This window comes from Pantherophis guttatus, chromosome 4 (assembly GCF_059756535.1).
Source record: "Pantherophis guttatus breed Tessera chromosome 4, ASM5975653v1, whole genome shotgun sequence".
Taxonomy (NCBI): domain Eukaryota; kingdom Metazoa; phylum Chordata; class Lepidosauria; order Squamata; family Colubridae; genus Pantherophis; species Pantherophis guttatus.
Window position 1 is genome coordinate 28,381,891 of NC_142066.1, and position 71,538 is coordinate 28,453,428.

Here is a 71,538-nt window from a genome sequence, read left to right on the forward strand (position 1 = left end):
ATCTTCTTGTCTGGATTATCTCAAAGGGTTGGCAGCTGATGAGATCAAAGACTTATGTGAACTCTCTGGATTTAAAATCAATGAAAAGAAAACAAAAATAATAATAAGAATGTAATCTCAGAAGAAGACTATGGAAAAAGAATTGAGGTAATTTTGTGAAAAATTGTGAAATGACAAAAAAATCCAGTGAAATATTTGGATCTTTATTTAACAAGATGTAAAAAAAAAAAAAGACATATTTCAGAATAATTATAATAAATCCAGAATAATTATAATAAATCCTTAAAACTAACAATGTCGGTTTCCTATAAGGAAAATATATTCAAAATGCTGTATAGATGGCACCTGCCTCCGGCTAGATTATCAAAGATGTTCCCGGGAACCTCTCCGGTTTGTTGGAAATGCAACGTCGCTATGGGAACTTATTTTCATAGCTGGTGGACCTGTCCACGAGCAAAAGAATATTGGGCTAGAATTCAAAAATGGATTTTAGAAATCATAGGATGTAGGATAGAATTGAACCTGGAAACATTTTTACTAGGTATGAAACCAGAGAACTTAAACATATCTAATTGGTATCTCGCTTTCCACATCATCATTGCAGCCAGGATCTCGTTTGCGTAAGAATGGAAATCCAAAAAGATTCTATCAGAGGCTACGTTAACCGCAAAGATCATGGACTGTGCAGAAGCAGACAAGCTTACTGGACTTTGCGAGATAGACAAGAATCAGGGTTATATAGGAGTTGGGACAGGTGGTATGCTTGGCTGCAAAAAAAGAAATCTTAAGAAGAATGTAAAATATTAATCTTAGTGTGAATGTGGGTAAATATTTATAGGAGCATTGCATAGCAGTTGAGAATTCTTTCTGCTGGATAATCTTTTCTTTTTTTGATGATTTAGTTTAATGAAGGTTTGTACTATCTCTAGGTGAAAATTGATGCTTTAAAACTCTATAGGTATTATATTACTGTCTGCAATGCTATCCATATTGCTATATTTTTTTCTGTAATTTTTAATAATTTTCAATAAAAATTTATATATTAAAAAAAAGACATATTTCAGAATAATTATAATAAATCGTGGAAAGAGATTCTAAAGAAAGAGCTAGAAAGATGGGGGGGAAACTAAAACATGGTAATCTAGTACTTAAAATTTTGCAAGCTTCAAAAGATAGGGGTGGTTAAATTATATTATTATGCCAGCGTAACAAATATAATGTATCTATCATGGATAAGATAATGGATTAAAATGTAGATTGTCAAATATAGAAGGAGCTAGCTTAGCCCATGGACTTCATATATACTTTGGTATAAAGAAATAGAAGAAAATAATTTGAAAACACATAGTATAAAACAAGATTTGATAAAAAAAATATGGAATCTATTAAAATGAGAATAAGTCTGGCAACCTCGTTTTTAGCTTCACCATCAAATGTCTTTTTCTCCAGGGACGAATATTTAATTTAATACTTGATTTAATTTAAGATTTAATCACATACACCAATATGGTCCATCCAGGTTCTAGAAATAGGCTAAAACACATCAAGAACTGCTTAATGAAGGTAGGAATTTATTATGACTAATATACTTACAAAATGTTAGAAGATAATAAATGATCTCAAGAAAGGAGGAACTTTGAGAATGACAGAGTTTGAAAAACTTACACGAAATCAAGATCATCTATTAGGATACCCATATAAATTGTAATTGAAATATGACATGAAGATGTAACAAATAAAAATTGTATGATAAAGTGAATGCATATCATCAGTCACAGTACAACAATTAGAAGAGTCGGGGGGCGGGGAAATTAATACAATTTACTCCAAGTTATAATTTAAGAGAAAATCAGTGTAAAATATTTTACAGATGGTACATAACCCTCTCAATAATTACCAAGATAGGCAAATCATATAACAATAAATGTTGGAAATGTTATAACAAAGAAGAATCACATGTAATGGCTATGTACAAAAAAACCCACAAAACTATTAACAGTGAACTACATCAACATATTCAGAAAATCCTAAAACAAAATTTGTGCTGAAGCCACATTTATTCTTATTAAGCATAATTCCTGAAAATATAAATAAAAATATCACAATTTACTAAGATACATGTTGACAGTTAGGAGAACAAATCTGTTACAACATTGGAACAGGTGAGCTTTGCTGATGATATCAGATTGAGAAACCAAAATTGGAAAAAATGCGGGAATTGCAAAACTGATAATACCCAGTATATCTATAAAGCAGGGCAAATTTGGACGTTTAGAATATGTGTTTTAGGAAAAAAGATGAGATCAATCAAAGACTAATAGATGAAAGGATTTCAACGGATACCAGCAGGCGATCTTTAATATTTAATGTACAGTTTAAATATCTAGTTTGTGGTCAGCAGTTGAGGAAATAAATGGCTGAGAAGAGAAGAACATGTAACTAGAAAGTTTTTTTCATAATATTTATGATATAGATCTTCTTTCCCTTTGTATTTCATTAGATAATATAGTAAAAGTACTGTACCTTTTTTTTAAAAAAAAAGACTTTTTTTTTTTTTACCCAATCCCTAACCCTTTTGCTGCTCTGGGCCCTTTCCAGAGGGAATAGACCAGTGGGTCTCAACCTTCCTAATGCTGCGACCCTTTAATACAGTTCCTCATGTTGTGGTGGCCCCCAACCATAAAATTATTCCTAAGACCATTGAAGATATGTGTTTTCCAAAGGTCTTAGGCGACCCCTGTGAAAGGGTTGTTCGACCCCCAAAGGGGCCCCGACCCACAGGTTGAGAACCACTGGAATAGACCCTTTCCAGATGGGATAGGCTATTTATGAGACCACACAGAAAACTGCCACCAATTTTGTTTTGACCTCTCCCATTGATCCTCTACTGGTGCATCGGTCCTTATAAATTGTATATGCCTACCCGGAAGCAAGGGATGTTTTTTAATCCATCTACAGGTACTTGTTGAATGGCTGTTCTTGAATCCCAGAATTTGATGTCCAACTGTTGTTCAGATGTTCAGCAGTTGAACACTGCTGAAATTAGAAAGGGGCTGTACAACTATTGGGAGCAAGTAAATCTTAAAGAAAAGGGAAGATTTGGGGCACACGGTAGCCCAAGAATCCATAGAAATGAATATCTAAAGATAATGGATTCTTGGGCTAGAGTGTGCCCAAAATCTTCCTTTTTTATTTAAGATTTACTTGCTCCCAATGGTTATACTAAGAGCCAGTTAAGGACCCAGGCTAGAAACTGGGAGAATATGAGGTCTAGTCCCATTTTAGATACAAATCCAACTGAATAATAATAATAATTAATAATTAATAATTAATAATTAATAATTAATAATTAATTTATTATTATTATTATTATTATTATTATTATTATTATTATTATTATTATTATTATTATTTTATTTCTATACCGCCCTTCTCCGGAAGGACTCAGGGCGGTGTACAGCCAATTTAAAAACACAAGACACAACAATGATTAAAAATTAAAATGACTTTGAGCCAGTCACTCTTGCTCAGCTCTAGGTTTGGTCCAGCAGTTAAATCATCAGACTAGAAACCAGGAGACTGTGAGTTCTCTTCATATCTATGTATGAAAGCCAGCTGGGTGACTTTGGGCCAGTCATTCTCTCAGACCATGATGTCAGGCCAGTTGGTCAATTCCTGGAGCAATCATGGATTAACACTTGGTTGATCATCCTCTCCCCCAAAAGTGGACCCATCCTCTGAAGAGGGGAACCCCCTCTTGCTCAGTCCTAGGAACAAGCCGAGGGGAAACACTTCCAAAAATCTTGCCAAGAAAGTTGCACGGGTTAGTCTAGAAGTCAGCACTGACTTGAAGGTTAAATAAAGAACCAACCAATCGGGTGAGTGGTGCATTGATTTGGATGGAACAGACCATCTCAGATAAGCTGTTCCTGTCAGGATGCAATATACCATTATTAATATCATTACTCTTATATATTGCTATTATACATTTATAATATACAATCATAGTATACAATTTTATATAATATGCTATTATTCATATATATTCTTCAATATAGCAGCCTTTCAGGAACTAACCATACAATGTTTCCCTAGTAATAACTCCCACAAGAGTGTAGGTGACATTCTTTCCTCCAAACCTTTAAAGGTAATGCTTGAATTAAGCATGAACCAGGCCCATTCTGGAATCAGGACCGCTCTTTTCTAAACCAAATTGTTAGGGTTTAAGTAAGGAATCTCCATCCCACCCACCCACCTCCAGTTAAATTCTCCGGGAAGGACAGACTTCTAGATTGACTCTGTTTTGATGGATTATTTAGGTGTACCAGTTACAGCTCAAAATTACAACTGGACAAGAGATAAAGGATTTAGTTCCTTGAGATCAGGTTTAAAATTAGAGCTAAATTCTCTGTTCCTAGAAACAGAAGTTCCATTGCTCAAGTGTTCTTTCTCAGCAGTGTAATTTACAAAGAGGAAGACAGAGATTTTTAAATGGTTCCTATTAAGACAATTGGAAATCACTCCTACTTGCCCATCTATGAGATCACACAAGATTCTCTCTGGAGATCCTAAGCTGCTGTGGTGGGCTTCATACTTCTGATGCCCCTGCTTGATTTTCTTTTCTCTTAAGCAGAGAAATGAGGAGCAGCTGGAAACTTCCTCCTCCCTCCCCCACTTATGAAATGAAGCAGACTGACACTGATTAATTCCTTAATTTCTTTAATCAACCAGAAATTAATGACTCTTGCTCTTCCTTCATTCCCTACAGATGAGAAAATTGCATGATGCTAAAGCAGATGAGATTAACCAGACAGCTACAAATGGGTTTCGGGGGAGGGCAGGGATATTTGTGGGGGGGCAGGAAAAGGGAGGGAGGCCAGAGAGCAGAAGCAATGCTGCATGACAAAATAGGGGGTGGGTGGGTGAAATTGCAGGGCAGAATATCTGATCCAAATGGCTAAGTCATTACTTGGAATAACTGGGGGAAGCTATACCTACTCTATTACTCAAACAACCATACTATGCACACACTATATCACAAAAGATACTTGAGCATCTTTTGATAGCAGAGTTTCATGTCCCAGGGGAGTAATTCTACAACACTGAAAGCTGAATTTTGGCACACAGGTTCTCCAAAGTGCTTCTACCAAATACTCCACAAACCAGTTGGGATGACAGAACAAGGTATGGAAGTGCCCCGTTATGCTACTGAACCAACCTCCAAATAGGAGAAAGCAGAAGGCAGGTATGTGTGTGGTGGTGTAGATGAGCGTAAGAACTAAACAATGACTTTTCACATTCGTCTGAACTACTCCTGCATTATTAGAGAGGATCTCGAAAATATATACATATACTAGCCATCATACAGGCCAACTCATCCTGGACAGATGAGGGTTTTTCCACCAGAAGTTGAAATACACCAAATGGAAAAAAGCCTATCCAGGATCTACTTCCCCTGAGGCCTACTGTATCCATCAATGTAAGTGAATGCCCCAATAGCTAAGAAAGATTATCAAAAGAAAGCCGCTGGAATGAGTTGCAGGGGGCTTTGACCAAATTGCCTCTCAGAAACCACAAGAAAAATGGAGACTCTAAGAGTCTACAGCAGGCCTGGTGGTGATCTAACAGAATATTGCATTGTACAATTGGGAGGCAGGGTATGGGGAGAGATACTGGTAGCTCATGATCCTTTTTGATTTGGTAGGATATTTTTTCTATGATCTCCCTACATCTTTAGAAAGATCTCCCCCCAAAAATATGTATGACCTGATGAAGTTTCTAAGAGGACATTTAAAAATGAGAGTGGAAATGATAATAATATGGGCATTTTGATTCCAATCAATGCTTGGACGATAACTTAAACTTTCCTTTACAGGTAGTTGTTGGTGAGATTAATGACCTAATTAATGGTTACAGTGTAATGAGCTGTTTCATTAGTAATTTTCCATCATTCCTTGATGACTTGAAAAGCTTTTGGCCAACAGGCAAAGAGATAATATTACAGAGGATATGAACAGACCTTCCAATTTCTGGAGCATAAAAGTTAAGTGGCACTTTTCCAAGTGAGCCACCAGCTTTCACGAATCAGGCAACAGTTCTGCCAAAACTTAACTGGTCCGTAAGACAGCTCTCTTTTATTTTGGCAAGCTTTCTGTAATTCAGTGCCTAAGATCAGTCACGAAGGTCGATCTCCAAAATCATTTGGTCTTTGCAGCTGAATTGCCTTGACCTGAGACACTCAACAATACCCATCACATCCCAAATCAATAGTTTCCTTTATGGTCTGCTATTGTTCTGACAGGGAGGTTAGATCCCTGGATCTGGCAATCTGCAGAACTCAAGAAAATTGTGAGTTCTAAACCCATGCATGTTTACCCATGAAAGCCAGCTGAGCAATTTTAGCCCAATCACCAGGAGATGGTGAATTCTAGTCCCACTTTGGCATGAATGTCGTCTGGGTGACTTTGGGTCAATCATTAGGCGACAGTGAGTTCTAGTCCCGCTTTAGGCATGAACACAGTGTGGATGATTTTGGGCCAATCACCAGATGAGTTCTAATCCCGTCTTAAACATGTAAAACCAGCTGGATGATTTTGGGCCAGTCTCTTTCTCGGCCAACTTACCCCACACGGTTGTCCTTCTGGGGAAAATAGTAAAGAATATTGTTATGTTTGCCACCTTGAGCTGTACTATATATGATAGAAACATAGGTTAAAAACCTTCTTTAAAATAGGTCCTCAATGATCAGCTATGAAAGTTACTGAGAGGTTCAACAGGGGAGAGAAGAAACATCATTAAACCTAGATGCGTGAGGGAGTGAATGTGAGAGGGAGAAGAGAAATGGTGGACAAGGGTCTCTTTTTCTACACAATCTCCTCTCCTCAGCAAGGTTCCCCATCATCCTCATCCTTGGTATCTCCAGTGTGACTCCTTGGAAGGCCAGAATATCCTCCTGAACACTCCTTTCGGCCCCCACTGAGAGCTAAGCGGCCGGGTGGGCTTGCAGAGAAGTCTAGGGATTCACTGACACTGAAGATGTATTTCTCCCATAGGAAACGCTCCAGGTCAGGATCCAGCGTTGGTGAGTTGGAACCCCGAATGCTCCCCGTTGACGCGGTGTATTTCTCAAAAATCTGCCGACGGTACTTGAACTCCAGAATAGTCTTGGTGTAAGTGTTGAGGGTCAGCACCGAGGCTGACATGCAGAGAGTGAAAGAGAGCCAGGCCAAGCTGTGGGGAGAACATCAGGAGAGGTAAGCAAAGGAGGAGAGAACATGACTTGAATCCTTTGGCCATTGGTACCCTGAGGTCTTCCTCAAATGTCCATCACCATTCCCAAACATTTATCCATTCGCTCAGACGCACTGCTTCATTCATCCACAAAGTTCCCTCATCTCCAGAATCTCAATATTAAGGCCAAGGTCAATGTCTCCTCTATTATAAATAAAAACAGAAGCTTCGGTCCATGAATTTTAAATATGCTTCGTTGCAGAGGTGTCTGAGACAGTCACGACAACAGTTGTCATTGGGCAATTAAAGTCCCATCCCTTTCTTGGCCTACATAAAAGGAACAAGGATTCAGTCATTCTATCATAGCTATCCTCTTGACTTTTTTGAAGCCTCTGCCCGTGGATACCCACCTCTTGATGTTTTAGAATCATTCCTCTTTTCCACTGTCATCTTTTGCCAGTTTTTCAAGTAAGAAAACCAGGCTTCTTGAGTTATTAGACAGCTTTTTCTAAAATATCTCTGGAGATTCAGGATTTTTATATTTTGTTGTTCTTGTTCATTCAGATTTACCCTCTTTGTTTTACCCTCCACTATGCTATTGTCATCAAAAATGAGCAGACCATACATTTTGGTAGATCAGAATCTCGTGCTGTTTATCACAGGAATTTACGATCAGCCACCTCTTGGATCGTATAACCATTCTTGGACACTTCCAAATCTCTTCCTCCCCCCCCTTTTTTTTTTTCTACTTTGATCAAATCCTCTCTTTTCTTCCATCCTGACCTGGTCCAAAGAATTACAAGACAAGGGGTACTTACGGGACCGCCTTCTGTCACCAATTGCCTCCCACCGCCCAGTTCGCTCTCACAGAGAGGGCCTCCTCAGGGTGCTATCAGCCAGACAATGTCGGCTGGCGACCCCCAGGGGGAGAGCCTTCTCTGTGGTGGCACCTACCCTCTGGACCGATCTACCCCCAGAGATACGAGTGATTCCAGACCTCCGGACTTTTCGTCGGGCCCTAAAAACTTACTTTTTTCAGCTAGCCGGGCTGGCCTGATTCCATGTTGGTTTTAACGTTTGATACTGATTTTTAATTGATATGTTTTAAATTATGGGCCAAATTTCATTAATTAGTTTTAATAATTATTTTAACTTTTGTGTACAAATGTTTTTATTTTGGCTGTTCACCGCCCTGAATCCGAAAGGAGAAGGGCGGTATACAAATTTAATAAATAAATAAAATAAATAAATAAAATAAGGTGGCAAACTCTAAAGGGGAAAAGATCCTCCTCAAAGCTGGCTACTCACCCAAAGGACCATCCATAATACCATGTCTGGGGCCTCCAATCTTTTGGCCCCAGGTTTACAGCTACCTGAAAGACAGTCATGTACATCATATGGGCCACCATGCCCAGGAGACCTGTGGAGAAGAAGAGGCCCATAAGCCCATTCAGCCACAATTCCTCTGCACCCTGGAAATGTTGCAGGTAGCAATCAATAGCCTAAGTGGGCAAGCAGATATGCCCATATACATACACATGCAAAATCTAAGAGTAAGGCTCTCCCCAGTGCATTCAGGTTCTGGGTTGATTCAACAAAATCTAAAAGTAAGGTTCTCCCCAGTGCATTCTCTATAAAAGAATGGATGTGTAGAGTGGGGAAAGGAATGATGGGAATATGCAGGCAGTCTTAAACTTACAACCACAATTGGGACCTGAATTTCCATCACTAAGTAAGGCAATAGCAATAGTAATAGCATTTAGACTGATATACCGCTTCGTGGCATCTCTTACAGCCCTCTCTAAGCGGTTTACAGAGTCAGCATATTGCCTTCAACAATCTGGGTCCTCATTTTAGCAACCTTGGAAGGATGGAAAGCTGAGTCAACCTTGAGCCGGTGAGAATCGAACTCCTGGCAGTCGGCAGAGATAGCCTGCTAATACAGCATTCTAACCACTGCGCCACGGCGGCTCACGTTACAACAAGGCAATTGTTAAGTCAATTGCACCCAGTTTTATACACCCCCCCTTTTTCCCCACATTGGGCATTAATTAAGATTTCCTAATCAGCTTGGCCACATTGCTAAGAATTCTGGGAGTTGAAATCCACCCCTCTGAAAATGGCCAAGATTGGGAAATCTATATCAGCACTATTTCTCAGACATTTCTGTCTACACAGAATAAAGGGATGGACAGGGATGGGCAAGTAGCAATACCTGACAAAACAGTGATCACAGCTGCGAAAGCGTTGATCTTGAGGCCATCAATGAAGTTGGCATAGTAGATAGCATCTAAACACATGAGCAAGAATCCAATACTCAATAGGATGATATAAAGAAATTCGGAAGCGACAGACAGCCACAACACTCCTGCAGGAAAAAGAAAAGGGTTATGGGGAAGAAAGAGGCCTTGTAGTTGCTTCACTACCAGGAAAGAAGAGGATGGCAGCGGCTAAATTATTCTGTTACCCCGGAGACTGACTGAAGCTTTTCCACTGGCTCTGCTTATAAGATTCAAGAGCCCAGCTGGGATGGGCTGAAAAAAACGACAACAAAAAAGGCATTTGGAATGACTGAGTGCAGGGTGAGAAACCACAAGGCCTTTCTATCTCTTTGAGAAGGCAACACTTGATTATCTGAAAACTTTATCCCAGAAAAATAAGCTTTGCAGTACTTACGGAGTTGCTTCCCACTCATTTTGCACCTGTATGTGTTGGCCTATTTTGCCATCCAAATTCTCACCTTGTTCTGACTCTGGAGGCAGCTCAATGAAACTCCGACACTTCTCCTCTGGCGTGAGGGGAACAGTGAGAGAAGACAGTGACAGGTTAGCCACAGCTGCTGCTGTACGTGACAATGAATGCCAACATTTTGTGAAGCTCTCCCTCCCCTGCGCCCAGGAAAAGAGGATCTTTCGGTTTCTGCTGCTGACTAGTGGCAGGTAGATCTGAGTTGATCTCAGCAAGAAAGTGCACAAGGTTGAGAAGACAAAGAGATTATAGCAAGGCACCAAAGAAAGAGTGCCGTAGTCCGAATACCATTTTTCCTCATCTACAGTAACTTTCTCTAATCAAAAACCCTCTAAATACATTGGATTTTGACTCTCAGAATCCCTAGCCAGCAAAATCCAGCTGGAGGCTTAGGACGTTGGAGAGTATTTGGGTTAGGTAAGGGTTAAACCATGACTTTCAAAGTTGTTTTGAATTTTAAATAGAATAGAGTAGAATTCTTTATTGGCCAAGTGTGATTGGACACACAAGGAATTTGTCTTGGTGCATGCGCTCTCAGTGTACATAAAAGAAAAGACACATTCGTCAAGAATCATACGGTACAACACTTAATGATAGTCATAGGGAACAAATAAAGTTCTCAGTTTCTCTAGCTGCACTCTAAATTCTGATTCACAAGGTCTGGCAACCTTGTCCAGCCGCTGGCCCCTCTTATAATAATTGGGAGACTTTGGTACTAGGTACCTTTTCCATAATGCTGTGAAGGGAATGTTTTGGAATCTGTGCTGAGAAGTCAAGTTAGTGAACATGTCCATCTTCGGACATTTCTCAAAAAACAAAAAAACAAAAAAAACAACCGATGTTCTTTTCCGAAGAATTCTCCAATGAAAGTAAAATTTGGGTCTACTTCCTCCCTTAAAATTGAATTTGACTGGCTACAGGTAGTCCTCAACTTATGACCGGACATTTAGTGCTAGCCGAAGCAACTATGAACCTACCTTGGAGCTACTTGCAACCCAGATTTGAAGTTTTGATGATCCTCCCCAAATCAAATGACTGAACTTCAGACACTTGGCAACTGGGCTCCATTTACAGCCATTTGAGCATCCAGTGGTCACATGACTTCATTTTATGACAGTTATGCTTTTATTTCCAGTTTTAGGGAAAACCATGCCCCTTACGAGCTATTGGTTTGCTTTGTGATCAGTGCATTTGCTTAATGACCACTGCAAAAAAGGGCATAACATTAGGTAGGTCACGTGGTAATTTACGACCATGATGGTCCAGCTCCATTATAGTCGTAAGTTAAAGACTATCTCTACTGTGAGTGGTACTGAACAGTATTGCTTATACACAGCTAATTTTACCTCCTTTTAATCTACTAAGCATGTTTTCTGAGTTGTTACAATACACTGAACTATGAAACTGCCAGGTTTATTCAACATAAAAGGATTAAATATTACTGGCTAGTTGTGGTTCAGTGTGCTAGGCAAACAAAGGCCCTCTTTTCCAAACTGTACAGTTATTTTGTGTAAATTAAACAAAATTAGAGACAGCCTGTAATACTCTAGAGAAGTTGTTTCTGTACTGTCTGGGCCTGGGAGTTCCAAATAGGACTTTAGCAATAGCTAAATGGGAGCACCATTTTCCCATTTCTACTTCAAAATGATTTCGATCAAGGTGAGGAATGCCCTAGATTTTGAGGAAGTGAAATAGGACGATTCTTTGGACAGAGCCTTTCATGTCGTGCATCAACTGCAACTGCAACCTAAACTTCTAGGGCAACCTCTTCTTTTGGTTGTGTCCTCATATGAGATGGTGCAGTGCAGCGGTCCCCAACCTTTCTGGCTTGGCCGCCCAGTACAACGGGGGAGGAGAAGATGGTTCTGTGTGAGTGGCAGGTGCACACACGCACACAGCTCCATTTGCACACTTGCGCAAGGGCCAGCCGTTCACATGAGGGGAGCTTTTGCGCACGAGGGCAAGTGCCCACCGCTCAGTCGAGGGGAGCTTCATGCACACACATGTTCACCCGCTGCTTCTGCAGCCCGATTCTGAACGGGCCCCAGCCAGGTAGTGGGCCGCAGTCCAAGAGTTGATGTAATGGGCTGTGGGGATAACCTTGAGGAACAGGAGGAAGAGCTGCAGCCAAAGCAACAGTCAAATAAAAGAAATTTTGAGTCCAGAGCAAGAATGTAATTTGAGAAAGTATTTCACACTTGACCCTCGCTAGAATAGTATCAGGGAGAGGCTCATTCAGAGTTGCAAGATTCTATTATTGTACCTATAACAAAAGTAGTTTTTATATTCATGTCTTTAGCGTTCAAGTCTGATCCATCTCAAAGGCCTTGGACTCTTTTTTCCCTTAACACAACATAGGTTTTACTGTGGTTCCAATCTTATACAAATCACTAACCATACTGTTCGAAGTACAGGTAGCCCTCCATAAATTGTTAAGCAACTATTCAAAGTTATGACAGGCTTCCCCAGAGCTACTTATGACTCAGTTTCAAAGTTCTGATGGCTGCACCCACATAACTTGTATTCACATGACCACATTTTGATGCTTGGCAACGAGCTCACTTTTGCAGTCTCCCGTAGTAACATGACTGTGATGGGTTTTTAACCAGTTTCTGGCATGTACTTTTAGTTTCTGGGAAAAGAAGCCCATTGGGGGGAAACAGATCTACTTAACAACTTCCACACTCACTTAATGTCTATGGTGTTCACTTAACAACCACTATAAAAAAGATGGTAGAATTGGGCATGGTCACTTGATGACCTGTTTAATGACCGTCATGGCCGTAATTCCAAGCTTGATTCGTAAGTCATAAGTCAAGGACTGCCTGCACAAGCAGGTGATCGTTAAGGGTTGTAATCAGCTCAGCGCCTCAGTACAGGCAGGTCACCTTGTCTCCAGTCCGTGTTCCAAAACCTTTGTTCCAAAATCTTTCTAATTTAGACAATAGCAGCATCTGGTTCTTTCCACTTGGAAAGTTGGATCAGCCTGAATCGCGACCATCCAGAATTGGCGGCCAGGGTGTATCCATTAATCATTGACTTTAACTCGCCCCACATTAAAATAATGAGGGCAGACCCCCTTAAGGTCTCATTAGTGAGGCAGAATGGGGGGTTGGCAATTAAGAGAACCCCATTTACGCAGCATACGCTTCTCCAGGGCTCACAGACTTGCGGAAAGCACTTTAACACAGCTGTTTCGCCATGCTCTGAGATACAGGAGGGAGAGAGCAGGTGCCAAGATTTGCAAAAGTACAAAAAAAAAACAAAACCTCAGGTGGGGATGAAAATAACCCACCTCCAATTTTCACACAGAGGGCTGAGCAAGCCAAGGGTTTTGATGGCATCTTTCCCTGCTTTGTTCAAGAGAAGAAACCGTAGTGCTAGTGCCCACATTCTAACAATTCATTGAAAAAAATCCTGTGTTTAATCAAATAGTTTTTTTTAAAAAAATTATCTGTTGTATTTATCTCGTCCTCCCTCCCAAAAAGCTCACAAGTCTTTCCCTTCCCACTTCCCATTTTATATTCCAACAATCCTCCAAAGTTATCAGATCAAGAAAGAATAATTGTGTAAGATAAAGTTGGCCCAAGGGCCTCGCCAGGGTTTCTGAGGATATGAATACTAAGATTTCACTTGCTACTGTGCCATTCCTTATTATCGTTGTTGGTTATACTACATCACACAGAATAGGTCAAATCTCAGTCACTAGTAATTTAGAAAGAGGATCCCAGACAAAAGTAAAGGAGAAAGAGATAGGAAGGTCTGGCTGGAGAAAAAACTCTTGTGCTCTTACTTATAAATTGGCCATATTAATCCCTTCTTATAAAACTCTACTTGTTAAGGTCCCTTGTGGCCCCTTGAGGTTCTCCTACAATATTGTCTACATTGTTTATCTAGCCAATTCCCCCCACCCCTCCGTTTCCTTCTTAGAAGCTGAAACCATGAAAACATTAAAGTCTAATCACAAATACAGTCATGGAATCAATTGCCCATGTGACCCTCTTTAATACCTCCATGATGTTCTTCACACGACAGCCAGAAACCCGTGTGGAAATACTGAAAAGCATACTTGTCTTCACCCGTCTCCCAAATGTACTGGACTTTGTGGGGATCCACCGTCTCATTTGTATCCATGGTCCCATTGCTGTTGTTGGGTGCGCAGTCCCCTTTCTTGACCACTGAAAGGCAGGGTGATTTCACCACTTTGTGGGTCCCTTCACACCAATAGCTGGTGCTGAAAGCCGACACAGAAAAGCAGAGGGCAAGACAGTTGAGGCCCAAAGAAAGCATTGAGCGAACTCTTCGGCTTAATTGAATCATCATTATAGTTTCCCCAGAGCTACAGGAAGAGACAAGGGTTGGTCCTTGAGATCAAACCCAATTGTTCAATGTCGCTCTAAGTGGTGGATCGATCAGACGTCTTCTGGATTTAGTGAATAATTCTGCACAAGAATCCGGTGGCAAATTGCTTCTCCAATTTTCATCATTCCCTCATCTTTATAAGCAAAGAATGGGCTGTGTCCAACCAAGCAATCGCCCTAAAGAAAAAGAAGCATGTCAGGAGTTAAATCTGGTTACTTGAGGATATATAAGGAACAGAAACCAAAGTTTTCTGAGGAACAAATGGGATCCAGGATCAGGAGGAAAAACACGGTTTGCGCTTACATTCCAAAGGATGTGTGCCAATGAGATTGAATGAACAAATAGATGGGTGCCATCAATCCTAGATGCTCCCTGATGACAGCTCCTCATGTGACTGAGCAAAAGATACCATGCAGCTAATCCTTCACGCCTTAATAGATTTCAGGGTGTGTATGTGTTTGTGGTAAAAAAGATGGGAAAGGTAATGGGGAAAAATGGGTTATAAATGGAAGGTGACAAAATTCTGCGCTCGGCCCTCAAAAAAGTCTGATAAAGCTTCTCTGTGTTATGACTCAAGGTTTGTGGATATTATCAGCAAGATAAATGGCTTGTGCTGAATATTTTAAAAAGATCTTTTTTTAAAAAAAAATCTTCCTTTTGACTAGCCTTTTCTTCCTTTTTACTCCCCTGTTAATAAGAACAAAACCTTTCAATCTGAATAAAAAGCAGAGACAATCCTAAACCCTTCCTAACGTTGAAAGACCATCAATGAATTTAAAGCAAATGCTAAAAGTCCTTTGGCATGCCACAGAATCCACACATCATTTAGGATGCTTTTCATCTCTTTTCTGTAACTAGCAAAGCCTCTTTTGAAGAGCTAAGGAAGCTTTCTCAATTATGGACATCTTTTTCCAACCTTCCATCATTACCATCTGCCACCCATATAGTTATGAAGGGGTTGATATAGGTTCAGGGAGTGAAAAAAATCTCCCTCTTAGGCTGCAGAGATCAGCTTACTGGATGGTGGCACTGTCTTACATTCCATACTACTAAATTTACATACTAAAATTTATCTTCGGCTATTACAAAAAGACCTAGAAACTTCCAGAGGCCTTACCTAACTCTAAAATGCTATCTTGGAGACCCCTGATCAGAAGCTAATACTCTTTAAGGTGAACAACTAGCCATGTCAATGAATCTCCCATCGCATTTTCCTTTTCTCTCTCTAGAGCAACAGCATGGGAACTAGGCAAAACATTAAGGTGGCCCCAGTTTTGGGAGGAACCCAAGACTCCAAAAAAAACCCAACTCATAAGATTTAGCTTCCTAGGCACTCCACAGTTTATTGTGCCTTAGAGTGGAAAAGCCAAACCTAGAATTCTAGGAATTCCTAATTATTTCAAACGCCTCCCCCCACTTTCTTAAATCTCCCCTAGTTTGCTTCCCAGCAGCTCTGTTGGGTCCATCAGGCTCGTTAAATCTGTTTAGAACTGGATCTTTGAGTGCAGCCTATCCAAAGCAAGTGACTTGCTTAGCCGCTGCACCCACAACGCTGCCTCTCCTTGGGACGAAACGCCTCACAAGATGCCTTGTTGATCCTGCTTTAAGAATTATTTCTCAGTCCTCTTCCTCTCCTGAAAGAAGAAATTGTCTTTCTGAAATCCATGGCAGCTCCTTTACAGTTCTCTCCCACAAACTCTTCTTCTTCTTTTAATTATTCATCACAATTACAAGCCACAAGCATGCAGCGGGCTGTGTCAAATCTTTGGAGTTCTGCCAGTTCAAACTGTTGCCCAGAAGGAATGTCAAAAATCCAGTGTTCGTGCTGAAGAATAATGGAAACAAATACAGGAAGAGAGGAAATCTGTATCTGAAGGAGTGGCACCCTTGTCAGAATGGTCCAGCAGTTCACAACCCAAAAAAGAAGCAATTTGAACCAAGTGGATCAGGCTCTTTATGGCTTGGGGGAGCCGAAAGACTGGATTGCAAAGAGTCCAAAATATCGCCCATTAACAACAGCTCACAATGCCACTTAAACTATATCAGCCACAAAAATCCCCATTTGAAGAAAATATTGGATGTTCAAAATCCAGGAAATGTCGATTCCCCTTCTTTAACAGATCCAAAAGAAGGTTGCTCAAGAAGTGATCTCAAACACAAGTATCATGGGTGTGATTCAAGATCCCTCGGTTGATAGATGGAGACTAATCCTGGAACATTTGACCAAATTGCTCCTGGACCATCACACCAACAGAGGAATGAAGGTCTATCCTCTTAAAAAAAGAAAGGAAGAAAGAAAGGAAAAGAAATTTAGCTGGTGCTAATAGACAAGATGCAAGGATCTTCAGCAGAGAGATAGATTCAAAGAGCAACTCCCAGGAGTTCACCCTGCACCTTGTAAAAAACGCTGCTCAGTTGCTGCTCAGTAGGAAGAATCTCTGTACACCGGCTGGGCTGACTGGAGAGGTGGCATAAGCAGGGTGATAAATGAGCAGGCAGTGAAGAGCTTCGGCACCCTCCAGTGCGACACAGTCCCTGGGGGATAGGAATCAGCAGAGAAGTGGAGCAGCAGCTGATTAAAAAAAAAACAAAAAAACCCACATACACACAACTTCATTAGTGCCAAGGGGTACCAGTGCCAAGTTTGAGGGATTAGCATCTAATAAAGGAGAGAGGAGAGGAAGACAGCACATTACGGAGCCCGCTTTTTAATTCTGCGATCAATCAGCTGGCTCCTTGAAAAGGATGAAAAATTGGATGCTGAGATGAGGGAGCAGCTGGGTCAAAGGTGACAGAGTGGACTGAAAGAGAGAGAGAAGAGGGCAGGGAAAGAGAGAGGGATGGAGAAGGATAGAGACCCGCAGATCAGGTCATGGTCATGGAAGACCGATCAGTAGAAAGGGTGGTCTGATGAACTGGGCTGATCAGTGACACAGAGGGATTATTATAATACTAGTGAAAGATTTCCACCAAACAGCATTTGGGGGGTTGAAAACATTATTGCAGTCTGATGTTTAGAGAACAAAGGATTACAGCAAATGTACACAAGCATTATTGCCTTTTGTATTTTTCCTTTTGGCTGCCCTTGTTCCCCATTTAAAACGTCAGCTCTTGTTTAGCAAGCATGAATACATAGGAAGGCTGGTCAATATAGAAAACGAATACTGAGATAGATAAGGGAATATTTGTCCCATAGCTCAGAGCTGGGCAGGATCAATCCTTACATAAACAAAAGTGAACAGATCGGCCAATATGTCAGTCTAAAAACTGATATGTATCATATTCTATGTGTATTTCACTGCCCAGACAGTTCTGCGCCTCCCTTATGAGATATTTAATCTTTATCTTTGGATCTTGGGTCTCTTGGGATTATCATCTGGCTGGCTATAAAGAGATTGCTTTTGTGTGTCCCATTTTCAATACGATCATCATGTTAGGAAATCAAAGCTGGCATAGACTTAAACACAGCAAAGTAATTAGAGCAGAGAAGATCTAATCGGGTGGGCTGGCAGCCAGAATGCTAGACTTCTAAAGAAGAAGAAGAAATAACAGTGATGCAAGCTAAATGGAGGACAATTGGGAAATGGGAAATGTATAGGCATTGTAGGGTATAATGGGAATAGTCCATTTTAGGAAACACACACACCTGAAGGCTGCATTCAGTTCCTAAATATTTCTATAATCCCGTAAACTGCCTCTGACATCACTGCCAACCTTTGGTGGCATAGATTCTTGCTGTTTTGCACTCAGAAATATGCATACAAAAATAAGACAAGCTGTAAAATAGTCTCAACACAATGTAGAAAACAAAGACAACCTACCCACTCCCCAAATTCCCTTACAAAATCCAAGTAAAGACAAAAGAGGACTGAGTTTGCTTTTGGTACTCCACAAAACGTTATTCCACATCTTTCATCAAAAACCTTCCCATTCCTGAATTCAGACTATAAGGGGATTAAAGGCATCTCAGCAATCTGTTTTCTAGTAGGCGTTTAGGGACTGGACACATCCCCCATGGCAGCCATGTTGTTCCTGGACAAATTTATTTACAGTAATACCTCAGTACTTAACTGCTTTGAAACTCATCAAATTTGGTACTCAGTGCATTTGATGCAGAAATTTTGTCCCGGTACTCATTGTTTGTTTGGTACGATGCACAAGCTAGAACTTGTCGGTGTTGGCTGCCTCATGATTCACTACCCTTTTCAGCTGAAAAAAAAGGGTGACATGTTAGTCATGTGGTTTGTTTGCTGCTTGTTGTTTTTAGTACTGGTCATACCTCCTGGGACCAATTAATGACGAGTACCAAGGTACCACTACATTTATTTATGTTAAATTTATTTTCCGCCTATCTCACCACGGGGCTACTCTAATGGTTTTTGCGTCTTCAGCCATTTGACGAAAATGCCCACAACACAACACACTTTCAAAATTCAGAGTATTCCATGAAATTTACTTTGTCAACCTCCTACAAGGAAAATATTTATAATCGTTGGCATGTCCCCCCGGCAAGAATCGCAAGAATATTCCTGGGAGTTTCTCCAGCATGCTGGAAGTGTGGGAATGGTTGTGGGATGTACTATCACCAATGGTGGATGTGCCCCAAAGCAGGCAAATATTGGTCCAAGTTCCAGAACTGGATAGTGGAAATTACAGGATATAACATAGAACTGAAACCAGAGATTTTTTTATTAGGAATGAAACCAGACAAAATAACTAAGGAAAAATGGTACTTGATCCTCAACATCACTACGGCAGCTAGGACATTACACGCACAAGAATGGAAAAACGAATTAATACCCACAGAAAATAAATTGATTTGGAAAATTACAGAATGTGCAGAGGCAGACCGGTTAACGAAATTACTTAGGAACCAAAAAGATTCTGATTATTCCAAATGTTGGAATTTATGGTATAATTGGGTGAAAGAAAAGAGAGGGAAATGAAATGGATTGTATTAGTGGTATAGGCGCAGATTTGTGTACGTTAATTGCAATAACCTTGTATGTATATATGTAAAATATTGTATTTTTAAAAATGAAAATAAACTTTGTTAAAAAAAAATAATTCAGAGTATACCACACTGACCCAAAACTGAGAGGGTGCAGGCTGATGTATCTCAGTATTTTAATAATAATAATAAAAATATCTAAGCACTTCATGTAATATGAAGCTTGTCCATCCCTTAAGTGTCCCTGAAACCAACTGAATTCAAGCTGCTGTACCGGAAGAGATTTATCTATGCCTTATCTCCTATAATTACAAACAGCCCCTGAGTTAAGAATGTCCGACTTAAGGACAACCTCTACATATAAACACGCTGCCTATTACTAAAAATGGCAGATGGAATTCTCCTTCCTTGAGTTGACAAACCATAAAAGCTTATGCAATGTGTTCAGGAATTGCTGAAGCTGCACATTTTTAGCACACAGCCTGTTTGAAGCCATTCCTGAAAGCATTGCTCAGCGTCAGCGGTTCATCGGTTCGAGGAAGGACAATGCCATCCGCCATTTTTAGTAATAGGCAGTCCATTTCATAAGCATGAGTTCGACTTACGTACAAATTCAGGTTAAAGCTGACTTAAGAGCAGAACTCATTCTTAACCTGGAATTCTCTATAACTAAAAATCTTTCATGATAGAAAACACACAATTTATAGTCTCACTGTAAGGAAATGTGATGGATTGTAGTCCAGGAGCAGAGATAATTCAGTTTAGATAGTTTGTGTGAGAGAAAGAAGATGAAGACAGCTCCTCTCTCATAATTTGTGGGTTTGCTTTAGTTTAACAAGATTCTGTCTATAGATGGGGATCAATTTTTTAAAAAATCTGCTTGGCAGAATCACAGTGTGTCTTTCTTGGTTTTTGGAGCCTGATAAAGAGCTCTTCCTAATATTTAATGTAAGGGCCTTTCCTCGCCGTTGAGTTAAAGTATCTCTAACTATCCCTGGGCAGGCAGAAAACTATCAAAGTGAAAATAGTTATCTAATGGCTGATCCATATTTTGCTCCTGCAGCCTCAATAATGACTCATGATTGAATGATACTGACCTCATTTTGCCTGTGCAACCCATAGTAAGCAAAATGATTGGCTAATTCCGCCAGCTTTGCTACTTTACTATTCTGCATGTCTGAAACTACACTGAACGGAAAAATTTCCTAAGAGTGATGGCGCAGTGGTTAGAATGCAGTATTGCAGGCTAAGTTTGCCGACTGCCAGCAGTTCGATCATGACTCAGGCTTCCATCCTTTCAAGGTCAGTAAAATGAGGAGCCAGATTGTTGGAGGCAATATTCTGACTCTAAATATTCTGACTTTCTAAGCAGAGAGGGCTGTAAAGCACTATAAAGCAGTAGAGATGTCTAAGTTGCCTCCCTGAGTTGCAAGTGCTCTATCACTGGAGTTTTCAATAAAAGATTGGACAACCATTTTTCCAGAGTGGTTTAGGGTCTCCTACGCAAGCCGAGGGTTGGACTAGAAGACCTCCAAGGTCACTTCCAGCTCTATTGTTCTATATTCTGTATTCTTCACAGAGGTGATCAGCTGTGACTTTGGGAGTTGAGAGAAAAGATGCTTTTGAAAATGAACCATCCGGTGGGTAGAAATATCAGTGGAATCTTCCCCCTGGCATTTTCTCATACCACTTATGATTATTTTGTGAATTATGTGCAGAAGAATAATTTGGAACAAAACTTCTGGAACAAAATGGAGACTTTGGAGTAGAGTGAGGTTCTAGTTACAATTAGCATAATCCTCATGGCACTGTATATCCTGCATATCCAAATTCTGTGAATGACATTAACCATTCTTGTTACTTGATGATAAATCACATAGGACACAAAATGTACCCAGTGTAAATCATTTTCAACTCACATTTATTCTCTGTACGTTTTGGTTTTTTTCTTACGTGGCGGAACCACATTTTCTTTTATTGATATTGTTTTTAATATTTTTGCAAGCATAACAACAACCTAAAATATAAATATATTAATTAATTAGAGAATTGTATAGAAACATAGAATGGGTAACCAACTTTGCCAATATTTCAAGAAAATGCTCTGACCTTGAAAAAATAGATTTTTATATGCTGTATATATTTTTCAATAATGAAACTGACTTAGGTGCACTTTTGAATATTTTAATTGGCTCAGGTTGAATCATGAATGGATGTTATCCAAATACAATTACAGTACAAAAGATTTATTGGGTACAGGTTAGTGTAATAGCAAAATGTCAATTTTCTTTTGTTCTGTTATATGTATCATGAACCCTAACTATATACAGAAACTAGGTTACTAATAATTTTAAAAGAAAAATGTCTAATTCTAAAGATGATAAATATTTTAATATCACCTTTCAAGGTGAATTACAAAAAGAATGTACAGTTAAAATGTAGAAACATGTATTCAATACACAATTATCTCAGATACGTAGCAGTGCATTACCTACATTTATTGAGAAAAATCAGTGCTTTATAGATAGATTCTTGTCAATTGTTAAAATTCTGTGTTGAAATCATTCAAATTCTACAACCTATCTAAACATATGCAAATCAAACAGATTTACCCCACAATTTTCTTCTCTTAGGATTTATTTTTTACTTATCACAGAATCTGAAGACAGTATATATACCTGTATAGCAAGCACTGTTCTATTTGAAGAAGCGTTTTCTTCCCGATGCTAGAACACAATATATTTTTGCTTGTCACAAACAGTGGATTTTATACTAGAAGTCTAGCTCTCAATCCACTTGATATCCACCGTCCTCTGGTGCTCATGTTCCCGTTTCAGTTCATTTTGCCAATTTACAGCACAGTACAATAAACTACACTCCATGAAAGCTTATAATATAAATGTGCAGAGGAATGGAAGGTTCCTACACATCTTGTCTTAAGAGAGACAAAAGATGAAAAATGAAACTTAAAGGAGAAAGGGGCTGCTGCAAAAGGAAAACTGCAAACTAGATTATTTATTTATTTTATTGGTTCAATTTTTATAGCTGCCCATATCAAGCAAGATTTTTTTTCTTTCAGCATGAATGCTTCTCCCTCCCTCCCTCCCTCCCTCTATCATCTCTTATGACCCTGCATTGACTTGTGGCTTCTGTGGGATCCTCGCTGTTATACTGATGGTGTCAATTTTTGGACCTCACTTCATCCTTGGTACTTCAGTTGCTTTTTGCAGCAAAAATGGGTGCTCTCTCTCACCCAGAACAGGACCAACAGTAGCCTGAATATCAACATCATCTGCAGTAATCACTTACTCCACTTCATGAGGAGTGGCAGGAGATATTCTGTTAGACATCAATTTCCTTCCCAATCAATCAACCCCCAAAGCAACCAATTATGTATTAATTATCATCTCTGTCCTACCTGACACAAATTCTCAAACATTACACACACACACACAAACTCTGAAGGTTAATGGAAACCTGAGGGAAAGAAATGTTGGCTCAAAATCTCCTTTGCTATCCCTTTCCTCTGAGAAAAGGGCTTCTGTTTCATTCTTTTAATTTTCAGGAGGCTTGAGAATTTCCTTTGATTTCTTCAAATGAGGTTTTTGAACTCACTTTATTATTAGAGCTGGCAGAAGATGGCACTGCTGGTGGTGCTTTCAGTTAGGATCTTTTCATCCTTTTGAAGCCTTTCCAGCTGGCCACGTTTCCCATATTCAAAAAATGCAAAGGGAGAAATGCCCTCATCGTGGTTTCCCTCGGGAATTTTTGTTTGAAATGGGGGAAGCTGCAGAATTCAGCCATCTCTCAAAGAAGTAAAGGGAAGAAAGCTGCCTTTGCTATAAGAAATTAATCAAAATGTTATGTTTAGTTTTCATGGAAAGCAAATTCTTTTGGCAGGCTGAATGATGGCTGAGGAAACCAAGCTTATTACCTTATACTTTACTACCTTGAGGAATAAATAGCCTGCTCCTCAGTGCATCCCATAACAAACTCCCTCATTTCGTAGGGTTGCCAGGTGTCCACTATTTGAGCAGACAGTCCACTTTTTTCACATTATGTTCACTAGTTCTTTTCATAAAATAGTGGACATTTTTTTTATTCAAAAACTTTATGATGAAATGGTACGTAATCTAAAGCTGTACAGTCTAAGAGAATAAGGATAGGAGAATCGCATTTTGTCTTTTTTTTCATAAGTTAGAATGAGACAAAGATCAAATGCTCATTGCAATAATCACATTTTACACAACAGCGCAAAAAATGCATTAAAGCAGTTATCTTTTGATATCGAAAATGTAGTGCTGAAGGTTTTTGCCGAATTTTCGAATTCTGCGAAGAAACAAAAAGAGTTGAAATCATTTTTTGAGTTTTGCGAGTCAGAATTCCATGAAGTTTTGCGCCATGTTCCAACACGTTGGTTAAGTTTGTTTAAAGTGGTCAAAAGACTTCTTTTAAACTGGATACCTCTAAAATCGTATTTTATTTCTCTTGGATCTGATGAGTGTCATAAGGTTATCTGGAACCTTATGTCGGATCAGGAAAATGAACTCACAAAGGACGATGAACCAACAATTTCAGAATTGTATTTATATTTCACGCACTTCATGTCAATAATGCAAAACACCCTACTGAAGCTGGAAAGCAAGAAAATTCTTGCATGTGATCTTCACATTATCATGTGTAAGCTGCGTGATTCTTTGCAAAAAAAATACGATGAGCAGTTTTTTGGAATGAAAGTTTTATTTGCCTTACGTAAAAAACATTTGCCTGAGAATGCCGTGCAAAAGTTCAAGAAAGAAGCCATCAACATGTATCAAAGAGCCATTGCGTACCTAGAAAAGTGGTATAATTTCACCGATTCAGTATATGAGACGCTAAGTTGTTTCAATCTAATTGATCGCAATAATCCTCCAACTTTAGAAGAAATGACGAACATCTGGTTATTATCACCATGGCGAGAAGCACTTCCACCCAACCCTCTCTTCGATGAAATTTCTGCCTTAGAAGAAGTTTATGTTCATCTGCAGGGCGATTCATCCCTTGATAAGTGGACGTACTTTTTCAAGAAACAGCCAGCTCCGAGTTTACTGAAACTGTTCCAGTATTGTGCATCAATTCCGGTATCAAATACAAACGTTGAACGAATTTTCAGCGTCATGGGAAATTTGTGGACTGACGAACGTAACCAACTGCTTGTATCAGTTCGAAGTGAACTTTGTATATTTTTAAATATTTCTCAACGTTGTACTGAAATTAAAGAATTATTCCTTAAACACAAAGAATTGATCAAAGCTGCGCAGTCAAATAAAAAATACACGACAGCAAAGTAAAATGTAATTTAATATTTTACATATTATTATAATATATTTGATGTTTTGAATTTTAAGTAAAGTTTTGAAGTGATTATTTTAATACGTGTTAAAATGTTTGTAAGAAAATATATAATTTAATTGTAATTTTTTTAATTTTTTTACTACTTAACCCTCCCCCCCCGCTTGTCCGCTATTTTTTAGAAGCAGACCTGGCAACCCTAATCAGTTGCCATCAAAGGCATTATGACTGGCAGATCCAGGGATACCTCGAAGGCAGATAATCCAGAGATACCTCAAACCGGGGTGAAATCCAGCAGTTCTGACAAGTTCTGGAGAACCGGTAGCAGAAGTTTTAAGCAGTTCGGGCAAATACCACCTCTGGCTGGCCCCAGAGTGGGGTGGGAATTTTGCAGTATCCTTCCCCTGCCGCACCCACCAAGTCACACCACGCCCACCAAGCCACGCCTGCAGAACCAGTCGTAAAAAAATTTGGATTTCACCACTGCCTCAAATGCAGGCAGATAATCTCTCTCTCTCTAAAATACCTGGCCTATTGAGAGCTTCTAGATCTGCTGAACTACTGTACAACTTCCAACATTCTCTTAGCCATGATGGCATTAGGTTGGCTGAGATCTTTCCACCCTTCCACCCTGCAAACCCACCCAACCATTGTCATAACATCTAAAAAGGCCACTTGTCTAGAGAAATACAACTATTGGGCTCATTTTATAAAAGGAAATTGGAGGAGTAAATTGAGTGGAGTGGGGGAACTTGAGTGGATAAGATCACATCCATTGGTCTTATCCAAAACAGCAACAAGCCCCTCGGTCACCAGACAAGGTTATAATTCATAATACAGTGTAATTACCTATTACTAATTATTATCAGGCTAGAAAGCGGGAGTTTGTGAGTTCTAATCCCACCTCAGCCATGAAAGCCCTGACTTGGCCCAGTCACTCTCCCTCAGCCCTACTTCATGGGGCTGTTGTTGTGAGGAAACTAAGAAGAGGAAAGGATGCTGGATATGTTCGCCGCCTTGAGTTATTTATAAAAACAATGAAGGAGGAATACAAATGAATAAATATTACTATCTCAACTAGGGGTGTCCACAAGAGGAGTCAAAAAAGTCAGTAGGTCGGGCTCAACCACACAGTCGCTGCACACCTTTTTTTTATCATGCATTGCATGCATGAAAGACATAGGGACCCTCTCTTGGAGATGTTCTGGGTCCTACATTTAAAGAACTCAAGGTTTATTGCAAAACTGGGCACCCCAAATAATTAGGGGGGCTGAAGAAGGTGTTTAATGCAGAAAGAGCACTGCAGTTGGAGGAAGAGCATTAAACACCATCTTCAGCTCTCTAATTATTTGAGTTGTCCTGTCTTACAAAAGTTAAAGAGCTTCGAACAAAAGAGAGGCAGAGAAAACATGACAGAGGAATGCAGAGCCTTTCCTGGCATCAATAATGCAGAGATATCTCCCCCCCCCCATTTTAGAACTCAAGGTCATTTGTGGAACCTAAACCGAAGGGAGATTTAAGACCAAGGCAAAGAAAAGCTGTTTTGCCCAGCATATAATTAAATGGAGAATTCATTGCCAGGGGTTGGAGTGATGGCAGCCCATTCAGGTGGTTTGAAAAAGGAACTGGAGCATTTCATTGGAGGATCAGGCTATCAATAGCTGCTAATGTGCCAATAATTCCTACATACCAGGCAGGTGGTTTTAAATCCTGGGAAGCCACGAAGTAAGTTGCGTTTCATTCTCTGGTCCAGGTTTGGGAGCTTCTCCAATGGACCAACAGTGGTTCACCACTGTAGAAACAGGAGACTGGTCAGAGCCTGATCCAGCATATTTCATCACATTTCATTATTTTGTCTTTGGGACTCCAATTTTGGGAAGAAAGCGATGATCTGAAGGTAAATCCAGTGGTTCTTCCTAATCCCAGCCAATATTCTAACCATTATAAACACTCAACTTGTTGTGCGCTTGTGTTTGTTCAGTGTTACTGGCAAGGAAACTAAATATGGGATAAATAGATTCAAATGGTTTTTATTGAATTCAGAGTTCACTTACTACTTTACAGATTGTTCACTGTAGTAAGGAACTTTGTCCCCCCACTTCATCCCGGACACATCAACTACTCATAAAATATAGGACATAGAAAAATAGAATTGGATGGGACCTTAGAGGTCTTCCAGCCCAACCCCCTGCTCGAGCAGGAGACTCTATACCAGTGTTTCTCAACCTTGGTAGTTTGAAGATGGGTGGACTTCAACTCCCAGAATCCCCCAGCCAGCACTGCTGGCTGGGGGATTCTGGGAGTTGAAGTCCACCCATCTTCAAGCTTCCAAGGTTGAGAAACACTGCTTTATACCCTTTCATACAAATGGTCTGATCTCTTTCTGAAAGCCTCCAGTGCTGGACCACCCACGATTTCTGAAGACGAGCTATTACATTGGTTGATTGCTCTCACCATTAGGAAATTTCTCCTTAATTCTAGGTTGCTTCTCTACTTGGATGGATAGTTTCTATCCATTGTTTCTTCTCTTGCCTTTTGGTGCTTTGGAAAATAGTTTGACCCTTCGCTTTTGTAGGAGCCCCTCAAATATTGGAACATAGCTATCGTGTCTCCCAGTCCTTCTTTTTGTTAGATTAGACATACCCAATTCCTGTAATCATTCTTCGTATGTTTTAACCTCCAGTACCTTAATCTTGTTGTAGTCTCAACATCTTTTTTTATATTGTGGTGACCAGAACTGGATGCAGGATTCCAAGTGTAATCTTACTAAGGCTTTGTAAAGTGGTATTAGAACTTCATGTGATCTTAATACTATATTTCCTGGACGTCATCTAAGTAAATCTTAAGAGCTCTAGGAACGTCTTGTCTGCCAGCGTAAAAGATATTTGAAAAACTGACTCTGATACAATACCCAGTAAAAGCTCCTATATTCAGTTCTCTTAGTCCAATGATGGCAAACTGTCTGGGCTTGGCATTCAGAAATTTGGAAAATGCCTAAGTTGCCTCTGCTAGTGTGTCACATATCCTTGCTGAACAAAAGAAAATCAGTTATTTACAAATTTATTTATTTAAAAAAAATATTATCCAACCATGGTGCTTCCAAGTATTCTAGAAGAAAACATCAAATTACAAAAATGGAATACAAATAAGACAAACTCATTTTCAGAGGTTCTGGAGGCTGCACGAGAGCACACCACATTCTCCCTCAGCCTCCAAAAATTGTGCAAGAACGAGGCACACTTTTGAGAACCACTATCAGGTGTTGGTGAACACTGGCACGTCAGCAAAACATCATGGTGTGTCATGCTTTGCCATCATTGTCTTATCCCAAATGGAGAGGTTGGTAGGAATGTGAAAATCCAGAAATATCCTTGTAAAACATTTATTTAGAATAGCGTTCCCCAACCTTTCCGGGTTGATGGCCTGGTGCAGAAGGGAGGGGAGGGGAGGGCTCTGTGCGAGAGGCAGGCGAGCGCACACACAGCTTCATTTGTGTGAGCGGTGGTACGCGCACACCCACTGTTTGTGTGAGTCAGCCTGTACGTGTGTGTGCACTGGCCCACCTCTCACACAGCCCGGTTACGAATAATCCACGGCCCAGTAGTGCAGCCCACAGATTGGGGACCCCTGTTTTTAAAAATGTATATGACCACCCAAGTGTCTCATGATGATTCTGGGTAAATTAAAGAAATAAAACTCGAAATATAAAACGGAATAAACTCCCCTGCCCCAATAACAACAATCAAAGAAACCACTTGATGGGCTATGTATCACCCTGAACTCCCCAGGCCCACTGGCAAAATGATCCATAATATGCCATATCTCCTCAGTCTAGTATGTCAAGTAGATGTAACTGGGAAAATATGGTCTTAGAAATAGCCTGGCCCTATGCATGTTGGACATGGTAGCTCAGTGGCTAAGATGGTGAGCTTGTCGATCAAAAGATTGGCAGTTCAGTGGTTCAAATCCCTAGTGCTGCATAATGGGGTGAGCTCCCGTTACTTCTCCCAGCTTCTGCCAACCTAGCAGTTCGAAAGCATGTAAAAAATGCAAGTAGAAAAATAGAGACCACCTTTGGTGGGAAGGTAACAGCGTTCCGTGTGCCTTTGGCATTTAGTCATGCTGGCCACATGATCACGGAGACGTCTCCGGACAGCGCTGACTCCTCGGCTTTGAAATGGAGATGAGCACTGCCCCCTAGAGTTGGGAACGACTAACATGCATGTGCAAGGGGAACCTTTACCTTTATGCATGTAGGGCTTTACAGGTGACAATCTTGCACTGAATTAGTTTGATCTGATCAAATTTGGACAGATTGCTAGGTATGCAGTCTCTTCTTCCTTTCTGAAATGGGGATGCCCCATAGGAAAGGAATTATACAGGTAGGAGTGACTACTAGTTACTCACCCACCACTTGGGGCAGTATCAATGGTTTACCCCCCGCACCCCATCACCCCACTTTTCTTGCAGAAGGGCCATTCAAGCAGCCTTTTTAATGTTTCTTTCAGATCCAGACCACATCAGGATTTGTTGCAGATAGCTGCTAAAAGCAATTTACAAAGCCAGGGTTGCAGAAGAACAGTGTAAAATTAGATCTGAAGAGTTAAGAGTGGGAAGCGGATAGAATATATTTTAAAGTGGGGAGGGGGGGAGGGAGGGCAAAGAAAGATTACATGGTAGGAGAAAATAAATGGAAAAAGGGAAGGTGTGAGACAGCAAGGAAATACAACACAAATCATGGGGTAGTGTGAAAGATTACACACTGAGAGAGATAAAGCAAGTCACAAGGCAGCATTAAAAACATCATCTAAATCCTAGGCAGAACAAAAGGTGCAAACACAGAAAAAATAATGTTCTGAAGAAGAGATAAAGGGGAAGTGTTTGGAAAATTAATTGCTGTGCGTGGGGAGGCGTTGCAGAGTCTGGTAAGGGTGGGACCCAGTTACTTCTTCAGTGGGTGGATATGCAACAGGGTGGGTGAGTGGGGGGAAAAGGTGGGGAAAATATCCCATTATAGACTATTGTTGCTTTGTTCTCAAGGAATAAAAATACTCCTGGAAATTAACTGAAAGGAGCAAAGAACATCACAGATGCAAGATGGTTGGGTGTGAGATGGTGGAGCTATGTTTATGTATGCTTTGTATGCAAGAAGCATGGAGTTGGGATCATGAAGGTCATGTAGTTTAGCCCTCCATTCAGGGATAGATCTAATATCCCCATGATGGCGAACCTGTGCCATAGGTGGCACATGAAGCCATATCGGTGGGCATGCGAGCTCAGCTCCGGCGCGCATGCGCACTCCGTCCAGCTGATTTTCAGGCCTTCTGGGCCCACTGGAAGTAGGGAAATAGGCTATTTCTGGCCTCCGGAGGGCCTGGGGAGGGTGGGGAAGGCCCATTTTTCGCTCTTCCCAGGCTCCTAGAAAGGCTCTGGAGCCTGGGGAGAGCAAAAAATGGGCCTTTCAGTCCCACCGGAAGTCAGCAAAAGGGCTGTTTCCGGACTCCGGAGGGCCTCCGGGGGGATGGGAAAGGCCGTTTTCGCCCTCCCCAGCCTCTGGAACCTGGGGAGGGCGAAAAACGGGCCTACCGCCTATCAGAGATGGGATATTGCAGTGATGGCTAACCTTTTTGCCATCGCGTGCCAAAAGTGGGGGGGGGGAACACAGGGGAGTCGCAAGCACATGTGTGTGGGGGGGGAGAAGGGCGCATAAAACTATGGATGTGGGCACATGCACGCACGACCCCCCCATACTCCCCCGCTTTTGGCATCACTGCACTATCCCTTCTCTGACGGATGCCCATCCAAGTTCTGAAGACTTTATTTATAAATGTCATAAGCCAGAGGGGCCCAGGCCAGTGGTGAAATGTAAAATTTGTTACTACCAGTTCTGTGGGCGTGGCTTGATGGGGGGGGTAATGTGATTGGGTGGGCATGGCCAACTTTTTCTTTTTTTACTTTTAAAACCATTTTTTCTGTTAAAAAATGCTTTTAAAAGCTTCTGACGATCCCAGCTGAGTTGCCTGATCGTCACAGCCTTTTTTTTTTCTTTTAAAAACATTTTTTCTACAACCTCTTTGGCTGAAGAGGTGGTAGAAAAAATGCTTTTAAAAGTCTCTGACAATCCCAGCTGAGCCGCATGATCATCAGAGGCTTTTTTTTTTTACTTTTAAAAGCATTTTTTTCGGCCAAAGAGGTTGTAGAAAAAATGCTTTTAAAAATAATTTTTAAAAAGCCTCTGATGATTGCGTGGCTCAGCTGGGCATGGGGGGGGGCAGGGATTTTTGCTACCGGTTTTCTGAACCACCCACCACCATCGCTACCGGATCGGGTGATCTGGTCCGAAACAGGAGTATTTCACCCATGGCCCAGGCCAACAATTCCCTGAGTTGACTTCCTTTTCTCCAGGCAAATCCACATACATGGAGAGCTGTGATTTAGGTCACAAGTCACTAATAAACTCCTATCCTCGTAGTTCTTTATGCCTAAATTTTCTTCTGTTAATTTCCCAACCAGCCCATAGCATCTCACACAAATCTTAGGGACCAATTGGTTTTTTTTTTTTTTTTGCTTTAATTTATATGCCGCCTTTCTCCGGAGACTCAGGGTGGCTTACAATGCGTTAAGCAATAGCCTTCATACTTTTGTATATTTATACAAAATTATACAATTCATGGAATACCTTCAAATTTATTTACCAAATCTAGTCTGCAAAATTTCAGAATCCACTAGGTGACAGCAAAGAGCTTTCAGTAACTCTCTGTTGCCATTAAATGGTCAATCACATTTTTCCAGTCTGGATGAAGTAGCCCTCTTTGGTTGTTGGGGCAATAGGACATGTGGGATTAGCATATGTAATAACTTGGGGGATATGCAGTGGTGGGTTCCTCCTGATTCGGTCCGGTTCGGCCAAGCCGATAGTGGTGACGATATGATGTCACCGAACCGGTTCTTCCCCCCCCTGCCCTCCCCCCCACCCACGTTATTCTTACCTTTTATTTGGTCCCACTCCCAATCTATTGCTGCCTCCTGAGTCCCAGTTGATGACTAGAGGGAAAAAAACTGTTTAAACTCTTGCCGCGGGGCTTCAAAGGGCCGTCCTACAGCTGATCAGTGTTAAAAGCACACAAATGAGTCGGGTCGTAAGTGCGATGACCTTCCAGAAATGACTGACAAGCTAGCCACGCCCACCTAGTCACATGACCTCCAAGCCACACCCACAAAATAAGCCACGCCCACAGAACCGGTAGTAAAAAAAATTAGAACCCACCCCTGGGGATATGTATATGGATTTGCCAGGAGGAAAGTAAGGCTGAGCTGAACACTAATTCCCTCTTCCTAGCCCCTTCTTTTGCATTGGAAAATATTTGACAGGAGCAGAAAATTGCAAATTTAAGAATAATCAGAAGGATCTACTAGGAATAAAACCCTTGCAAACCTATAATCAAATCTATTTTCTGGGCTCAACCTACCATTGAAAAATTGTTTTGCCTTACACATTCTGCCAAAACCCAAGGCTTTGCTGTTGTTTCTTTCTGTAGATTTAGTTTGGACAAATTACTCCAAAATAAATCACCAGCCTACCTCACAGGCTTGTTGTTAGGGTGAGAAAAACAGGCTAAATGTTTTGAATGAAAGGTATAAATTTAATATGTAAATTAGTCAACTCGGGTAATTGTTGGCCTGGGACCCTCTGGCGTATGATATTTTGGAGGTAGCTAATGGGTAATAGTGGGACGCGGGGGTTCAGTGGCTAAGACGCTGAGTTTATCGATCGAAAGGTCGGCAGTTCAGCGGTTCAAATCCCTAGTGCCTTTTACTTGTTACTTGTCCCAGCTTCTGCCAATTTAACAGTTCGAAAGCACATAAAAAATGCAAGTAGAAAAATACGGACCACCTTGGTGGGAAGGTAACAATGTTCTGTGCGCCTTTAGCATTTAGTCATGCAGGCCACATGACCATGGAAAAGTCTTCGGACAGCGCTGGCTCTTCAGCTTTGAAAGGGAGATGAGCAGCGCCCCCTAAAGTCGGGAACAACTAGCACATATGTGCTAGGGGAACCTTTACCTTTAATGGATAATACCCCACCTCCTTCCTGACCACACTTTGCTCCCTCCAAGTCAATTTTATTTTAATTGAATTTTAAATTTAAATCTCTATTGCTGTAATGCTTTATATTGCATTTTTAACTGAATGATTGTTAAGCTACCTATTATCACCTTTGGCAAGATGGATGTCATATAAATTTCATAATACATAAATAAATTGCTGTAACCATCCCAAAAATTCAACATGGCCTTTAACGAAATTAAAGATTTTTTTTTTTTTAAATAAAGACAATATTCTGGTAAATTGGACTAAACGATCTTTTAGGTACCGCTCCTGGTCTAAGTAGCCTCCTGGTATAACAACTGTGGAACTCTCTATATCTATTAGGAATACAATTCCAGGAATTCCTAGCCAGACTGTATTAATCCCAATTATTACTACATTTTTTTTTAAAAAAAACCTATTTTTTCAATTCGCAATATGCTGCTCCAGGGCTCAAAACTAAATATCGCTCTCAGCATCTGCAAGAGACAAAAATTCAACAAAGGAGCGAGGTAAACAATACACACTTCCTATTGTATGAAGGATTCGAGTAGATATCCGGGAAACACTCCCAGCGGCTTCTGATTGGTCCCGACTCGCGGGTGTTCGTCTCTCAAAGTGTCTCAACGTTCTATTGCCCTGAATGAAAATAAATTCCTAACTTTTTCTTACCCACGTGACTTTCGGAGAACTCACGGAAGGCCGTTTTCTCGATCGACTATCGAGCTCCTCCGAAACTATCGCCGAGGTAACCCGATTCGTTCCCGAGAGTCCCCGAAGCGTATCCGATCATTTCCGAAAGAGGCCATTTTTCTAGGCCTCTCTAGTTGTTGCCACTCTACCCTTGACATCTCTATGATGAAACAGCTGTATGGATGGCTCAGACGGGGAAAGCCTTTCAATCGTGGGCCGGAAATGCTTGCGATTGCAGAGCGGAAGAGACTGGAGTTCGGAGGAGGAGCTTGCTTGAAAGGCATATAAAATCCCCTCGCAGCGGGTCAGCCCTTCTTTTTCCGCTTCCGGTCGCAGTATCGACAAGAGGGTGAGGTGTAGGCCGCGTGTTTGTCCAAAGGGAAGGCGCTGCAGGGAGAGGGCAAAGAAATGGGGGATAAGGACAGAGTTTTCTGGGGGACTGTTAAAAAATGGTGGAAAATATTAATCTCCATGTTTTATGAATTTAGATGGCCAGGAAGAAAAATGAATGTGCCCCCTCCCCTCCCCCCACTTAATCGCATTATATTCAAGATCGGATTTAAACTTATTAAAAATGGATTCACTGAATCTCAATGGGGTTTATTTTTAAGGAATGAGGCCTTGCGCTGAACACTGTTCCTCTTAGGCAGAAGGATGCGGAGTGTTTCCTCCCTTTTTAAAACACGCTTTCGCGAATTTTGTAACGTTGGCAATTAAATGATATATTTAGGCGAGCTGATACCTGGTGGTCTGCTTCATTTTTTTGTTGTTGTAGGGAAGCGTTTATTTATTTATTTTTTAAAGTAACATTTGTTTTAATGTGCATTCTTATTTGGAAGGGAAATTATGGGAGAAAGTTACGCTTAAGTATTTATTTTCATTTGCGCCACTATTTCTGCTTTGCTGAAATACCTGTAGGGGAGTAAAAACGAAAGGAATATCTTCTAGCGCTTATTGGCAGAGGTTTTTTTAAAAATGATCTTTCTGCAGATGTTTAATTCTGGAGTCCTCAACTAGCATGAAAAACATGGGAATTAGGAATATAGCTTATTGAGTTGGGGAAAGCTCTTACTACATTATTTTATATTCCTTTGAAAGACCTAGAAAAAAAAATTAAACTATGTAGAATAATATCAAATAGCAAGCATAAACTTGAAATGCAAGTAGCAGTGACATTAAACATATATTCTGCATTGAAAGGAATAAGAATACTTGTTAGACTTCAAACAAATCACTCAGCTCTGGGATTTTGAAATTCATTTAACTGTATAAAGCATTTATGAATGGTCTTTCCTTGCCCAGGAATTCTCCACAATGTCTGCTCATCTGCAATGGATGATTGTACGCAACTGCTCAAGTTTCCTTATTAAAAGGAACAAGCAAACTTACAGCACGGTGAGCCATATCTCCTACTATCTTCTAAACCAACAGCCTCCTTGCAAATAATTCTAGGGTGTTATTAGGCTTTCTTTTCTTTTTTTTCTTTTTTTTTCTTTTTTTTTTGCTTTAATTTATATGCCTCCCTTCTCAGGGCGGCTTATAATGCATTAAGCAATAGCCTTCATACTTTTGTATATTTATACAAAGTCAGCTTATTGCCCCCACAATCTGGGTCCTCATTTCACCTACCTTTGAAAGGATGGAAGGCTGAGTCAACCTTGAGCCTGGTGAGATTTGAACTTGCAGTAATTGCAAGCAGCAGATGTTAATAACAGTGCTTAGTCCACTGTACTACAGGCTCTTGTTTCTGGACTTTGAACCTATTTTTTCCACATATTCCCTTTTCAAATAAAAGATCCTGCCTTTAGCTTGCAAAATTTTCATTGTAAGTTGCAAGAAATTCTAATAAAAGTGTTTTTCTTTCTTTAAAGGAGCCCAATAACCTTAAGGCCCGTAACTCCTTCCGTTACAATGGTCTGATACATCGCAAGACAGTAGGAGTAGAACCAGCTGCTGATGGAAAGGGTATTGTTGTCGTCCTTAAGAAGCGTGCAGGTGGGTATTCTCAAAGCAAATTCCTACTGAACAAAGAAGGCAGAACAATAAGTTGGAAGCTACCTCAGAGGTTTTCTAGTCCAATCCTCTGCTCAAGGTGGAGACCTGATACTGTTCCAGACAAGTGGCTGTCCAGTCTCTTCTTAAAAGCCTCCAGTGATGGAGCACCCACTTCTGAAGGCAAAGTGTTCCACTGGTTAATTGTTCTCAATTTTAGGAAATTCCTCCTTAATTCTAGCTTGCTTCTCCTTCAATATTTTCCATCCATTGTTTCCTGTCTTGCCTTCTGGTGTTTTGGAAAATAGGTTGACCTCTTTGTGGCAGCCACTCAAAGCACTGCTATTAGGTCACTCCTAGTTCTTCTTTTCACTAGACTAGACAAACCCAATTCCTGCAAACGTTCATATGTTTTAGCCTTCAGCCCCCTAATCATCTTAGTTGCTATTCTTTGCATCCTTTACAGAGTCTCTACATCTTTTTTATAATATGGTGATTGCAGTATTCTAAATGTGATCTTACTAAGGCTTTATAAAGTATTACTAATATTTCATGTGATCTTGGTTCTATCCCTCTATTATTGTAGCCTAGGATTGCATTGCCTTTTTTGGCTGTTGCCGTCCACCATTGGCTCATATTTAAGTGATAGTTCACTAGAACTCCACAATCTCTCACAGTTACTGTTATTGAGCCAGGTACCACCTATATTATACCTGTGCATTTGGTTTTTCTGGCCTAAGTATAAAATCTTACTTTTCTCCACATTGAATTTCATTTTGTTAGGCAATTCAGGGAAGGATAGAAATAATGTGATCTTGAGCCATAGATAATGCAAAGTGATGGAAGCTCAGAGCTCAAAAGGGGCAAAGAAGTTACCTGAGTCTGCATATAAAGTGCTAATGAATTTATATTTAGCTCAGTTTTGTAGAACCAAAAGTAACAATTACATTTCACAATGATTCTGAGCCACTCAAAGTACAACTAATATGTCAAAAATGCTTCTAAATTAAATCTTAAGCTTGCAAAGCAGTGCCTACAGAGATTCTCAGTCATCCAGGTCATGGTTGTCCCAGAGGTGCTTTTTTTGTTTTTTGTTTTTGTAAAGCAGTGCGCTTAAAATAGTTAAAAGCTCTGGATAAACAGGTATATTCTGAAATTCTCTTTCTGCCTGCAATAAGATATTTTGGTCTACAACTTGTAAAAACCAGCATTAACTGTAGATAGCAAGTATATCTAGCAGGACCTGCAAACAGTACCCCATTAATAATCTACACTCCTGCTTCTCAGGCCAGCGAAAGCCAGCCACTTCCTACGAAAAAGTCACCATCAACAAGAATGCACGGGCCACTCTCAGCAGCCTCCGCCATATTATTCGCAAGAATAATTACCGCAAGGATCTGCGCATGGTAAGTCAGCCTTCTGGATTGTCACTCTGCAAAGTGGCGGATGGATGTTACAGCTTCCATTAATCCAATTAGTACATAAATAGTGATTTATGGTAAACCAAACTTTTCCATCCAGCTAGAAAGGAATGCAAAATGCTAATCTTTGTACCCCAAATCCTAAACCCTGGCATTTTGAGATGAAGAGCGAGTCGGTTAAGAAGATACACTGCATAGGAGGTTTGGTGGCACAATGCTTAGAATGCAGTATTATAGGCTCATTCAGCTCACTGCTAGGAGTTCAATCCTCACTGCCCAAGGTTGGCTTGGTCTTCCATCCTTCCGAGGTTGGTAAAATGGGGACCCAGATTGTTGGGGGCAATATGCTGACTCTAAACCACTTAGATCAGTGGTTCTCAACCTTCCTAATGCTACGACCCTTTAATACAGTTCCTCATGTGGTGGTGACCCCCAACCATAAAATTATTCCTAAAACCATTGAAAATATGTGTTTTCCGATAGTCTTAGGCGACCCCTGTGAAAGGGTTGTTCGACCCCCGAAGGGGTTGCGACCCACAGGTTGAGAACCACTGATTTAGAGAGCTGTAAAGCATTGTGAAGCAGTATATAAGTGCTATTGCTATTTTCAAATTATGGAGTAAACAAACAAAAAAAAAAACCCTCACCCACTTCTATAAATTGTCCCAGGGTTTAGTAGTCTCAGCAGGTTGGGCCCAGTTGCTGAATAATCTGGAAGCCTTTTTAAAAAATGTTCCACATCTTGTGTATTTTTTGTTGACTCAGTCAAATTTTTACCCTTTTGAGAATGCTTGGGCACCCTGACAGTTGTGGGCGTTTTTTTGCCCATATCTCAGTGAAGGTTATGAGTGTGTGATCAGAATTGGTACACCTACTGAAAAAAGTGAAACGCTTGATTCAGGAATGTTGTTGAATGAGAAAAAGAGCATAGGTATAAACATTAGGAAATCTGGATTTGAGGAGAGAAGAGATGTATCTGGAGTTCACTTTATTCATTTCCCCCTTTTTCTTCCTCTCCTCCAGGCTGCCTTGCGTCGGGCCAGTGCAATTCTGCGCAGCCAGAAGCCCGTGGTGGTGAAGAAGAAGAGGACTCGGGCTCCCAAGACTGCATAAAAAACAGTTCTCTAATTATCCAATAAAGAAATACAACCAGAGAGCAGAATGTCTGAATGTCATTTATAAATCTCTAGTCATGGGATTACTTCTCTCCTCCAAGAAAATGAATTTTGGCCGTTTCCATTTATTCTGAGAACAGAATAAATGTCCCATAAATCACTCTTTCTGTAATGGGATAGGATTTGAAAAATAGCGGGGATTTGCAGCTTGAGTTTTGAGTCCTGCTTGATTTTAATTATGTCTCTGTCCTCCTTCCTTGATACCAAAGCTAGTTTGAATGGAAATGGTTTTGCCCCTTTTAGGAAGTCTGGGTCTGGTTTAGAGTCCTTTTCAAAATGTTTTCCTAGGATATGGGTAACTACCTGAGGAATTCGGGGTGATATCCATGGTTCCCTCCCACTTTTTTTCTTTTACCTTGCATGTTAACTACAAGCAAGAGTTGCTTTTTAAAAGCAGAAATTGTTCATTTCCCTGTATGTTGCCCACATAGGGTAAGCATCAATGTATGGTAGAGTTTTTTCCTCTTTATGACGTCTTGAGCAAAGAGTCTTAAAGATTCTGGCCTGTAGTCTCAGTTGTTGGATGTAGTTAAACCAGGAAAACTAAATTTATCCTGATCACGGTGGTTAAATATTTGTGTTGTGCCAGTTACAATTCACTGACTTCACTGTTTGCAACGTGAGTTTATTATAAACAATTCCTGGTAAAGTGAACTCCCTGTACTTATATAACAACATCTTCCTTGCTATATAAATATTTATTCCTTTGGAATGGACAGTTAAAAAATAACATAAATTAGAGAAAAGACAAAAAAATGAAGCAGATTAAGATCTTTACGTCATCTCTCAGGGAGAGTGACATTTGAGATTTTTTAAATTGGCTTTGCAACCATAAGGTGGCAGTTAAGAGCTGAAGCAAATCTCTTAGGCCGTTGTTTATTTTCAGTTTTATCCTTTTGTCCTAGATTTCAAGAGGTTGGATTTATGTACCATTATCTACACTTGCCTCAGCCACGTAATGTGGGTTGATAAGAAGCATTTTTAGGGGACACAAACTCAAAGGAAATACTTTGTAGATGATACCTAAAAGTCAATGAAGAAACTTGATTGTTTTACTCTACCTATAGATACTGGTGCATTTGGCTGTCTCATGCCATAATGGCTCTGGATAGCTGTTGGGATATTCAACAAGAAAAATGGGTTTTTCAGTGGATAAACCTTTGCTTCCCTTCTATAGCATCTGTTGTCTTTTTTCCTAAAAGCTATCAAGGTGTGACAGACCAGGAATTGGACTGACTATGTGCCCTCAAAACTGAGCTGGCTGTAGCAAATTACATTTGCAAGCCCAAAGGGAGAATACAGGTGATCCTGAATTTACGACCACAATTGAGCCCAAAGTTTCTGTTGCTAAGTGAGATGTTCATTAAGTGAGTTTTGTCCCATTTTATGAACTTTCTTGCCCTGGTTCAGCAAATCAATACAGTTAAATTAGTGACTCAATTAAGTGCATCTGACTTCCCCATTGATTTTGCTTCTCAGAAGGTTGCAAAAAATGATCACATGATCTTAGGAAACTGCAACTGTCATGAGTCACTCGCCAAACAGTTTAATTCTGATCACATGACCATGGGGATGCTGCAATGGTGGTGTGAAAAATAGCCATGTTACTTTTTTCAGTGCCATTGTAAGTTTGAATGGTCACTAAATAAACTTGTAATTCGAGGACTACCTGTATGCTCAGGGTTGAAATGAGTGTTCCTTGGTTCTCTCTGAGCTTGGTTGTTTTCTTTCATTAACCAGACTAGGTAACATGAGGGTTAGTAAGGAGTGGGATTTGCTTTCAGTTTATAATCTAGTCTAGTGTCTTGCCGTGTCAGTGGTCTTAGAGGTTCTTTGGTTAGGTTGTTTATTACTGGTTAAGTCATGAAGAAAATTTTAATTTCACAACATATGGACAGACGGAACCGTAGTTTCAGCTGGGAAACTGATCCTCTTACACCAAGGCAAAACCGCCAGGGAATTTCTAGAAGCCTGGTGGTCTGACAAATTATCCATCACTAGACATCAACAATGTCTATATATAATGCAAAAAAGACAGTCAAGCCAAGGAAAGAACAAAAAGACCCAAACACCTCCCCACCAGCAATCAGCACCCAGACAAGCATAGATAAACTGCAAGATCAACATCAGACCTACAATCGAGTAAACAATGCCCCGATCAAAGAAGCCAACAGTAAACAGCTCAACCAAAGAACCTCTATGACCAGCCCATCAGCGCTGACAGGGCAAGTCACTAGAATATAAACAGAACAAACCCCACTCCTTACTAGCACTGATGATATTACCTAGTTTGGGTAATTAAATGTCTGCAAGAAAACCAAGCTCAGAACAACAAGGTATCCTTGCAAGGCCAACGAAGTTATTATTGTGATTGTATAGTCCCAGCAGAGCTCAGAAAAGGACTTTTCTTGAACTTAGGGGTCACATGTCATCAATCTTGTTTCATAAGCCTCACTCTGCCTGATGCCACAACTGAGGTGGCAGCTAGATTGAAAGCAAATGGTTTTGCTCCTTCTAGGAGATTTTGGTTATGGTATAGAATTCTTTTCAAAATACCTTACAACAGTTCGTTTAATGACCATTCCAAATTACAATAGTACTGAAAAAGGTGACTTACGACCGTTTTTCACACATGACTTTTGCAGCATCCCCATGTTTGGCTACTGATTCACATTTATGAAGGCTGTGGTGTTCTGGGGGTCATGTTTTAGCGATCTTCTGATAAGCAAAATCAATGAGGAAACCAGATTTGCTTTACAATCATGTTCCTAATTTAACAACTGCAGTGATTCATTTAACAAATGTGGCAAGAAAAGTTGTAAAATGGGGCAAAACTCAACAAATTTCTCATTTAGCAACATAAATTTTGGGCTCAAATCGTGGTTGTAAGTTGAGGTCTACCTATACGTGTGTAGCTATCTGAGGAACTGAGGATGATGTCTATAGTCCTACTTGTTTTTCTTCAGTCTCTATTTTGCATAGTTGACTATGAAACAGAATAATAGAGTTGGAAGGGATTTTGGAGGTCTTCTAGTCCAACTTCCTGCTCAGGCAGGAAACCCTATATACCATTTCAGACAAATGGTTGTCCAATCTCTTCTTAAAGATTTCCAGTATTGGAGCATTCATTACTTTTGGAGGCAAGTTGTTCCACTGATTAATTGTTCTCACTGTCAGGAAATTTCTCCTTAGTTCTAGGTTGCTTCTCTCCTTGATTAGTTTCCACCGATTGCTTCTTGTCCTGCCTTACTTACAAACAAGCTGGAGCAACAAAGTTTGGGGCTGTCAGTACAGGGTGTTTCCCTCCCCTTTGCAGCATCCTCATGGTCACATGATCAAAATTCAGATGCTTGGCAACTGTCTCATACTTATGACGGTTGCTATGTCCCAAGGTCTTGTGATCACCTTTTGGGACCTTCTGACAAGGAAAGTCAATGGGGAACCCAGATTCACTTAACTGCAGCGATTCACTTAACAACTATTGCAAGAAAGGTCATAAAATGGGGCAAAACACATTTAAAAAATGTCTTACTTAATAACAGAAATTTTGGTCTCAATTGTGGTCGTAAGTCGAGGACTACCTCCACCTGGTTTCCCCTCCATTGATCCCTCATTATACTTGCCACCTGTCCACCTGGTGTGTGCAAAACAGCAGTTTTACTGTTTTTCCAGGTACCTGGGCTGGAAGGAGAAACTCCACTTAATTTCTGGACGAAATAAAAGTTCCGTCATCAGTAGGATTCTTAAATAGAGAAATATCCAATCTTACACCATTACACTTTAAAAAAAAAAACAAAATATTTAACTTTTTTGCCATCCCTTTGAATTTTTTTTTAAAAGTCTGCTGTTTCACCAGTAAAACAAGAGAGAGGGGGAAAGTGGAGGGATGTTTTGTCACAATGCACAGTACCCTGTGCAACACAATGTCGAGGAATTTGCTTACAATAGAATGAAGCACAGGAGGTGAAGAAAAGAGCACCACTTGTATTAACCACAAGTCAGAAATTACTACTTTTGGTAGTAGCATAACAGGAAAGAAAATGATCAGAAATTTCCCAAGTGGTAGGCAAGGGCAAATAGAGGACAAAATGGTTGCCAGTCCTCCAGGAACAGTCGCCGGTACTGATGTTGTTGAGGTAACCTGGTGGAGCAGATTTACCTCATGTCACCAACAGCAACGTGTATGCAGTGAATAATAATTCTGCAAACCAGGCCCTTTGCTGTGCCTTATTTAGACTGCTGTGTTTAAGACCAGGAAGTGAGCCAAATCCACAGGTGAAGATGATTGAATGATATTCTGCCTGCCCTATTTTGAAAAGGAACTTTGCAGTGTTGCAAAGAATAACATTAATGCAAGTAAAACAAAGCACTTTCTGTAGCAGAAAATTCACTTAAGCCCTTGGGTTTAAAAAAAAAAAAAAGAAGGCAGAATCCCAGTTTTTATTTTACAACATCCTGATCCTACTGTTTTCCCCAGAAGCTCACAATTATCTGTGTTTTTCATATCATAGGAAGCTTATTCACTATGGTTGCAGCTGGGGATGAGATGAGCATATTGATAACTTAAAAGGAAAGGGGGCACTTCACCATTTTCCATTTACAAAACCGCAGAATTTCTGTCCTCACCCCAGGAGAGAGAGGAGTTGAAAATGGCAATTATTAATCTAATCAAAGAGTCTTGATTAGATTTGGAGGATAAAGCGATAGAAAATATTAAGATATGGGCAAGCTAATGATATCAAAATGGGATCCTGGCTTAGTAATAAAAATTCATTCACCATTTTTCAAGCCCTGCTGCACATCAAACTCCCTTTCCCCCTCCCCCCCTTGAGGGTTTGTTCTTTCATATTTTGAGAAAGGTTTTCTCTGCCTTAATAATTTATTAAGCTGTAAATGCCAATAGAGGCAGCTGCTATTTGGAAGAGGAAGATTCTAGAAACTGCAAAGTATTATTTTTTTAAAAAAAAATCACGCCAGTAAAAGGAATGCATAATAGTGGGGTTTATTAGCATTCATATGAGTTGTGCAATGAGGTAATAATATGTAATTATTATAAAATGCATTCCATTGAACGGTTTTTTTTTATCTAGCTCAGGTGCTGGTCTCTGGCAATCTTAGGCAATGTCAGTAAAACTAAAATATGCTAGGTCTGATCCTTGCTTGGGTGAGCATCTACAAGTAAACCTCCACTTAAAACCATTTCTTTAGTGACTGTCAGAAGTTACAACGGCATTGAAAAAAGTGGCTTATGACCAGTTTTCACACTTACAACCATTACAGCAGCCCCATGGTCACTTGATCAAAATTTGGGCACTGGGCAAATTATTTATGTATTTATGATCGTTGCTGTATCCTGGGGTCATCCAATCACCATTTGTAACCTTCCCAACTGGCTTCCGACAAGCAATGGGGCGGGGAAGCCAGACTCACTTAACAACCCCATGATTCACTTAACAACTGTGGCAAAAGGTTGTAAAATGAAAACTAGCAACAGAAATTTGGGGTTTTAATGTGGTCATACTGTAAGTGAAGGACTACCTGTATAAGGAAAGTGAGGAAATGGGAAAAATTCAAGAAGGCAACTGCAAAACTATTTTTGGCAAAGGTGCTCTTCAAGAGGCAGCTGGACTTTCTGGTTTTTCTTTGAAGACTTTTCGCTTCTCATCCAAGAAGCTTCTTCAGCTCTGACTAGATGGTGGGGAATGGATGGATTTATACTCCTTGCAGACAGTTGGTCATTTGCATCCTTTTAGAGAGTCCTTGAGGCCACCTGGAGGTTTATCTGTGTCCTCGGGGTCACCTGAGTGGTGAAAATGGGTGTGGAGCAGTGGTGGGTTTCAAATTTTTTTACTACTGGTTCTGTGGGCATGGCGTGGCTTGGTGGGCGTGGCTGGGGAAGGTTACTGCAAAATCCCCATTTCTTCCCAATCAGCTGGGACTCGGGCTCGGGAGGCAGAGAATAGATGGGGGCAGGGCCAATCAGAATTTTTACTACCGGTTCTCCAAATTACTCAAAATTTCCACTACCGGTTCTCCAGAACTGGTCAGAACCTGCTGAAACCCACCTCTGGCGTAGAGCCATAGGTGGCCCCTTTGACCCCTCTTTCAAACTACAGTCCCCTCTGTCCAAAGTGTGGACTTTGCTCTCTTCAAAAGAGTGGCCTTTGTCTTTTAAAGAAGCCTCTTGAATGAGAAGCGAAATGTCTTCAAAGAAAAACAAGGAAGTCCAGTTGCCTCTTGAAAAAAGCACCTTTGGGACAACCATGACCTGGATGACAGAATCTACATAGATAAGGTTGGCAAATAAACTACAGCTACAACCATTTCTTTAGCAACCAAAATTATAACAGCACTGAAAAAAGTGACTTACAACCAGCGGTGGGCATTTATAAATTGTTGCAGCATCCCCATGTCATATGATCTAAATCCTGGCACTTGGCAACTATTTAGGAAAGTTGCAGCATCCCGGGATCATGTGATCACATGATCACATGTGATAAATCATGAAGATTTATGATCTTCCTAGCCTGCTTTCAACAAGCAAAGTCAATGGGGGAAGCCCACGATCAGGCACAACTTACTTAACAACTGCCTTGCTTAGCAATGGAAATTCTGCTCCCAATTATGATTGTAAGTCAAGGACTACCTGTACAGGTAGTCCTCGTCTTACGACCACAATTGAGCCCAACATTTCTGACATTGTTAAGTGAGACATTTGTTAACTGAGTTTTGCCCCATTTTACGATCTTTCTTGCCACAGTTTTTAAGTGAGTCATTGCAGTTGCTAAAGTTACTAACTCACTTGTTAAGTGAATCTGGCTTCCCCATTGACTTGGCTTGTCGAAAAGTTGCAAGAGGTAAACACATGACCCTGGGACACAGCAATGGTCATAAGTATGAACTGGCTCTCAAGCCTCTGAATTTTGATTACATGATCATAGGATGCTACAAAGGTTGTAACTGTGAAAAATGTTCATAAGTAACTTTTTTTCAGTGCCATTGTAACTTTGAGCGGTCACTAAATGAACTGTTGTAAGTCGAGGACTACCTATATATTGATGTGTCCATCCACCAGGAACTGAGCTTTGACCTGAGGACGATTTTCATCATTAATACAATTTATTAAAGTATTTCCCATTGCATTATCCAACAATGGTCTTTGTTACACTCCTGTAAAGTTAGTTTGATGACTTCCTCTTCCGAAGCTGAGGAGCTCACTGCATTTCTATAAACTTTAATCATGCAACCACTGATTTTACAGAACATTGCTTTTTTTCTAGAATCGTTTCTTAAAAAATAAAGTGTTCCTTTAAAAACAACTTTAATCATATCATGATTATGCAAAAAAAAAAAAACCAGCATGGAAATTAAGCTGCTTGGAGAAGAGGTGTGCAGGCCAATCTAACTAAAAAAACACCAGGCTAGGAAAATAGTTTATGACCCTTTGCGTCATTCTAGGAAATTATTGTAGTGAAGGCAAACCACCAGTTAAGCAGTAGAAACTTGAGTTTTCCCAGCAGGAAGACTCTCCGAGTTAAAATTTCTTCCTGGTCCTCCTATGGATGGTTTTATTCCGCATCTATAAAAGTTGGTGCACCTGCAAAAGCTGAAAGAAGCCACACACAGCTTCTGGGAACGAAGTTGGACAATGAGTACAATGCAGTGACCGAATGAACTTGGGCCGGCTTGCCAGGATGGACAGGGCAGTAAGGAAAAATGTGGGTGGATGTTTGTGTTTCTGATTTTCCTTCTGCTCTGAGCAGCTTCTAGGCAGGCCTGGAGAGCGTGTCATTCATCAGCAGGAAATGGGGCCGTGCTCTCGGAACAATGCGCTGACCTGGGAGAGACTCTATGAAGGGAGTGATAAGCTCTGGCTGTTTATAAAAGGGCACCAAGATGGCAGAGATTGCGCCAGCCCCAAAGGGGTTTATGCAAGGCTATCTGCGTAGCCTAGGATTGGGAGGGGAGAATTTTCTTTTCCTCTTGGGATCTTGCCTTCACTGGAAGGTGCGGGCCAATTTCTAGCCTTAAGGTAGAAGTCTATTTTGCAAAGCACCAGCCACAGGGCTCAGCAGATTATCCCTGAATAGTGCTATTTCAGACTGACAAGAGATTGCTGGGAGCAAATGCACTAGTTTGGTTCAGTCTGTACAAACCGTGCCGTATGAAAGAAAACATAAAGCAATGCAATTAAAAGGAGGGAGAGGGAGAGGGAGAGGAAAGGAGCAGGGGTGCTATTCAGCAGGTTCTGACAGGTTCTGGAGAACCGGTAGCGGAAAATTTGAGTAGTTCAGAGAACCAGCAAATACCACCTCTGGCTAGCCGAGTGGGGTGGGAATGGAGATTTTGCAGGATCCTGCCATGCCCACCAAGCCACGGCCCCAGAACCAGTAGTAAAAAAAATTTGAATTCCACCACTGGAAAGGAGGGTAGTTGAAGCTAGTTTGCACTGACCCCTTTTACTACAGATAGTCCTCGAATTACCACCACAATTGGTAGGTTTCACTTATCTTTGCTACCGAATCGCTCGCACAGAGCGTATTTGATTATGTCTGGGTGGGTGGGCGGAGCCTCCCGCCGCTGCTACTACCAGTTTGCCCGAACCGATAGCAACCCATCACTGAATCGAACCCAACGTTTCTGTTGTTAGGAAGACAGTTGTTAATTGATTTTTGCCCCATTTTACACCTTTCTTGCCACAGTTGTGAAATGAAACACTGCAGTTATTAGTAACATGGTTTCTATTAAGTGAATCTGGCTTCCCCGTTATTTTTGATTGTGAGAAGATCGCAAATGGTGATTTCACGATCCCAGGACACTGCAACCTTCATATATATATGCCAGTTGCCTAGCGTCCAAATTTTGATCAGGTGACCATGGGGATGCTGCAAAGGTCGTCTGAAAACGGTCATAAGTCACTTTTTTAAGTGCCGTTGTAAGTTCAAATCATCACTAAACAAATAGTTGTAACTCAAGGTCTAGCTATATATTTTTCCATAACTATCAAGAAGTCTGTACACTTCTTCCTAGCTTGCCTTTTGTTTTTAAAATTGTCATCTTTTTCTTTTTGAGGATCTTATCAACTCCAACCAACCATCACATTCTCCATCTTTCTCTTTCTTGCAAACTATTCACTCTTCTTTTGGCTGGGGAATTTTGGGAGTTGAAGTCCACACAGTTTAAACTCGTCAAGGTTAAGAAACATTGCTCTAGTTTTTCACCATTTCTGTATAACTTGCAATCGCTCATTCCATTTTCCCTATCAAATACAAGAGTTTGGTCTTTAATTCATTAATTGCTAGAGCCATTGTTTCATTGGCTCTTTGTTTCATTCTGCTATCTATCTAATGTTTGCTGCAAATCTTTTGAGTTTTTGACTAACAACACAGCATTATCTGCGAATAAAAATAGAGATACTTTTCCACAAAAGGACATCTTTAATAATCACAAAGAATCATTCATTTTTTATTCAGGACTAAAAGTTTATCCAATTATCTTCCCTTTTTTGGGAAAGGAGATATCCATCATTGCAATGGAAAAAGAGGAAGGGACAAGTTACTGAAAATGGTATACATACACATGTGAGCATAAGATGCATAAACGCATATTTGCTGTGACTTGAAACAGAAACTACTCCAAAAGGACCTTGACAAAATATGCACGAATATGTAATTCTTTTTTGACACAATGGCAAAAGAAAAACTGAGTACATATTATACAGTTAGTCCTCATTTAGCAAGCACAATTGGGTGTTTAGCAAAGCAGTTGCTAAGTGAAATTTTGACTATGCTTATGATCTACTTTTCTTTGCTTTATAGACCTACAAAAGAGGCCTGTAAATGAGAGGATGGCAAAATTACTTTCTTATCACCATCATAACTGCAGTCACTAAACAAGGCAGTCACTAAATGAGGCAGTCACTAAACGAGGATTACCTGTATTTCATTTTGTGCTAAAAAGTTGTTTTTATAAAGTAGGCTCCAGAGTGGAAGGCCTCTCATCTTTTCAGTCTTTGACACGTGATACTAGAATCCTTTTATGTTTATTTTGAATACATTCATTTGAACATATCTATCCTCTCATTTTTTTTTTCTTATATGCCTTTTGATTCCTTTTTCTTTTCTCCCCGATTTTATTGTTGCTTTTGTTTAATCTAAAAGAAAATGAGAAAGCGGGGCGACCAATTCTGAAATTAGTCAATTCGTTCGAAACGAGCTTTGCCCAATGAGGCCAAATGTGATTTTGTCTCCTGGTGGATTTGGTTCTGGATCTTCAGATAACTGTTTTTTTTGCTTCTGTTTCATCCGTTAGGACAGTCCAGCTGCCACAGCGCTTCCTCCTCCTGTACTGCTGCCAGATGCAACCTACGGTCAGTCCAAGAAGCCCAACAGCTAGCAGGACTCCACCTATGACAGTCAGGATGGTGTCTGAGAAACTACCTGAGCAAGCGACACTCGTAGTCACTAGGCCAATGATACTGGCCAGCACCTCAAAAGGAAGTAGGCAGTTGTGGCAGGAGTCTTCTACGCTGCCGGTGGTAGTGCTTATGAGGCGGGGATCCAGCTGGGATTTGGTGCGCTCCAGAGAAACCTCTTCCCGTTCCATGTTCACCGTTACACGGTCGTAAGGCAAAGTGGATGGCAGAGCCATGATGGTTACAAATCTGTGGAGGAAAACAGAAGAGAGGACGTAGGCTGGTCTACACCATAATAAAGGTTTAATTTGAGAAAGGAGTCCAGATTTTTTTTTTTTTAATCAGGAAACAGAAATACAGATGGTCCTTGAATAATGGCTACAATTGGAACTAGAATTTCTATTACCAAGTAAGGCGCTTGTTAAGTGAATCACACCCACTTTTTTATTACCTTTTTTGCCATGATAGTTAAAATGAACGACACAGTTGTTAAGCTTCCTGCATTGACTTTGCTTGTCAAAAGCCAGCTGGGAAGAAAGTGGCAATCACGAGACCCTGGGATGCTGCAACCATTGTAAATACATACTGGTTGACAAGCACCTGAATTTGGATCACATGATCATGGGGATGCTGCAAGGACATGTCATAAGTCACTTTTTTCAGTACCACTGCAACTTCAAATGGTCACTAAATGAATGGTCATAAATTGAGGACTACCTATAAGGAGGGTTGAAGGAAGAAAACCACTCTCAAAAGTTGGCAAGACTGGGAGGTTGGAAAATAGGCTTGGAACTAGTCTGAAGGTGGAAGAAATATTTGTGTTTGCCCTTCGCCTCTCCAGAATAATTGAGTTGCCCCCTGATAACATGGCAGACACTGAAAATGACAGGTTGTGAATAAGATAAAATAATGGTTCGACTGGATTCAGAATACAGTCTTGTGTTTTATCTGGAATTATGCTTTATCTTTGAATTAAGGGGAAACTTCCTAAATGTGAGGACAATTAACTGATGAAACATCTTGCCTTTAGAAGTTGTAGATGCTTCATCACTGGACATTTTAAAGAAAAGACTCTCCTTCAATCTCTATTCTGATTGATTGATTGATTGATTGATTGATCTCTTAGCTGCTACAGCAGTTACAGCAGCAGAATAAAATTCTTAGGGTCCGAAACAGTAAATTGGTTTATTATTTATTCATCCATCCATCCATCCATCCATCCATCCATCCATCCATCCATCCATCCATGTTTCTATTTATATTCATCATATAGCCACTCAACTCACAAAACTTTGCTAAGAACAAATGTTTCAGGCAGGAGCAATAAAATTCAGGGCCACCAAGAATAGGTATAGGTAAGAAAGGACCACGAGCCCAGTTTATATGCTCAGAGGCACTCTTTTGAAACAATTCTGTTGTTAGTGGACCACTCTGATTGGTGGATCTTGAAGCTGGAAGAGAAAGAAGAGAAAACCTGAGGTTTGCCCCTTTTAATGTTTTCCCTGATGGCATTCGGAGGCCTCTGTCAGAGGGGGTCAAAAAAAGTCAAAATGGCACCCATGGCTCTTCTTTTTTGGACACCAACACCCCTCCTGCATACACTCTTGAGAGCCTTTGGATTCCTTATTATTCCCAAATGTTGAAAGATAGATCAGTCATAGGCCTTTTACGACTGTCTTTTTATTTTTACTGCCAAAAGTGTTCCACACTAGCAATTTATAGCACCGCTTCAGCCATCATTAGAGTGATATAGCACTAATGCAGACTGGCATTATATCGTAGCTTGGCTGACTCCATAAACCATAAAACTCAAAGACCTTCTAAATCAGCATTTTTCAACCATGACAACTTTAAGATGTGTAGACTTCCACTTCCAGAATTCCCCAGCTAGGAAATTCTGGGAATAGAAGTCCAGACATCTTGAAATTGCCATGATTAGAAAACACTGATCTAGATAAAGTATAATATGCTGATGGTTTTAAGCTGTTCCTTTTAGGTCAGGAAAAGAAAGATAGGAAATTTGCAAGACTATTTATTGGAGGCCAGTTTCTACAATGCGATCCATGAAAGGATCTGACATACGTTGTGCAATTTTAATCTTTCAAGAAACAGGTTTAAAGATATCGATTCCAAAAAGCTTTCCTCAAACTGATATCTAAACTACAACTTCTTCAGGCATCCCCAGCCAGAAGAGAACCAGAGTGGTTCAATGTTTCTAGAGAGTAATATGTGAGGCATAGCTAGCGTAGGCAATTTTTCCCCCTTAAGCATGAAAAGAATCGAGTGTGGCATTGTAAAGGAGGCTGGAAGCATTTTCAACACACCCGCTTATTGTATTTCCAGATTTTGTTTGTGTGGGTCACATTTGTTTTTCCAAGCTGGAGACTGTATTGAAAATGTTTCCGCACACGCAGGATATATGTCTGCCTTTGGTCTGTCAAGCTAACCATCAAAATGTTTGGAGAAGCTGAGGGGATACATGTAATAAGTTTATTCAGCAATGGATGAGAGATAAATTATCATCAGAGAGGATTTGGGAGAGGGGAGGAGGAGACATGACAGAAAATTGCTTTTTTCTGCCAGAGAGGAGCTCAAGATGACATTATTCAATAATCTTTTCAACTGAGATTACAACCCTGCATGGGATCCATTCATTCCCAAGGGAAAGTATGGAGGTTTTGTTTTAAAAGAAAAGGCAGGAAGATATATTAGATGAAGTTATGGAAGAAAATTGACAGCAGGCCAGGGATTTTTTTTTTTTTTAAAAAAAAGCCTCACCAGGCCCTGCGAACAGAGCTTCATGGTTGCAAATGGAAAACAATGCTTTTAAAAAGACAAAAGAACGAATTCATAACTGCCCCAACAAAAAGGATGCTGGGAATAAAGAGGAATAGTCAAAAAATTTAAAAGTTCTGGATTCAGAACAACCATCGTGACAGCCATTAGCAGATGTTAAATTTAGATTTTGCAAATCCTTCTCAGAGGATTTTGCTTAATTCTGCACTTTCCACTGTTGTCTGAGGTGAATGTTCAAGATTGCCTGTTTATTTTTACTTCTAGTTAATTAGCAATCTAATTGTGTAGGGTGGCCATCTGAAAAAATAAAGGAAACCAAAGAAGGTCCTTGATAGCTATATTACAGACTGAGTCGTAAAGGAATATTTTTGAGGCAAGTTGATGCACTGATGGACAGCTGCATATTTGATTCTTTGCAGCAGTAGTAATTCAGTTTAAGTTTTTTTTTTAAAAAAAGTATTCTCAGACTGACTTTGGAAAAAAAGAAACAAACTTATACAGTATTTTCACCGTGCAATTGCTATGCTTGAAACAATTGCCTGCAATCAATGCCTAAATACTCTCTGCATAAATAACTAACAAATATAAATAATAAAAGCAACTATCAGAACTGCAAACCACTTAAAAATTGTGTCCTGAGGGGTTATAAATGAGATTTGCTAGCAAATAATTATGTACGGGTAAAATTAAGCAGCATAGATCATTCAGTGAAACCAAGGGAAAAAGGAAAAGTCAACTGACTTCTCCAGAAAAAAATACTCTCATTTGCAGTTCCATCATCAAAAATAAAAAGTTTGTAGCACAGAAAGTAAACACAATGCTGGCATCAGAATGATGAGCCCAGTTCAACAAGTGATCACATTAACTCTCATTATACTGTTACAGAAACAACAAAATCCAAGAGGATCTAGTGGGATCATCGACCTGTTATTAGAGGATCTGTCAGTTTCAGTATTTCATTATGTTTACAACTAGATCGAGCTGATTTAAGAGATGTCTTCATTATTTATGTATCTTTTATTTTATTATTGATTGATTGTACCTTCTTTTTTACTCCTGGCAGCTGACTGAACAAGTCTGAGCAGTTTTCTTAGCAAGGTTTTCAGAAATGGTTTGCCATTGCCTCCTTCCTAGGGCTGAAAGAGAGTGACTGGTTAGTTTTCTGCCTCAGGCAGGACTAGAACTCACAGTCTCCAGTCTGGTGCCTTAACCACTACCCCCAACTGACTCTATTTATATCATCCTAATAACCATCCTATGCAACAGGTTGCTCTGAAAGAGATTAACTGGCCCAAAGCTTCACAGTTCAGTGGGATGTTCAATTTGAAATATCTTCAAATAAGCCGACATCTGAACAACCATATTTCACTTGCAATTTTGCCTAATGTACATATTTTGAGCAAATGTTTTCTCTAATTTATGCAACCGTGTACATTATTTTCATGATACTATGCATTTTGTACAGACATTTCCTTACTCCACATTTTTTTAACAGTTGGCAAATTACATTGCAAAATTTAGAGACCTGGACATTTCAAACAAAGGCTGCATTTGGCTTTGAAAATCTGAAACTGGGTATGTTTTTTTTGCACTGAAAAATAAGTTAAACACATTTCTCCCCCATCCCTTTCACTTGCAGAGAAGTACCAGAAGTGCGATCACACCAGCATGCCACAAAATCTTCAACTTGGATAAGGTCAAACACGTCTTCCCACCCTCACACCTTTTGTGAAGTTGTCAGAAAGAGCTAAAGGGCAGAATGGGTACCATTAACTTAATTTTACCCCTCGATAGCCCTTCCCCTTGGATATATTAAGGTAAACATTTCTCTGTCAGTTGAATTAAATTCAAGGGCATGGTGCTCGTCTCGGTTTCTTGACCGAGGGAGCAAATATTGTCTGAAGACAATTACTATGATCAAGTGGCCGGCATGGCTACACACCAAAGGAACGCTGTTACCTTCCCACCAAAATGGTACCTATTTATCTACTCGTGTTCGGATGCTCCAAAGGGCTAGGTGGGCAGGAGCTGGGGAAGTAACGGGAGCTCACCGCATTGTGCAGAGCTCGGGTCTCAAATCCAGGTTATCAGCTGTCCGGCATCTTTAATCTATGAGCTATCGCACAAGCACACACACACAGAGAGATACAATAGCAGTCCAATTTGGAGGGTGAGCTTTGCTGTGATGTAAAAATCCTAGGGTAACTCCTAAGTATATTCTTGTCCGTCTATTTCTTACTCACCTTAGCTGTGAGTCAGTATTCCTTATAGAGAAATTACTTTCCTCCCATTTGTTCCAGATCCTTAGCGCCTGGCCACAATCCTGCTTTCTGTCTTCTTTGGAATCCACTCAACTCAGCGCCAGACAAAACTCAGTTGGTCTCTCCTGCCAGATTGGCTGTTGCTGCCTTTGCTGCTGCAGATCTTAAATTTGGTTCCCGGCTCCCCCACCCTGATTTCTGTGTCAATCATCCTGGAATACGGATGATGGACTGATAAGGTGGCAATTAAGGAGTTCCTGTAACTTTAGTGGCCATCGGAGAAACTTGGATACAATATACAGAGTGAGGAATGGAGCACATTGTCCACGGTAGGTACACACCCAGCCAGCCTGAGAATGCTGTAAATAAATTGGCGGACCCCATTCAATAATCTGTAATATATAAATGTAAATTGACATTCTTCTGAGAGAGCCCCTGATAAGCTTCCACGAATTCTTCAGAGCACAGCCTGAATACCAAGTGACTTTAGAATATAGAAGCTGCATCCAGATTTAAAGCTCTCAGTGGGAAAAGGTGGAGTGAATGAAAAGAATAGAAATGTTAAACAGAAAAAGAATAAGAGTTAGCAATATGGTTTCAATTTCATCTTAAATTTTTTAAAAATGTATCATTTTTCATTTTTGTTGGGCCAGGCCTGAGTGAGGTTAGACAGGAGTTAGGGAGACAGAAATAATGAATAAAAGTTGCCTAGATTTAATTTAAATATTAGGAGAAAAAATTTTCTAATGGTATGATCTATACAGCAAAACCACATGTTTGAGATATGGAAATGGTGAACTCTTCCACTCTGGAGGATTATTAAACGAGTCCCAATAAGCCACTTCACAAGGATGGTTTAAATCACGGGAATGGCTGGGGAATTCTGGGAGTTGAAGTCCACAGGTCTTAAAGTTGCAAAAGTTGGACACCCCTTGTTAAAACATTTTGGAACTGAACTAGATTATCACTGTACCCTTCCAACTCCATACACATAGTCCTTGATTTATGCCCAATAGCTTAGAACTCCCTGTTTTCTATTTATCATCTGGTTTTGAAATTCCAACATCAAGAGTGCCTATTGGGAAGTCAGTAACTGGCTCACATTTATGGATGTTTGCTGTATTCCATAGTCACATGACCACTTTGTACAATGTTTTAAAATGCATTTGCTTCTAGTTTTTCACAAAACCAGCCCATAGTGAACGACTGTGGCATTCACTTTGTGGTGGCTACTTTACAACTGCCACTTTTGCTTAATGATTGCCACAAAAAGGTTATAAATTCAGGTCAATCATAAGCGTGGCCTGATTTATTATTGGTATGACTTGCAACCACAATGGGCATACTCCATTACAGTCATAAGTCAAGGACTATCTGTAATTATCTTCTATATTGTACTTGCTTTCAAAGATTTCACTTAAAAATAAGTGGTGCTTATCTGGACAAGCAAGAGCAGCTTTACTTGGTCCCAATCAAAATCAATAATATGAATCATGATTAACTTTAGAACTATTGATATTTTAAGGATGATTAAAATTGAATGCAACCTACAAAGTTCCCCATAATTTTGAATGGCCCAGGTGATACAGTAGATCCATGGTGGTAAAATAACTTGAGCGCAAGTGCAATAATTTCCATCGATTTTTTGAGTTTGCACAGCAATCAATCAAAACCAAGCTAAGTTCTGTGCAATGTGTAAACCCAGTCAATATTGGCTAGATAATTGATCAGGTATAAACCAGATTTCTAAATCCCAGGTCAGATCTAGAAATTCCAGAGACCTAACCTGAAACCTGGTACTTCATTAGCTTCATTTTGTTCTTTGTTCCCACAATATGCAGAATAAATCACATCCTAATTTTCGTAGGATGCGGAAATGAAGTTGAACTGAGTTGGAAGGGACCTTGGAGGTCTTCTAGTCCAACCCCCTGCTCAAGCAGGAAGCCCTATACTATTTCAGATAAATGGTTGTCCAATCTCACCCACAACTTCTGGAGGCAAGTCATTCCAGTGATTAATTGTTCTACTTGGCAGGGAATTTCTCCTTAGGTCTGAGAAAGAAAGAAGGAAAGAAAGAAAGAAAGAAAGAGAGAGAGAGAGAGAGAGAGAGAGAGAGAGAGGGAGAGGGAGAGGGAGGGAGGGAGGGAAAAGGAGGCAGGGACTGGAAATTTTTCCTTCCCGTCTTTTCCTCTCCTTCAGCAATGTAAAGGAAATTTGTCACTACTGCTTATACTGTACATGTACACACGCACACACATAAACACACAGGCACTCAGCTGAATCTTAATGGATTTCATTTGACATTAATACTGTTTTACTGACAGATCTGGGAGGGCAAAGAGGATTGAACATATGGTCAAAAATAGCAAGGGACAGCCAAATTAGCTGCAAACCAAAGCAATTAACCTCTTGAGTATGTCGAGTTTTATTTATGTGTAAAACATCCATCCTGCTTTGAAGTTTGAAGGTAGCATGCATGTAGCACTCTGTTTGGGGAGATTTTTCACAACAGTCCTGTGGGGCAGCTTTGCTAAGAGAGTGTTTAAATGGCCCAAAGCCATTTAAATGAGTCTGAGTGGTTAAGAGTGACTTGAATCCAGGTCTCTTTCTAACCACAATGGCATACTACCTCAAAAAAAATGGTCTTAACTGAGAAATTGAGGTGGGAAGTTTGGGAGTGAATCCCTTGATGTCTCCTGGCCAAACTGAAGAGCCAGAGAAACATGATTTCACTACACAAGGGGGGCTTAGGGAACTGGAGGCTAAAATGTATGAAAACAGTTGCTGGAATTGGGTAAAGGTAAAGGTTCCCCTCGCACATATGTGCTAGTCGTTCCCAACTCTAGGGGGCAGTGCTCATCTCCATTTCAAAGCCAAAGAGCCAGCGTTGTCCAAATACATCTCTGTGGTCATGTGGCTGGCATGATTAAACAGCAAAGGCACACAGAACGCTGTTACCTTCCCACCAAAGGTGGTCCCTATTTTTCTACTTGCATTTTTTACGTGCTTTCGAACTGCTAGGTTGGCAGAAGCTGGGACAAGTAACAGGAGCTCACCCCGTTACGTGGCACTAGGGATTCGAACCGCTGAACTGCTGACCTTCTGATCGACAAGCTCTGCATCTTAGCCTCTGAGCCACCACATCCCTGGAATTGGGTATATCTAGCTTAATGGAAAGAAGAACTAGGGGTAACATGATAACAGTGTTCCAATATTTGAGGTGCTGCCACAAAGAAGAGGGAATCAAGGTATTCTTCAAAGCACCTGAAGGCAGGACAAGAAGCAATGGATGGAAACTAATCAAGGAGAGAAGCAAACTGGAACTAAGGAGACAGTTTATCAGTGGAAGAGCTTGCCTTCAGAAGTTGTGAGTGCTCCAACACGGGAAGTTTTTAAGAAGAGATTGGACAACCATTTTGTCCAGAATGGTATGGGGTCAGAGGGATGGACTAGAAGACCTCCAAGGTCCCTTCTAACTGTGTTATTCTGTTTGTTGGTCTGTTATAAGATGAATGATAAGGCAAGAACTGTTGCTGGCAGTTTTCTAGAAGAGGCATATTAGAAGGAGAGTGTAAGCAATGAGAAGAACATTTTAGATCCAGCATGAGAAGCTTTAAGCCTCTCAGATTTATTGCCTGTATTCTAATGAGATTCAATGCTAAACGGATTTTATTCCATTTACACCTCCCTTCTTCCCCATGAATGCAAACTAATGTGCAGATAGTTCTAGACTTATGACCATGCCTGATTTTATAACACTGTTTCCATGGTTGTTCCATGGCTTGTTTAGCAATGGAAGTTATGCTCCCAAACGTGATTATAAATTAAGGACTCTTTGTTCATGTATGTAATCCCATTACACGTGGTAACATTCATAAAAAACATAACAAAGCTTTCTTTAATTCCTTGAGTAGCCATGTACAGGTAATTCTTGACTTACGACCAGAATTGAAGCCAACATTCCTGTTGCTAAGTGAGACAGTTATTAAGTGAATTTTGACCCGTCTTACGATTTTTCTTGCCACAGTTGTTAAGTGAATCACTGTAGTTGTTAAGTTACTAACATGGTTGTTAAGTGATTCAAATTTCTCCATTGACTTTGCTTGTTAGAAGGTCGCAAAAAGTGATCACATGACCCCGGGATACTGCAACCGTCATAATATGAGTCAGTTGCCAAGCATCTGAATTTTGATAACGTGACCATTGGGGAAGCTGCAATGGCCGTGTAAAAAATGGCCATAAGTCATTTTTTTTAGTGCCATTGTAACTTCAAATGACCACTAAATGAACTTCGTAAGTCAAGGACTATCTATATGCAGTAACTGTGATCATGTCTACCGAAATATACCTCTGCCTTTCTGCAGTTACTGTTAAGTATATAACATTACTTTGCTGAAAAAAAACACCTATTTTTCTGGATGAAAAACTATTAATTTGAAAATATAGAAAGGGAGATATTTCCTGGTTGCTGATATTTTTTTCCAAGCAGGATATTTTTGTCAAGCAGGATGACAAGAGAAAATTTAATTTAGTGTGTAATTCCTTCCTTCCTTCCTTCCTTCCTTCCTTCCTTCCTTCCTTCCTTCCTTCCTTCCTTCCTTCCTTCCTAGAATTAAATCCTAAAGTACTATTTGAAACATACTTCAGTAGCTTTTTAGTGACCAAAACATCAGTCACAAAGATTACCTGTCCATCTGTCTGTCCATCTTTCCCCATTCATAGATTTTTTATTATTATTATTCCCAGCACACACGCTTATCTTGAGACTGACACCATCTGAATAAAGCTGGGCTGCTAAAGAAAAGGAGGCTAGAAGGATTGAGGGGGTGGAGGGCAGATAGGCCAGTGATGTCTAAAGCTGATTTCCTTTGTGCTAAAGAGCTTGGAGAAACTGTGATCAGCACAACCAAAATAGTCTCTCCTTTTATATGTGTGATATCCGGGTTGGTGCATCCATGACCATTAGGGGAGGCAAGGAGCGGGTTCAAAGGTCTTTCCCAAGCAGTCTATATAAGAAGGTATTGTGGGCACCTGCCCTTCCACTAGCTCAGTGGAGGCAAGAGACAACAGGCTAGTTCTAGCAGCATTGGTGAAGCTTTGTTAGGAAGGTGAGCGTCCAACCAAACGATGGGAAATAACAAGAGCGGGATGATCTCCAAAGAGGTCCTTGATGATCTGAAATCAAACACAAAGTTCTCCGAGGACGAGCTGGTTAAATGGTATGAAGCCTTCAAAAAACAATGCCCCGACGGGCGCATAGGTAAAGCTGAGTTCGAAAAGATCTACTCTACTTTCTTCCCCAACTCTGACCCCAAGGTCTATGCCCGGCATGTCTTCCGAAGCTTTGACACCAATGATGATGGGACTCTTGACTTCCGGGAGTACATCATCGCACTGCATCTGACCTCATCTGGCAAGACTGACCTTAAGCTGGAATGGGCTTTCTCGCTTTTCGATGTAGACCGCAGTGGAGAGATCAGCAAGAACGAAGTTCTCGAGATCATTGCCGTGAGTGCCGAGAACATTCGGGGAAGTGGAAGTGGTGGCCTGTGGAAGGGAGAGGGAGTTGGGAGGAATTCGGGACAACCCTTAAGGGCTGGACATTGACCAATCTGTGACAAAAATATCTTCTTGCACCATACAGGTAGTCCTCGATTTACAACAGCTCCCTTAGTGACCATTCAAAGTTACAATGGCACTGAAAAAAGTGACTTATGGCCATTTTTCACACTTTTGACTGTTGCAGTATCCCCATGGTCATCTGATTCACATTCAGATGCTTGACAACTGACTCATGACGGTTGCAGTGTCCTGGAGTCATGGGATCCCCTTTTGCAAGCTTCTGACAAGCAAAGTCAAGGGGGAAGCCAGATTCACTTAACAACCGTGTTACTAATTTAACAACCGCAGTGATTCACTTAGCAACTGTGGCAAGAAAAGTTGTAAAGCAGGGCAAAATTCATTTAACAAATTTCTCACTTAGCAACATAAATTTTGAGCTCAATTGTGGTTGTAAGTTGAGGACTACCTGTAAATACAGTGATAACTGTGGATATTCATACTTAATGGTTTTGGTGAGGAAAGATTGTGGAAAAAACTTATTTCCTTCCTGTTACTGTCTGGTCCCTCTGAAACTCGCATCGTTTTCCCTTGAATTACATCCTTTAGAATAAAGGCTCCTTTTGTAAACGGAAACTTGTAAAATCCAATTCTTTCCATCCAAGTATGTGGTCCTGTTCAACTTAACTGGGGTCTCAAGTCTCATCCTGCCTGGACCAGCTCAAACCATATGCAGACACTGCCATTCTTATGAGAGGCTGGGTCAGTTGCCAAAATAAAGACAGTTGTTACCATTGAGAGGGAATAATGGATAATGGTTGCGTGACTTTCTCAATCCACTTCTGGATTATGGTAAATTAATGGATTATGTAGGCTAATACTTGTCTCCTGAACCCAAATGGATTAGCCCTTCCCAAATGCAGAGAGGCGAAACTGATTGTGTTTATTTAATGGGATGAGCACAATTCTTACAATAGAAATAGTTCTAAATCCCCTCATAATTTTCCCTCTTGGGTGTCAACCAGGGCCGGATTTAGATGAAAAGAGGCCCTAGGCTATTTCACTTATGAGGCCCTTTCACCTATAGTGAAAGTGTAATTTTAATTTTGCTAACAATTTGAATGTAGGCCCCTCTTGATCTTGAGGCCCCTCTTGATCTTGAGGCCCTAGGCTGAAGCCTATAGGAAAATCCGGCCCTGGTGTCAACCATCTTCTACCCACTCCTTTCTGAGAGAAAAGGTTTTTGTTTTGTTTTTAAAGAAAAAGAAAGTCATTTTAATTCTACTTTTCCAGCTTCTAGATTCCTCTCCCAGGTGTGCTCCACAAACCACAGAAGGACAAAGCAATCAAAGACTAATATTAGACTAGGTGAACCTAAGGCTTGGATTCTCTCCGTACAGTATTTGTGAAGTCCTTTCAATTTTGTCATTCCACCCAGAGGAGTAAATTCCTCTGGTTTTGAGAAGATAAAGGCATAAAAAATACGTAGACCATGTTGGTTTTTCAGATCCAGGCAAAGACCTACGGTAATTATTTTTACTATTATTTTTAATAGAGAGGAGAAACAAAGAGAACAGATCGTAAATTAAAAAATAGACCAATATATGGAAAAATTGCTATACAGTTAGTCCTCGTTTAGCAAGCACAATTATGACCAGCAATTCAATTATTTAGCAAAATGGTCATTAAGTGAAACAATTGTCCTTAAGATCTTATTTCAGCTATCCTTTGCTTTACTGACCTGTAAAAGTCATACATGTGAGGACTTGTCGCAAAGTTATTTTTTCAGCAGCGTTGCAATCGTGAATGGTCACTAAATGAGGCAGTTGCTAAATAAGGACTGCCTATATTTGTCCTATTTTAAACATGCTATATTATTTATTTATTTTTAAAGAAGAGGAACTATGTTTCTGGCTTTGGTAATCCTCACAACAAATTGATGAAACAAATTACAAATATTTCCATTACACAACTTGGGACAGAGAGACTAAACTACAAGGGAACATTCCCTGATCAAAGTTATTGTATCAAATCCTAAATGGAGCTGAGATTTATATTAATTCTCAGGATCATATTTCTGATCCAATGTTCTTCTGTGGTACAGTTTTAAAAAATATAAATTGGGGGGAAAAATAACTATATAACTCTGCCACCTTCCTGAAGCCAATCCTAAAACTGCATTAAAATAAAATAATCTAGAATGATTTTCACTTGGGAGGGGGGGCTACTAAGTAGAATTAATATGCAAGTCCAGCTTCTTTCAAGTTGTGAGAATTTTCTACTTGAAGGGAAAAGTTTGGTATGTATTATTTCAGAGTATGTGTATAGCTGTGCTCTCCAATACTAAACTGAAATACAGGACACTGATGCTGTTACCTACTTGGGTAATGAAATGTTTGCAAGAAACAACCAAGCTCAGAGAGCACCTACAGTTAAACCCAAAGCTAAGGCCTTGTATCAATAGAATATATGAGCTATAAAATACTTTCCCCCATCACCACAAGACTTTAGCTAGTCTTTTAATGGGCTTTCTCATTTGAGATTTCAATTCCCAATCAAAGGCATTTAGGGCACAGAGCAAATTCTAACAAACTCAACGCTGAAATTACTTGAATCCTTCATTTCATCTCCTTCTGTCAAAGCACAGTTGCAGCCTGATACAGAAGTGATCCTGAAGGAAGATTCTCCAAGTCGATAACAGATCCTTTTTTAGATATATATTCTATATATTTTGTATGTTTCCTTCCAGTCCATCTTGACCCCTTGCCCAGATTAGCCCCACACACTTTTCGGAAACAGTTTGCAACTTGCCTTCTTCCTAAGGTTGCGATTAGGGGGACTGGCCCAAGGTCACACAGCTGGCTTCGTGCCTCAAAGGCAGGACTAGAACTCACAGTCTCCTGGTTGCCCAATGCTGGCCCTCAAACTACTTGTTACCTTAGTTCTCATAACAAACTATATTTATGGGCGCACCCGTTCTTCTTTCCATCAACACCACAGTGCATCTCAGACACAGCAAGAATTCTGCGAGAACAATTTGCATTCATTCACAAATCCTTGTATTTATTTATTTTACAGCAAACATTTTACTTACTGTAGATGTCTATAAACCGAAGACATGTCGCTTTTAAAGTGGGTTCCCTTTTTTGCGCTCAGTTTAGCCAGTGGTTTTTGATCACAATGATTATACCCAATTGGCAGACACAAGGGACTTCAAACTAATAACAATTTAAACTGTCTGCTTTGTTCCTCCACCCAGAATATTTTTTTTCAGTGCATATGCTCACCTGCCTATATACACATGCATGTTTTAAGTTAGGCTTGTTTTGATCAGTTCTTAGATGGGTTACAAGGTAAAACAAAAGCCTTTTTTAAAAAAAGGATAAACATTAAACCGTAATCAATAAAAACAAATGCTAAAACAATTGCGTTAGAAAACCTGAAAAAATAGAAGTATTTTTTGTAGAAGTATATTGAGAAGTATATTAAGAAGGACACTCTCTTCAACTTTAGAAACAATTTATACAGCAATGGAAAAAGCCAAATTAATTGCTGAGATATATATGTAGCAGAATCTGCAAAAGATGCCCCATAAATGCTCTAATGCAGAGGTGGGGAACAATGGCCCTTTTTTGGCTTGTGGACTTCAACTCCCAGAATTCTGGAAGTTGAAGTCCACAAGTCATAAAGAGGCCATCGTTTCACACCTCTGCTTAATGGGGCAGAGCAGACTGTCTGGGAGATGGTGGTTTTGAAATTAGCTTTCCTTCCCCCTTTTTTCAGTCCAAACAAGCATTCTGAATCAGTAACTTCTTGCAAAAATTCTTCAGTGAAAACAAAACTCTTAGTCACAATTGCCTTATAAGAAATCTGGAATGAAAAGTTTGGGAGAGCAATAATAGACCACAAACTCTGACATTCGGAAGCGCCTCTGCCCAGTATTTTCTGCTTGGGAACCTTCAGAATGCCTGAAAAATTTCAAGGAACATTTACCATATGTGAAAACAGGGAGAAAAAGGAACCAAAGAATTTCACTGTTGTGTATATATTTGTTAAACTGCTTAAACTCAGTTTAGCAAAAGACCGCAAAGCCTGAGAACAAAGTATTCTCTTAAGATATATAGGTAGTTCTCAACTTATGACTGGTCACTTAGTGACAATTCAAAGTTACAATGAACCTCCCTGGGGGTATTTATGACCCAGTTTCATAGTTCTGGCAGCCGGATCCCCCTCCACAGACCACATGACTGCACTTTGGGTACTCAGCAGCCAGCCTGCATTAATTAATTAAATTTATTCGCCTCTTTTTCGCCATGGGTCTACTCTAGGCGGCTTACAATAATAAAATTATAAATAAAATTTACAGCTGTTTGTATCATCCTCCCCATCATGTAACCACGTTTTATGAATATTTAGCAAAAAAATGGCATTTACCTACATTTTAGGGCAAAACCTGCCCACAGCGAACTATTGTTTTGCTTAATGAGTGCAGCATTCACTGAATGATTGCGATGTTTGCTTAATGATTGCCCCAAAGAAAGACCATAAAATCGGGTCAGTGATCCGTTTTATGGCCATCAAGACTTAGAGCTACGTCCTGTTACCTGTACTGCTTTTTGTACCTGTATTGCTCCATTTTACAGATGAAAAATTAGGCTGTGCAGTCATCAATCTCTAAAACACTGCCAATTTATCACCTGCTTGCTTGAATCCAAGCTTTATTTCATTTTAATGTGATGTATTATATCAAGCTCGTGCTGTACATTAGTTTATTACTATTCAGGAGTGTGCATGCATATAATGCACTTCAAAAATTCCCAGTTTTCTAAAGCCAAAGTTTTATTTATTTTATTTTTATTTTATTAGTTCGATTTATATGCTGCCCTTCTCTGGAGACTCAGGGCGGCTTACAATGCATTAAGCAATAGCCTTCATACTTTTGTATATATCTGCTCAGTAGGGCTTTTTGTCCCCCCCACCCCCCCGGAGCGGTGTTCTATTTTATACAAAGTCAGCTTATTGCCCCCACAATCTGGATCCTCATTTTACCTACCTCGAAAGGATGGAAGGCTGAGTCAACCTTGAGCCTGGTGAGAATTGAACTCGCAGTAATTGCAGGCAGCTGGCAGCTAAGTGCTACTTTTAACAGTAGTTTAGTCTGCTGCGCCACCAAGGCTCTTGGTTTATATTATGTAACCACAACAAAACTAGTTTTTAATCAATTAGTCACCTTTTTCATAGACAGGATTTACACATATTGGACCTCATTAGGAACTGATTGGTGTCACTTGCAAGTGGAAATCGTTATCACATCTTCAGTTAGTTTTCTAAAAAGTTACAAGCACTAGCAATTTGATTTTGAAGAATGAAAATAAGATCAAAGCAATTAACCATTCTTAACTAGAAGTGTCCTTGGTGTTAAAAGGAATAAATTCTACATGGGCTGTAGTTTATCTCAAATCTCAAATAAATTTATAAGTCTTAGAGGTTTATGGTGGACTACATACAGGTTCTGTGTATATATTTAGAACACTTCAAGCAATGAAGAAATTAAAAAAAGAGCCAGGCTGGGGAATCCTGGGAATTGAAGTCCACACGTTTTAAAGTTCCCAAGATTGGGAAACACTGCATTAAACTTGTATGATGCCATGATTAAGGTGCTTAATGAGAAACTAGCAATTCTTATTCTCCCTCAATTAAAGAAACCGGATAGGTGTCTTTGGCCCAACCACTTTCTTCTCAGCCCAACCCACCTCACAGAGTTGTTGTTGGCGGGAAGATTGATGTCAGCCCTTAAAGGCAGACCAAATCATGAAATCAACTCTACAAGAAGAGTAATATGACTTTTATTGAGAGCAGCTACAATAAAAGAATCTTATATAACTCTGATTAAGTTTTACCCCCTCCTTTACTTATAGTTCAGTGAATGAGTGAGGTGTCCGTCTGAACCTCTTCAGAATATTATATTATCTGTTTGTTGTGGATTTAAAAGCTGTTTTGCCCCTTGTCAATAGAACTGGCATAATTCTATCAATTCCCTCAAGGTCGTTTTCCTTATTCTCTACAATTGGTGAGCTGAGTTTTGACTTAATTGTTTCTGCTCCTGCACCTTCACCAGCAGGCATTTAATAAGCAGAAATAAAAGGCTTAACGGCATAGAAATGTGTGAAGAAAACAACTTGATCTGCTTAATTTGTATGTGTCAAGCTGTAATTCAAAGCATAGAAAGGAGGACAAATACAAAGTTTTAAATTTAGCAACTCTATCAGAACAAATTAGAGAGAGTGAGAAAGAAAGAACTGTGGGGGTGCATGTGTGGAAACGTGGAGAAACCTATTTATCTTTTGTATGGTAAGACTGTTTCATCAAAGACAGAGGATTAGGTTCAATAGTCTTTATAAAACACCAGAGCAAATACGTAAGCAGCCCAGCAGATTTTGTACTGGCAATGGCAGATGGGAAATTCTAAAAAGATGCACTCTTTTGCAGGGAGATTGGTTGAAGGGAATCTTAAGTCTCAATCAGAGAAGGGTTTACAAGTTCAATCTGGGATAAACTGAAATAAGATTGGATAAGAACTCAGGTGACCTCAGGTAGGCAGCCAAGTTGTAATTGGATATTATTGAGCTCTTGTTTTTGCTTATATGACAATTGGCCTTTTAAAGTTCCCCAGATTTGTTCCTGGTAAATTCAGAGAATTCCTCAGAACTGGCATGATCAGGTGGACATTTCAGGAATTCTGCTCTGATTTTCTTGGAGGATGATTAGCTATGAAAAGCTCACAATAAAGCTCACAAGATGAACCATTAACATTTAGGTTTTTATGATACTAGCCATTAGAGGGACCCCCACGCTTAACAGCCCCCAGCCCTTCCAGTGAGATATCATTAAGAAGCAACAAACCCAAGATCCTAAACAGATATGCTCCATCTTTTGACTGACGTTGTCTTATGGATGAGCAGCAGAAAAACCGGGACATCACAGATGAGGGGGCCTCCAGATATTCTACCTTCTACCAGGATGAACAATGTTAAATGATGATGGGATATGTAACCCAACACTTGAAGGACCGCAACTGCCTGTTGTGACTGCATCATATAAAAAACAGATATTGGTAACCGGTTGCAAGAGAAAAGTTTCAGTGAAGTAGCCCTAACTGATCAGCCTCCTTCAACATCAAGATTCAGTTTGGAGGATGAAAAGGTGTTGCTGAACAGGCTAAACCATATCACGCTTTTCTTCCAAATGTACCAGATCACCATTTTGGAACACAGAATCCATATTTCATTCTCTTCAACACAGAAATAATTAGCAAGATTATAATGTAATTATAGAACTGGTTGGGAATTATGAGAATTGCAGTCCCATGCATATAAAAAGACCACACTGAAGAGGTCTGCCATAAGTAAAAATACACAGATAAGTCTCCATGGATTCACTGATGCTCTTCTACTTCAAGCATATGATATCAGGACTATTTGCCATTTAGTGAACATCTGGATTTTTGCAGCCAAGATATGGTACACTACTAGAGTTCCTATCACTCCACGCATATGGAGCTGGTTTCATTATTAAATGCACAGATCTACTAGATATAGTAGTGTTAAACGAGAGATCTAAAGATCTACAGAAGTTGGCCATACTATCTTGAACTAATGACAACTCTAGGTCAATACTTCCATAATCACAGATTCCCCAAATCAACTGAAAAGTAGTACATCTTTGAGTCCACTATGTGTTTCTTTGAATGGGTGACCAACCAAGAACTCTCAAAGCTGTTCTGGGAACTCAACATACCAGAATAGGACAAGGGCAAACCACTCCCATAATGGTGTTGTGGAAACTACAGATCATGCCAATGAAATCACTAGAGGCTACTCCTGACTCAAAGGCATCAGTTTTTAAGCAATGTGGTGCAATAATTTTGCTAAATGTGCATGAAAAAATTCCCAGTTTGAATCCCTACTCAGTCTCCAATCTCACTGCAGGAGCTGGGAAATTCTTACTCCTGGGTGCAAAACTGATGACACAGAGGTTCAAAGCCAGCACCTCCTTTCCTGAGTTTGCTATGTCTGGGTTGCAAACAAGAACACGGGAAAATAAATGTGATTCTTAAAAAATATTTTCCTTGTAGTTTGTCTATGCTTGTAAACCATCATTTTCCTAAAGTCACTCAATCTCTCCTTTTTTCACATTGGCTTTTACCTTCCTTTGCTCTCGTATTTACTTGTCCTTTTAGATGATTTCCCCAAGCGTTACAGTTTCTAAATAAGGCAGGTATTTGCAAGCCTACCGTTCTGATTACATTCGGAAACCTTATCCGCAGGGACCCTAGAGAATATGGGCCAATAGAGGACCAGGAGTCAAGGATTAGATGCTATGGATAGGGCTCCTGGCTCTTCTACATCTCTGGCAGGCAGGCATCCAATGCCGAGACTCAGTTGCTCCAAGTATCTTATGCAAAGATTTAGAATATCAAGAAGCTTAGCTGTATAGAAAGAATGACTATAACTTTTGTTTCTGTTTATTCTGCCAGGCAATATTTAAGATGATTCCTCCAGAAGAACAGAAAGCCCTGCCTGATGATGAAAACACTCCCCAGAAACGGGCTGACAAGCTGTGGGCATATTTTGGCAAGGGAGATGCTGGTAAATTTGGCTTTCATTGCCTACCCCGACTATTTAAAGTTATAGAACTTTACATATAACAAACTACATATAAAACAATGCATACCTGTTCTATAATAGCTTACTCTGGAGGAAGAACTTTTGACTATTTTGTCTTTACAACCTGAGAGAGTGACAGCCCAAAGCCACTCAGAGGTTGAAGGGTAGATTAGAACCTGTGTCTTCTTCTCATAATCCAACATTTGATGGGAGCAGAAGGTGGCTCCTTTGAGTACCCGATTTCAGTAACAAGGAGTGCCTTTGATTAAAGTTGCTAATAACAAGCAAATTTCCCATGTGGGATGTGGATTCTGATCAGAACCGGTTCAGGCCAGCTAGAAGCAATGTCTGTGCAAAAGGTTAAACCCAAATAACCTGACAATTCATTATAATGTGGCAAACACACCTCCTGAATATGCAATTAGGCACTGACAAGTAAGATTATTATGGGATGATATGAACGATTACATGGAAAGTATGAGCATGCTCTCTAGATGCTTGATGACTCAAATTATTTTGGCCAATTAAAGAACACATTATAAACCCAGTATGTCTGAACTGTATATAAAGTGATCTTCTTTGCTTTTAAGGGTCTCTCACCTTGTATCTGTAGGAGACTTCTCTCTCACACCTTGTCATAACTTTCCAGGGTTGTGCAATAAAAGCCTATTCTGGCCAATTTGGAAATTATAGATAGTCAAGAATTAGCTCTCATATTATATGTAACCACTTGGTTTCTTAACCACAGTTAAACCACAGTTACTCATAATATAATCAACAAATTAGGTGGTTTCATGCAATTCACTACTCTAACTCAAAGAAATCACATTATAATTAGATGTAATGTTTGAACCCAATCAGTATAATTTTAGTCAGAATTCACCATTACTGATTCTTTCCAAAAATATTTATTGAAGTAGCTCCAACCATTTTTAAAAATTAGGCTACTTCTGAATTGCATTTAATATTTGCATAACATGGAATGGAAAAGGGGGAGGGGAAAGAGTTCTCATTCCTGAAAGCTTAATTATTTTTATACCTTTTCCCAAGATTACACAGCCTTTCTCCAAACAACCATTATCAGAGTTGATACCGGTATCTGGGCTGCAGGAATCTGAAGGACCAGTAGATACAGCAGCAGGACAGAGGCACAGATGGCAACAAAGAGATGCTCTGCTACCATCTAGTGGCTGCCTGAAATTTTGCAGCCCAGATATGGTAGCTCTATTGTAGTTTCATAATCACAAATGTTCACAAATACAAGAATGTTTTTAACATCCATTCCAAGTGATATTATCAAAATCTTCCACTTTTCTGTTGTACACTCAGCTCTCTCTTATTCTGTACTGGATTTAAAATCCAGGATCAATTTTAAACAAATAGGAAACAATCTGGGCTTAAAAGCATTTAAATAATTTGTATTATGCATCTCTTAACCTCTACTTGTTATCAATGAATTTTCATTGATTTCTTCCTTATATTTTTTTGGGGGAGGGAGGGTTATAGCAATATCACTTAGACTTATGTACTGCTTTATAGTGCTTTAAACCCTCTCTAAGTGGTTTACAGTCAGCATATTGCCCCCAACAATCTGGCTCCTCATTTTACCAACCTCAGAAGAATCAAGGCTGTGTCAACCTTGAGCCTGGTGAGATTCAAAGTGCCAAACTGCAGGCAGCCGGCAGTCAGCAGTAGTCTGCAGTACTGCATTCTAATCTCTGTGCCACCACGGCTCATGACCCTGTAGTCCCTTTGATTCGGGATGGGTTCAGGATGACTGGGTAGAGCTGAGCCCTTCCTGTTGCCTGCATGGAGTTCGCAGCAGATACTTTCTCTTTATGAGAGAAGAAACATTTGCCTCTACCTAGGTCCAAACTCAAAACCTTCCAAGTGGGAGGTGAGCATCTTCACCACTAGGCCATCGCCCCGCTCCCTTCCTTATATTTCATGCTACCTAAATAATCATTTAATTGTACGCATTGGTTTTGTTTTTGCAGACAAAATTGCTGAAAAGGAGTTCATTGAGGGAGTGATGAAGAATGACGCAATAATGAGACTCATCCAGTATATCCCCAGGGAAAATAAATAAGGGCTTACAACGCGGACAGGAAGCAAAAAGGCAGGGATGGGAAAAAGTAGCATATGATGAACAGGCAGGGGGAATTCAGTATGTCTCTATTTGTGTACCATATGAAAGACAAAATACAACTCCAAAACAGTGTTCCTTTTTTTTTTTCTCCCAGTACTTGTTCTCTTAGCAGTAGCAGACAACCCATATTTAATTTTGCAGTTTTATAGAATTCTTCAAAGAAGGATGGAAAGCAGTTTTGGAAACTGTGACCCTGAGTTGTAATATTTGTAGAAAGAAAGAAAATAGCAATATGATAAACTGCGGGACTGAGATCTCTTCATTCCAGAAATCACCTGAAAAGTCCAGTATCTGTGGGGTCCTTGGTGGTCTTCTCGCAGACATTTCATTACCAAACTAGGTAACATCATCAATGGTAGAAGGGAGTGGGATTTGCAAAAGTTCAACTGTGAGTTACAAATATTCTCTTCTATTAGTCCACCATCTGCTAACCTATTTTAAAACTCAAATACAGCAAGTGGAACACTTCCCTTCTGTAATACATAAATAGTATTTATAAGCTAAAGATCCCAGGTTTTAACATGCTGGTGCTCCGTTCTCCATTTCTTGTGACTTCAGAGCCCACACTTATCAATGAAGTCTTTAGCTGCCATTTTTCAAACAGCAAACATAGAAGCATAAAGGAACATCATATTGGAGGGTTTTTGGTGTCTCGTCAATTAATTATTCCTAAGATTTTTTTATAGGGAAAGAATGTCAGTGGAAATCATATACAGGTAGACCTCAATTTACAGCAATTCATTTAGCAAGCATTCAGAGTTTCAATGGCACTGAAAAAAGTGGTTTGACAGGTCCTTGCACTTACAACCATCTCAGCATCCCCATGATAATGTGATCAAAATTCGGGCACACATGGTGACCAGCATGTACTTAGGACAGCTGCAGTGTCCTGAGGTCACGTGATCACTATTTGAGACCTTCTCAATTGCAAAATCAATGAGGGAAGCCAGATTCACTTAATGACTGTGTGATTAATCGCAGTGATTCACAACTGTAGCAAAAAAAGGTCACAAAATCGAGTGTGACTATCTTAACTATCATTTTACTTAGCAATGGAAATTCTGGCCCCAGTTGTGGTGATCAAGAACTACCTGTTAAACCAGATCACATTGATCCACCCTTAAAACGCTACTGGTCCCAATTTAAAGATGCTGACAGCTAAGTTGCAAAATATGTCTCCTCAAAAGTAAGTAGTATTCAGACCAATGGGACTCACCTGCTACTAATTCCTGATATATTTCTTTTGATCGATATTTCTGCACATGTGAAAGATTTATCGGCATAAGCAACCTTCTCTGCCAAAGATTAATTTTCTTTTCCTCTTCCTTCCCAACGGTGCATTTAAAATGTGCATTGATAATCTTCCCTCCAGCTTTATTTAGCAGAACAGGTGCCTGGATATCCCCATCATCCTGGAGATATTTATGCATTTCTGTTTCTTCCCTTCATTTCTCACATTGGCATTATTTCTTGTTTATTTAAGAAATGGGTTACTTTTCAGGGGTGGGTGTAGGGCTTTAGTGTAATAAAATAGGACACATTCAAAATCGATGTGTGTTTTTCAATAAAGGCTGCCGAGTTGAAAGTAATATCCACCAAGGAGAATATTCACAAATCAACTGACAGTGGATATTTGATAGCTGCAAGGTATCTCAACAGTGGGCTGCATATCACAGAATGTTTAATAGTGCTGCACCAAGAT

General features: G+C 40.1%; 3 protein-coding genes and 1 long non-coding RNA gene across 7 annotated transcripts; 2 read left to right on the forward strand and 2 right to left on the reverse strand.

Moving 5' to 3' along the window:
• Positions 1–4,702: 4,702 nt before the first annotated feature.
• Positions 4,703–33,580, reverse strand: LOC117666704 (germ cell-specific gene 1-like protein). 4 transcript variants are annotated; one of them, XM_060692800.2, is made up of 8 exons: positions 33,383–33,580; positions 31,612–31,666; positions 26,313–26,414; positions 13,989–14,516; positions 9,971–10,018; positions 9,446–9,598; positions 8,539–8,650; positions 4,703–7,230 (listed from the first exon to the last, which is right to left on the reverse strand). In XM_060692800.2, the coding sequence occupies exons 4-8, from the start codon at positions 14,299–14,301 to the stop codon at positions 6,882–6,884; spliced, it is 975 nt and encodes a 324-aa protein (XP_060548783.1). In that variant the 5' UTR covers positions 14,302–14,516; positions 26,313–26,414; positions 31,612–31,666; positions 33,383–33,580; the 3' UTR covers positions 4,703–6,881. The 4 variants fall into 4 exon arrangements, with proteins under 4 accessions (XP_060548783.1, XP_034275400.1, XP_034275402.1 ...); XM_034419509.3 differs by lacking the exon at positions 31,612–31,666; XM_034419511.3 differs by lacking the exons at positions 26,313–26,414; positions 31,612–31,666.
• Positions 33,581–33,605: 25 nt separating this feature from the next.
• Positions 33,606–37,970, forward strand: RPL28 (ribosomal protein L28). The gene is made up of 5 exons (XM_034419512.3): positions 33,606–33,752; positions 34,706–34,798; positions 35,275–35,398; positions 36,683–36,801; positions 37,840–37,970. Exons 2-5 carry the CDS (start codon positions 34,718–34,720, stop codon positions 37,927–37,929), a joined length of 414 nt encoding a protein of 137 aa, XP_034275403.1. The 5' UTR covers positions 33,606–33,752; positions 34,706–34,717; the 3' UTR covers positions 37,930–37,970.
• Positions 37,971–47,408: 9,438 nt separating this feature from the next.
• LOC117666703 (uncharacterized) lies at positions 47,409–53,607 on the reverse strand. The gene is made up of 3 exons (XR_004591891.3): positions 53,445–53,607; positions 52,244–52,337; positions 47,409–48,654 (listed from the first exon to the last, which is right to left on the reverse strand). It is a non-coding gene; the product is annotated as an uncharacterized LOC117666703 (long non-coding RNA).
• Positions 53,608–58,514: 4,907 nt separating this feature from the next.
• On the forward strand, positions 58,515–69,908 carry RCVRN (recoverin). The gene is made up of 3 exons (XM_034419507.3): positions 58,515–58,970; positions 67,558–67,669; positions 69,685–69,908. Exons 1-3 carry the CDS (start codon positions 58,590–58,592, stop codon positions 69,774–69,776), a joined length of 585 nt encoding a protein of 194 aa, XP_034275398.1. The 5' UTR covers positions 58,515–58,589; the 3' UTR covers positions 69,777–69,908.
• Positions 69,909–71,538: the final 1,630 nt, after the last annotated feature.

What these genes read in the sequence shown, in the direction of transcription:
- LOC117666704 (XM_034419511.3), bottom strand. Translation starts at nt 14,301, where the DNA reads ATGATGATTCAATTAAGCCGAAGAGTTCGCTCAATGCTTTCTTTGGGC. An exon ending in GCCTCCAGAGTCAGAACAAG is followed by an intron (nt 9,599 to 9,970) that starts GTGAGAATTTGG and finishes TTTTTCCTGCAG; the next exon opens with GAGTGTTGTGGCTGTCTGTC. An exon ending in TATTATGGATGGTCCTTTGG is followed by an intron (nt 7,231 to 8,538) that starts GTGAGTAGCCAG and finishes TTCTCCCCACAG; the next exon opens with CTTGGCCTGGCTCTCTTTCA.
- RPL28 (XM_034419512.3), top strand. Translation starts at nt 34,718, where the DNA reads ATGTCTGCTCATCTGCAATGGATGATTGTACGCAACTGCTCAAGTTTC. An exon ending in ACAAGCAAACTTACAGCACG is followed by an intron (nt 34,799 to 35,274) that starts GTGAGCCATATC and finishes CTTTCTTTAAAG; the next exon opens with GAGCCCAATAACCTTAAGGC. An exon ending in CGTCCTTAAGAAGCGTGCAG is followed by an intron (nt 35,399 to 36,682) that starts GTGGGTATTCTC and finishes CCTGCTTCTCAG; the next exon opens with GCCAGCGAAAGCCAGCCACT.
- RCVRN (XM_034419507.3), top strand. Translation starts at nt 58,590, where the DNA reads ATGGGAAATAACAAGAGCGGGATGATCTCCAAAGAGGTCCTTGATGAT. An exon ending in AAGTTCTCGAGATCATTGCC is followed by an intron (nt 58,971 to 67,557) that starts GTGAGTGCCGAG and finishes TTATTCTGCCAG; the next exon opens with GCAATATTTAAGATGATTCC. An exon ending in TTTTGGCAAGGGAGATGCTG is followed by an intron (nt 67,670 to 69,684) that starts GTAAATTTGGCT and finishes TTGTTTTTGCAG; the next exon opens with ACAAAATTGCTGAAAAGGAG.